Raw genomic sequence first — 72,089 nt, 5'->3', positions numbered from 1 at the left:
TGCACAAATTGGGGGAGGACAGGCTGGTGGGGGGGGGGGCGGTGCGCGAATGAGATCCAGACTCAGCCAGGAGAGGAGGAGGGTGTTCCATGGCCGAGTCAGGCAGGGCCTGGTAAGGTTGGGTTCCGGTCAGGGTGATGCTCATGACTGAGGAGCTGCATATCCACGGGGATCTCAGGCTTTGAATAAACCTCTCACTGGGACCCATGCTCTCCTTTGGGCAGGTTAAACCAGGCCTGCCGTTCCTTGTTGTCCACAGCTGTTCACAGCATCCTTCCTGTTCGTTCACTCTCCTTCCCAAGGTGCCTTGCTCACTCTCCCGTAGTTGTTCCATGGGCACCTCTCTGCTCCTTCTTTGATAATTTCCCAGACTTTGCCTTCTTCTGACTTCACATGTTTCTTGGGTGTTTCCCAAATTTGATTTGGTTCCCATGCCTTGTTCTCTTTCTCAAAGATAAGTCTGACCACAGTCAGAGTGGGAACAACACCTGCTTCACCATTTCTAGTCATATTTCCATCCCAGGGCTTCCTGGGGGCTCAGTGGTAAAGAATTCACCTGCCAATGCAGGAGGTGGGTTCGATCCCTGATCCGGGAAAATCCCATGTGAGTGGAGCAGTTAAGCCTGCACCCTAGAGCCCAGGACCACAACTCCTGAATAACCTGTGCTCTATCGCCTGGGACTTACAACTCCTGAGCCCACATGTCGCAACTACCTAGCTTAAGCAGCCCAGAGCTCATGCTCCACAACAAGCGAAGCCACAGCAACGAGTAGCTTGCACACCACAAGGGCGAGGAGCCCCCTCACCTCAACTAGAGAAAAGCCCAAGCAGCAATGAAGGACCCAGCAGAGCAACAAATAAATAAATTCATAAAACCATATTTCCATCCTCGAGCTTTGCTGAGGTCCATACACACGTTCTTTTATGTGGCATGTGTGTGGTCATGCATCCATGTATTCATTCTTCGATCATGTGAACCAGCAGTGACTTGGCGACAAGCATGGTTCTAGGCTTTGGAAGCTTGCCAGCCAGGCGTGTGGACCAGACTCCTGCACCCACGGAGCACCATTCAAGAGGGAAGACCCAGACGGTACCAGGCAAACAAACGTATACAAAGAAGATCTCCACCAACCATTGCTACGAGGGAGACAAAAAGCTGTGACGGGATGCATTCCTGGAGAGCACAGCTCCATCCCTCCACCTGGGGCTTTCAAACACCTTCAAAATCAATTTTCAGTCATTCAACACATAGCGACGTCCGACCAGGTACTAGACAGCCCTGTAGGGTCAGACTCATCACTGTCCCTCCCAGGTGTGGCCCCTGCTGTGACAGGGAGGGGGAACTCTTCTCAGAAATCCAAGTGTCGCTCTGAACCCAGCCTTCTCCTAGGAGCTCAGGGCTAGTCAGTTCCTAGTTCTGTGGATTCTACCCTGAAACATTTTCTAATTACATCCACTGCTTTCATCTGGGCCACCATAGTTCCAGTTCAGACCTCATACCTCCCTGCCCCTCCACACTGACCCAGGACTGGAGGGTCACTTGGCCCTCCGTCCAGAGTGTCTCAACCGCGACACTGGCGAATCCAGGCTCCACAGCTCTTTGTTGTGGGCGGTGTCCTGCACACTTTGGGGTGTTTCTCGGGACCCCTAGGTCTCCCCACTCGTCAGCAGCAGCCACTCCCCTCCCAGCTGTGTGCGCTTAGTCACTCAGTCGCATTCGACTCTTTCCAACACCATGAACTTTAGCTTGCCCGGCTCCTCGGTCCATGGGGATTCTCCAGGCAAGAATATTGGGGTGAGCTGCCATGCCCTCCTCTAGGAGATGGTCCCAACCCAGGGATGGAACCTAGGTGTTCTGCACTGTAGGCAGATTCTTTATGGTCTGAGACACTGGGAAGCCCCCTCCCAGTGGTGACAAGCCAAGATGTCTATAGACATGGCCAAAAGTCTCCTTGGGGGCCAATGTAACCCCAGTCCCACATCACTTCAAAAATCTTCTAATATTTTCATCCTTTTTTCTTCCTGTTTTATTGAGATATGATTGCAATACAGCACCATACAGTTTAAGGTATGCAGCATGATGATTTGATTCATATACACCATTAAGTGACTATCACAATAAATTAGTAAAAATCCATCATCTCATATAGATACTCCAGAATGTGTAGGAAATAACAGTACAACATCTACCTTTGTTTCTCACATAAATGTCCCTGTTATAAATTAAATTTGTATATTTAATTAGAAATTAAAAGACGCTTACTGCTTGGAAAAAAGCTATGACATAGACAGCATATTGAAAAGCAGAGACATTACTTTGCTGACAAAGGTCTGTCCAGTCAAAGCTATCGTTTTTCCAGTAATCATGTATGGATATGAGAGTTGGACTATAAAGAAAGCTGAGAGCCGAAGAATTGATGCTTTTGAACTGTGGAGTTGGAGAAGACTCTTGAGAGTCCCTTGGACTACAAGGAGATCCAACCAGTCCATCCTAAAGGAAATCAGTCCCAAATATTCATTGGAAGGACTGAAGCTAAAGCTGAAGCTCCAATACTTTAGCCACCTGATGCGAAGAAGTGACTTATTAGAAAAGGCCCTGATGCTGGGAAAGATTGAGGGCAGGAGGAGAAGGGGACGACAGAGGATGAGATGGTTGGATGGCATCACTGACTCTATGGACATAAGTTTGAGCAAGCTCTGGGAGTTGGTGATGGACAGGGAGGCCTGGTGTGCTGCAGTCCATGGGGTTGCCAAGGGTCGGACATGACTGAGCAACTGAACTGAACTGATTTAATTAGAGACTAGGATTAATCTGTGAGATGTACACTAAATGAGCTTTTCTGCTTTTTTTGTGGGGGAAGGGTCACCAGCATCTTTTCTGTTTGGTCACTTTAATTTTTTGTTGTTTGGAATTTGGTGTTCAGATGTTTTGGGGAAGATGCATCTCTTTAGAGAGGAGTGATTTTTAAATGAACATCCCTCAAAGCCCTAAAAATATAGAAAGCAAAGTTACAATTACCAAGTGGGAAAGGTGGGAGAGGGGTAAATTAAGAGTTTGGGATTAACAGATACACACGATTATGTATAAAATAGATAAGTAACCGGGATCTGCTGGATAGCACAGGGTACTTTATTTACTATGTTGTGTTCTTATTTTTACTGTTGTTTAGTTGCTAAGTCACTTCCAATTCTTTGTGACCCTATGGACTGTAGCCTGCCAGGCTCCTCTGTCCATGAAACTTCCCAGGCAAAAACACTGGAGTGGGTTGCCATTTTCTTCTTCAGGTGATCTTCCTGACCCAAGGATCGAACCCACGGCTCCTTCACTGACAGATGGATTCCTTACCACTGAACCACCGGGGAAGTCCTTACAATGTTGTATCAACCTATAATGGAAAAGACCCTAAAAAAGGACATATATACAACTGAGTCACTGTGCTATATACCTGAAACCTTGTAAATACACTATACTTCTATAAAAATAAAAAATAAGAATAAAATAAAATACAAGAGCCCTGTGATGAACAAGAGAAGTCGTCTCTGGGGCGGGGGTTCCTGCCCTGCCAGATATGAGAGCCCCCTGAGCTCAGAGAGAAATACAGAGACCACCATCGAGAGTTAAAACCCATGAAATAACCAGCATCTCTCATGAAGAAGTGATGCTCAAGACTGGCGGAAGTTGGGAAGAACAGAATGTGTCCACAGTGGATGAAACCTGTGGAGCAGTGTCTCCATCCGAAATGCCAGCCTCTGGCTCCATCTGAGCTGCAGAGAGCCACGAAGGGCCAGAGGTGTTTCCCTTTTCACAAGTCATTGGGCTAGACAGGCAGAGTTTTGTAGATGTTGGCAAAAGACGCAAGACTCCCGGGTTGGCGGCAAAGACTTTACAGTTCACGCAGGGCAAGCAGTGTGAGGATTTGCTGTCAACACTGACCTCCTTTGCTCCCATGCCCTGAAGGGCAATGCAGGTGGACACACACAGCTTTCCGAGAAGAGCACTAAGGCAGAGAGGACAGGCCTTTGGGGAAACTGGGACATGTTCTTACAGAAGATAAAGAGACATCGGTTATTAGCATTTCAGAATATGGCCTTCCAGATCTCACACAAGGGTGCGCATCTTTTGTGTAATAGTGTATGTTGTTTGTGGCGTTGAATATTCCTCTTCAATGCTATTGACAAAGCTTGTATAGATGCACTGTAATCATTACAACCCAACCTCTATTTTGGGATATTTAAATTGCCTCTAATTTTCTGCTGTTATAAATAGCCCTCTAAAGGACATTCTTGTTATCTTCAGATCCATTTCTAGACATGAATTTGCTGATTCAAAGAGAATCCAAAATTGGCTTCAAAGCATAGTGTAAAACTGTAAAAATTCTTATGTGAACCCTGGCAGGCTCCATCGCACTGTGGGCAATATATACATTTAGTGGGATCTTTAAAACTCAGTAAATGCACATGGTAAACTATCTTAATAAATCAAAAAGTCAGATGGCAGCAAGTCCGACTCTCACAGCCACCACCCCCAGCCCTCTCAAGTCCCCGAGTGTCCCTCTGTAGATGTCAGTGTGTTATGGATTAAATTTATTATGGATAAATCATCTACAAACACTTTTGTATAAATTTTCTGGTGCTTTTTTGTTTCCTTTCTTTGGGGAGTGAAGTTCTTGGGTTATAGAGTGGGTGCGTGCTCAGCTTTTTCAGTGACCAACAAGTCATTTATTTTATCATAGTAGTTCTGCCATCTACTCTCCCATCAGCCACAAATGAGCGTGTCATTGACTCAGAAGCATCATGATCGTGGGTTGACTGAGTTTTGAATTAACTGCTCTAATGGTTGTGCTTTTGCTTGCATGCTCAGTTGTGTCCAAATCTCTGTGACCCCATGGACTAGGGTTGACCAGGTTCCTCTGTCCCTGGAATTTTCCAGGCAACAACACTGGAGCTGGAGTGGGTTGCCATTTCCTATTCCAGGGGATCGTCCTGACCCAGGGGTTGAACCCGTATCTCCTGCGTTGTAGACAGTGCCCTGCATTGCAAGCAGATTCTTCACCACTGAACCACCAGGGAGGCACCACCGCTGGTACATCCACCTCTCAACACTTCCTGACGTCGTGATCCTTTCAGAGTTTGTTGCAATGCGTGTCAGGACAGGACTAGAGTAACCCTCTCCTATGATGCCGTTGTCCTCAGGTGGTGATGAAATGCCCTGGATGCTCTTCCATCTTCCAAGAAGAAGTGAGGCATCTTCCCTCTGGCTGGACTTTCTGTCTCCACCTGCTGTCCTGCCAGCGTCTCCTGCAGCTAGAGACCCCATGGACTGCAGCCAGCCAGGCTCCTCTGTCCATGGGATTATCCAGGGAGTGGGTTGCCATTCCCTCCTCCAGGGGATCTTCCTGACCCAGGGATTAAACCTGCGTCTCCTGTGTCTCCTGCATTGCAAGCGGACTCTTTACACACTGAGCCTTCAAACGGGGCTTAAGTCCTTCTCAACTAATCTGGTTGCTAGAAAACAAAGCCCTTGGATTATTTTTGGACACCTGGATCTTGTTGGCTGCTGTCTGTCATCACTGCCCATCCTAATTCAGTGTCTTTTCCACTTCAAGCGGGGTTAGGGCAGATGTTGGCATGCTAAAGATTGTCAGCATAAGGACAAGAGGTTGCATCTCTCATTAACATGAATGAACTGTGACATCATCTCAGAGTAAGCGCTCTTTGTGTGGCTTTTGAGCCAATTTCCACCTCTTGTGGGGTCAGAGAACAAGCTGAGGGCTGGGACCTGTCCCCTGGGGCTTGTTCCTGGGGCCCCTAGGGGCTGCCCAGCAAGACTCTGGGATGTGAGGACGTTCAGCCACACGACCTTGCCTCCAACTTCTCCCCCATGTCTTGGACTTTGGCAAGCCCTGTGATATGCCAATGTGATTAACCTGCTCATGGTGTCACAAGAGGGGGAACACACTATAAATGGAGCTCTGAGTCTCCAAAGGCTCTGAAATCAAAGGGCTGGTGCTGCTGGCAACACTGCTTGTCCCAAAGAAGGTCCATGGCAAGAAGACAGAGATGAACTGTAGGTGGGGCCACTCCCTGAAATCAGTAAGCCTCGCCTCATTAATCTGGGTGATGGAGGCATCAGACATTACCACCTCCTGGGAAAAACTTTTCTGGTTGATTCTTAAATAGCCTCCATTGCAACTCCACAATTGTGACCTTATAACAGTTACCATGGAAAGAATTCCTAGATTATAAATAATGGCAATGTGAGTTTCCTAGTTACCAAGTGTATTTATAAAATGAATTCCAAAGGTACATGACATTTAATTCCACCCTATTTTTAGAAACTAAATGATAATAAAGGAAAATACTTTTTTTTCAGAAAGAATTATATTATTTTCCAAATGTAGTTATAAAGCAGTAGATATGTATGGTTATTGGGAAAAATTAAGGGTTTTTAGTAATATACTATTCTTAGGGGATTAAGAAAAGCATTGGCAATGACAGATTGGTATTAAATCAGCTGACTGTGACCTTGGATCAGAATTAGATTTACAAAAATTACCTTGGGAGAAAGCCGTGATGTCCCTTGATTATCTCATCAGATATCTCAATATTTTGCAAAATACTTTTATTAAAGATAACCATTATTTCTCACACATATCTCTTGAAAGCAAAGGCTTGCCTAGTTTGAGGAGTCATGACCCAGAAAAGGGGAGAAGGGCTCCCTAAGGCATTGATTACACAAGAAAATCCATGAAATGGGCCTTCTATCACTTCTTAATGTGCTTCAGAAATGCAAGTTCAAAAAATATTACAGCAATAGAAATGTAATAATTTCTATGTCCCTTCAAATATTTTGTCTTTTCTGAGCACTTTCCTATTCCAAGAGATGCGTCAAAGAAGTTGACGCATAATGTCTCTTCAACGTGGTTTCAACAATCTCATTTAATTGGGGAATTTTCGTCTCTCTGAGTCTTGAATTGAGCCACATCTTTTTGTCTCATGCTCTGAAACATGACATTCAGAAGCTTAATAGCCGGAACCTCTCACATTTAAATTCTTCTCTTTCCATGTATGATTAATGCATCATATATTTGTAAGTTCTTTTGGTTTGATTTCAATAAATATTTACTGAACATTGTATTAGCTTTCTGTGGCTACTGTAGCAAATTACTACCAACTCAGTGGCTTAAAAGAATGCAGATTTATTATCTAACAGTTGTGTAAGGCGTCACTGGGCAGGGCTGCGTTCCTTTGAGACGTTCTAGGGGAGAATCCATTTCCTCATCTTGGGGTTCTTTGGCCAATGCTCCGCTTTCTCCATCTTCAAAGCCAGTGATGGTGGGTTGGCTTCTCACGTGACACCTCTTCCATCCTCACGTCTGTCACTGTCTCTGCTTGCTTTCTCTGTTATCAGAATCCTTGTGAAGGCAGTGGATCCAGCTAGATAGCCAAGGATAATCTCCCCATCTCAAAGTTATTAACTCAACCACCTCTGCAGAGCTTCTTTTGCCCTTGAGGTAGCAGAGCCAGAGGTTCTGGAGACAGGGACCAGGACGTCTTTGGAGAAGCCCTGTGCCCACCCCTGACACTGCTTTATTCTTTCTAAAACCACGTGGTTTTTGACATTCTGTCAGACTTATTTCATTTCTCGTAATGCGCTCTGAGCTCCAGCCTTGTCACAGATGATAAGATTTCATTTGTTTAACGTTGAGTCATATTCCATTGTATACGTACCATATTTTTTTTTAATTTTTTTTTTTTTTTTTTTTTGCTGTGGGCCATTGAAAACTCCTTCACAATTTTTATTTGTCCATTTATTTACTTATTTTTTTGGCTATGCTGGGACTTCGCTGCTGCTCAGTCGACTCTAGCGGCCGTGCCTGGGCCTCTTGCATCGCATTGCCTTCTCCTGTTGCAGAGCACCGGCTACAGGGCCAAGGCTCGTTACTTGTGGCCCACGGGCTTCGTTTCTCTGTGGCATGTGGCATCCTCCCGGACCAGGGATCATAACCACGCCTCCTGTGTTGGCAGGAGGAGTCTTTCCCGCCAAGCCGCCAGAGGAGCCCCACGACGCCTTCGTTCCTCACTCACCTGCTGACGGGTACCTAGGTGGCCTCCAAGTCTTGGCTATTGTTAGCAGTGCTGCAGTGAATATATGGGTGGGTGTATTCTTTTGAACTCGCGTTTTGTTTTCTTCAGGAATAGGGGTATCTGTTTCCTTAGGTCAACTCTAAGAACTATGACGGTCATAATCACGGAATTCCCAGCATATTAGTCATTGGCTCATCATCGACGCTCAATAAATGTTTCTTGAATGAATGAGAGGTTGGTTGAAACATTGTGGGCACTGAAATATTATTCAATTGCTTGTATAGACAATATTATACAATCCACCAAGGAAGAACTGTATCAGATTGTATTACTGCTTATTATTTATGAAAATATTCCAACAGGCCCAGCAGAATAGAATGCTATTCTCTCAAAAAAGATTCACCTGGATAAAATGGTTGCAAGTCTTGCTTTAATTTGCATTTCCTGGATAACTAAGAGGATAAACATTTTCTTTTTACTGTTTATATTTCATTGTGAATTTTTTATTCCCATCCTAGGCTCTTTCATTTACTACAGTCTTTGTAATTTTATTATTTCTGTGAAGAACTCTTTTTATTTCAGGTATTAACCTCTCTATAGTTTACTTGATGCAAATATCTTCCCTATTATTATTTCCTTATTTTTTTCATTTCTGTTGCTTTCATCTTTGATGATAAGAGTTTTATAGTAAAAAAAAAAAAAGTCTATCAATCAGTTCTTTCATAGCTTCATTTATTATCTGATATGCTTTTTCCAAAATTGTGGAAAAATTTTTAAATTTCTCCTGTTTCTCTGAAATAAATTCTTGGTTGATTTTTAGCTCTTAACCTACATTTCTTTTGACATATAATACATAAAGTAGATTTAAACAATTTTCTCTCCATTCTTTTGGCTACATAATAACTTAAAAAAATAGCTAGTTAAGGATACACTTTAGTCCAGCTCCTAACTCCTAACTGTCATCACACATGCAAAGTTCTGAGATGCTGCTATGCATGCAAACAATGTCATGAGGAGGAGGGGAAAACAAGGAGCATGAGGAGTCCCTGGAAGGGATGGCTGGGAACCTAGAAGCCAAGCACGCCCCGTCTCATGGGTCAGAGTGTGAGCATGACCACAAGGCTCCCTGTGTGTGTGAGGCTGCCTGCAGCTCTTTAAGCCGACAGGGCCCTGCATGTGGCAGCGTGCGAGTGCAGTCGGGCCTTCTGTGAACCGTGCGGGGCTGAGCCAGTGTTTCCTTGTGCTCAAGACAGTCACCCTACGACATGGTGCGTCACAGGGAACCTGATCCTTAACAACATGACCTGCCCAGTTCAGTCCAGTCGCTCAGTCGTGTCCGACTCTCTGCGACCCCATGGACTGCAGCACGCCAGGCCTCCCTGTCCATCACCAACTCCCGGAGCTTGCTCAAACTCATGTCCATCGAGTCGGTGATGCCATCCACCCATCTCATCCTCTGTCGTCCCCTTCTCCTGCCTTCAATCTTTCCCAGCGTCAGGGTCTTTCCCAATGACTCGGTTCTTCACATCAGGCGGCCAAAGGATTGGCCCACTGGTACAGATTTGCCCACTGGTGCAGAAAGTCTGGATCTGGTGAAGGCAGAGTGGAGGCAAATGGGAAAAGAAGTTGTAAACTCTGGAACAGGTGTTTTCTACCCATAAGGACTGCAGAGGGAAGTCAACAATGGCAATAGGAGTCTGACATTATCTTAAGTAGAGTCTTTTCACTGGTTATTTTCTTTATCTTCACTGATACCTTCCTAGACCTGCACACACACACACACCTCTGTGAGGATAAGCCTGCGTTAAGAAGAAGGTGGATGGTGTGTGCTTACGGCCCAAAGGCTATCAATCCTTGCTCACAGCCAGCCAATCCAAGTGAGCGAATATGGCAGCTCGACGACATTCCCAGTGACAGATGTCAATGAGATAGGAAAAGCCACGCAGAGCAGTCACTCCGCACACTCTCAGCTGATGTGCAGTACGTTCAGACCTTCGCAGCACACGCACACCTTTTTAGACCAAGTTGAGCTTTAACCCAAGGATGAGTTTTCTGCTCACAGCACTGATGAACCACATCCAGACTGAGAGCATCTTCTTACAGCAGACCCTCAATCATTAGTTTCCAAAAGCCTCATAACAAACTTCATTTATATTCTTTCTTTTTCTCAAAGAACTAAGTGGGTTTCAGCCCATTTCTTTTCACTTATTTGAAACATGGATTAGGCCTCTCCTTTGTTTTATGTCTTCCGTTTCTGAGAGAAAAACTGATGAATGCACCTATGCATTTTTTTTCAGCAAAGTGTGAAAATGAGACTCCTCCATTAGCTACCAGATTACCGTTCCATATCCAACTCCACTTTCAGTTACTGGAATAAAATCTGCTCTTAAGGGTGTGAATGCTGCACTTCCTCTTGTGATGGTCGTTGCACTACTTTCTCTGCTCAGCTGACCTTATCTTTTAAAGGTGACGGTGACTTCTTTCAGATGGTGTGACAGAATGCCAGACTTGAACATGAAAATGTTCTAATGAAAATAAAAACTATACAAAGAAAAAAAAAAGCAGTTTTGTCTGCTTTTTAAATTTGAGGCTGAAGTAGCTGAGTTTTAACTAATTAACGCACTGTAACTGGGAGGACAGACCTGTGAGATATTGAATCATGCTTTTAGAAAATGTCCCCCAAGGCTTGCTTGCCTCCTTGTAAAGTGCATATCACTCATTCAGCACATCTTTATTGATTGTGTCAGTCACTGTAATAGGTTTTGACACGACAGCCTTCAACAACAAAGGGGGAAATCCCTGACCCTTTGTCTGGGTTTTGGATACTCAGCAGATGGGATTAGCCTCATGCACCCATCTGATGTTCTGTTTCTGTAGCCCAGAGTATGCCGGTATCTCTCTTATTTTCTTTCCTCCTAGCCTTTTTGGGGAGGATTTTAATAGTGAATAAAATTGAAACAGGTGAAAAGACGTCTTGAAACCAAGGCCATTCCCAGAAGATATCACAGTGTTTAAATCTGGTGTCACTGAAGCCGATGCTCAAGTCAGCAAGGCATCCTCTGCATTTTCATAAAAGGGAGAAAACGCATGTTGTTTTTGGGCCTCCAAGTCACTGTTTACGTCAGACATCCCCTTTAAAAAAAAAATCATCTTTGGTAATCCAGGATCCACAATGAGTCTAATGCTGCCATGTCCAGCATTTACGTGTTTTAGAGATTAACCAATCTGTAATCAGAAAAAAAACAAAAAAATTTTAAAAGCATCGTGAAGCATTTACCAGGCCATACAGACATGTCACCAGATTTAACTGTTACAACCGCCACTGCAAACAGACTTCCTTACACTTGAGGAGACTTTGCCCCAAACCCACAGAGTGAGGGCTCTTGTAGATCTTTCAGGGGCAAGTCCAGGGAACAGGAGGGCTGGCCTTTCAGGGAGTCACCTGTGAGAGTGGGAGCCTCTTTCTCCCCAGAACTAAGGGTGGGCTGCACATGCTAGACACACATGCTCAAGGGCAAGGGTCAGCCTCGAGCCCAAGTTCAGGCCCCGGTTACGGGAAGGAGGCAGAACAGCAGGAGGAGGAGGGGGTGGTGGCCGCTCAGATCTGTCGCCTGTGGCCACAGCTAACGCAAGGGGCGTGAGCAGAAAGGGGGCTCTGTCCTCGGCAACAGATCTGACAAGAATGGGGCCAGGGTGGGCAACAAGCCTTGCCGGGGGGCAAGGACAGTCCGGCCAGGCTCCAGAGACCCAGAAGGACAGACTCTCGGACACTCTGTATCTGGGCGAGTGAGGGTCTTGCCGGGCATCTCTGCAGCCCCCGGGCGTCAGGAGCAAAAGACATTCCCAAACCCCGTCTTTCCTAAGGGAGAATAAATATCCAGTCATTCGTTTTGGACCACAAGAGGGAAGCCTTAAGTGTGGTCAGTGATTGCTGGTGATGGCCTCCTGATGTGAAGAGCTGACTCACTGGAAAAGACCCTGATGCTGGGAAAGATCAAAGGCGGGGCAAGAAGGGGACAACAGAGAATTGTTGGATGGCATCACCGACTCAATGGACATGGGTTTGGGTGGACTTTGGGAGCTGGTGATGGACAGGGAGGCCTGGCGTGCTACAGTCCATGGGGTCACAAAGAGTCGGACACGACTGAGCGACTGAACTGAACTGAACTGATGGAGGCTAACAGAGACCAGGAAAGAACAGTCAAGATTCAAACTCAGATCTGGTGAACTGTGATTCCTAACATGAACCCTGGGCTAAAACCCTCAACTTCCCTCCAACCAAGTGAGTGAGACGGGACTCTGCCAGGCCCTGAGGGTGAACCGGGGCTCAGCCAGCACTGGTCCGGTTCCCCAGGGGGGCTCCAGGGCTGGGGGCATGCTGTCCTGAGTGGAGACGCAGGGAGAAAGTCTGAAACGGTTGGGAGAGTTGTTGGAAGTTTGGACAGGTTTTGTTAAGCTATTCTTGTCACGGATGCTGGTGTATTTCTGAGGTCAGGGCCGATGGATAAAGGGAAATGGTGATAAGAAATTCCAGAAATATCCAGCTCCACAGTTCTCAGGCTTCGGGATCAGCCCACCCTCTCATTGTCTGACTTTTCAACAACCACCACCCCCCGCCTTCTGCATAAATCTCTTTCTCCATGCTTGAGTGGATTTTTTTTTAAATTAAAGTGCATTAAAATACATTTTAGTGATAATAGATTGAGATGTTTACAATAAATATAATTAAAAATGTACTGTGCAAAGCAAGATGGAAATCACTAATGTACCAATTTAATGCTGCTATAAATAAACAGAACAATTTAAGGGGATAGGCTGAAAATTTCCTACCCAGGTTTGAAAAAAAATAATAAATAAAATGGAACACGCTTCAGTAATGTTGTGTACTCTCAGCCCAAAAAAGCATTATCTTGATTGAAGTCTTTTTCTCTTTGTCCATCTTTCCTGAAGATAAACAAATCTGAAGCTGAAGATCCTCTTCCTGATTTTAATAACCAAATAAGCTCTCAGACTCAATAAAGGAAGTAAAGATGTTATTAGAAGAATTTCCTTTGGGGAAGGTTTTATGATGTTGTTTCATGATTCCATAGGCCCCTACTGGCTTTTCTGTTGACTCTCAAACGTACCTTCTAACTTGCAACCGTCCAGGAGGGTCTTCTTACTCAAGTGTTTCACCCAGAGATGTTGAGAAAGGATGCCCTTCAAATCCATCCTTTGTGTCTCCACTCTGGAGCTTTAGCATTCTGTCAGACCGGTACTTGGCCCACACCACGGGCCCATGTCATCTGACTTCAGTCAGCTCTGCCCCAGTGCTCACAGCAGCCAAGACAAAGAAGCAACATAAACGCCCATCGACGGGTGAGTGGATGAAGAAGAGGTGGGACATGTACACAGTGGAACGCTACTCAGCCCCGAAGAAGAACGAAATAGCACCATTTGCAGCAATGTGGATGGACCTAGAAATCATCACACTGAGTGAAGTAAATCAGAGAGAGAAAGACAAATGCCACATGCTATCTCTTACACGTGAAATCTGAGAAAACAGCTACTAATGAACCCACAGACATGGCAAACAAAAGTATGGTTGTCAAAGGGGAAAGGGGAAGGAAGGGATAAATTAGGAGGTTGGGATTAACATAAACACCCCACTACAGATAAAACATAAAGTAAGTAAGAAACAAGGTCATATCGTACGGCACCAGGAACTGCTTTGTATGAATCTGGAAAAGAATATACATGCATATGTGTGTGTGTGTGTATGTGTGTGTGTGTGTATTTATATATATATGTTCTCTGGTGGCTCAGACAGTAAAGAATCTGCTTGCAATGCAGTAGACCCAAGTTCAATCCCTGAGTCAGGAAGATCCCCTGGAGAAGGAAATGGCAACCCACTGCAATATTCTTGCCTGGAGAATCCCATGGACAGAGGAGCCCAGCGGGCCACAGTCCACGGGATCGCAGGGTTTACGTGTTTGACTGAATCGTTGTGCTATACACCTGAAACTGACACGATACTGTTGATCAACTCTACTTCAGCGAAACAAACGAACAAACAAACCTCAGTCTGAGGACGGGAACACAGCAAGACGGAACGGACTCGAGCAGCTCAGCGTGGAGAGACAGGTCTGCGGAGGCGGTGAGCCCTCTTGCAAATTCACCTCTAGGCTGACAGCACATGCTGCGGAGGTCACTACGCCTCACCCGTGGCCCTGTTTCCCAGCAGAGGGGAAGGTCGGGCAGAGGCAGCAGGGAGCTACTGCTCGACAATTAAACCTCTGCTGTTTACATACATTTTTTGCATCACAACTTCAGCCGCAAACCCCATAGACCCAAGTGAAGAAGAGCAATGAAACTACTGTCATGTCGAGAAGTTGAAGAGAGGAAACGCATGAGGCGTGGTTGTTCTGAAAGAGAGTTATGGCTTCGTCCCTAAACCCAGAGAAAAACACGGTTTTTCCTAAGTAGCGATTGAGGACTGTGTGTTTCTGAGCGACTGAGGACTGTGTGTTTCTGTCTTCCTCACGTCATCACCGGCGGGTCCTGGCTCAGTATCAGAAGGGAACGTTTGCATGGGCCTCAGGGCTAATCCGCCAAGGCCCTCACTTCCTGGTTTTGCCCATTTGCCGACGTGATCAGGTTCTCTTTGGGAACACTGTGGTCCAACGTTTGGTAACGGGGCGTTTACACAACACACACCCGCGTCCTCTCTGAAGCCTGCTTGTTTATCTGTTTGTTCTCCGCATTCATCCCTTCCACAAACGTTTATTGTGGAGCACTGGGCCTTGTGGGGAGGAGGGGCGGGGGGCAAAGACAGATTCTGTCTGTTGCGAATACGTATGTCAGCTGAGCCGGCCACTTGGAACAGCAGCGGAATTGTTTCATTTTGCTCTCTGTAAACTGGAAGGGCTGTCTCTCTGTGGTCTGGGCGCAGAGCTGTTGATTATGAGTTTCACCCCTTTCTTTGCTCATTTCATGGCCTTAAGCCAGAGACTGTCCCAATGCCCTCATCTATAAAACTGGGGAAAATTGCCCTAAACTCTCAAGGATTAGCCTGTTAGGGATTTCAAAGGGTTTGAAATGGTTTTGTGGGTTTTCTGCAGTACTTTGCTAGATTTATTAATATGCTTTGTCTGTTATAGTTTTGTAAATTATAAGCAATAAGTGATCTGCCCTTTGTTACACTCACCCCTATTGGTCTTTATTCTTGATTAAATTCACTGTTAAAGGACCCCATTTTCCCTTGTGGGATATTCCTTTCTGTTCCAAAGAATTCCTTAGCATCAGGAAGACTGTGCCTTCACATATCGCTTCCAAAATACATTATTTTCCCATTTATGAAGTTGTCTAAGTGTTTTACCTTATTTCATTACAGGGGAGGGCAAATTTGTGAGAGAGAAGAAAGGAAGGAAGAGGGGGGGAGGGCAGGATGGAAGGAAGGAAAGATGAGGAATTTAAATGCTCCTTACAGAAGACAGGGCTTTCCTGGTGGCCTGCAATGCGGGAGACCTGGGTTCAACCACTGGGTTGGGAAGATCCCCTGGAGAAGGGAATGGCTACCCACTCAGTGTTCTGGCCTGGAGAATCCCAGGGACTGTAGGGGTTGCAAAGAGTCAGACACGACTGAGTGACTTTCTGTTATAGAAGATGAGACGTCTAATAGAGTGCTTTAATATATGAAGACTATTCAATGTATTTGTACATGTTGAAAATAGCCCCCCAAAAACTGATGAACCAAATAGTCTAATAAAATTTATTAACTCAAAAACGTATCTACTACTGTGTCCAGGAGCACATAAGTACAAAGAAAACAGTTCATAAACTGTAGTTAAGTAATGAATTATATGACTGACATTTTTAGAACGTAATATAGCTTATTTAAAATAACGGTTTTTTTATAATCCCTAATTAATGCAAACTAAGTGAGCCAACTATCACATTATATTATTACCAAATTACCAGTGCTCATAACCAAGGCATCCTTTAGTGCATTTTAAACCCAGAAACATATGAAAATGTCTTTCACTGACAGCGTTTTTCTAAGTTTACTAATAGTGCCTATTTTTCCGTATGTTCTGTAAGACTATGCAATTTATTTTCATTAGTTATGCCAAAGCTCCATCCCTTTATGGCATCGTGGAAAGGGTATTTTCCCTTTTCTTAGACCAAAACACAACATGCTCCATTTTTATCCAAGAATTTCATGGCTCTTTCATTTAACTCACAAACACATTCGTTCTGTTATATATCGTGTCCTGGGAATAATTCCAGGAAAAGCCAGTCCTATCACAGCCTTTTTATTCTTAAAGCAATTTTGTTTACTTATAAAACTCCCAAAAGGGCAGGAGTGGCCCCACAGCCTTCCCATTACCTCTGCACACCGAGCGCCTCGCGTGATATTAATGCGTTTGTCCCCAGGATGAAATACGGTCCTGGGGTGACAGTGTTCTGTGAGATCAGTGAGGGTTTCCATTTTATGCTTGAAGATGGAAAAAAGGGCTTTTCTCTGGGCCTTCCTCCTGAAGGCTAACAGGCCAGAGAGTTGAGTGGCATGAATCTCACACACCCACGGGTAGCATCCTCAGGTCATGCCTGAAATTTCGCCTGCCTAATTTTCTGGTCCTCCCACACCTTTGCACGCATCAGAGAGAAGCAGAGAGCCCATTCCACCAGAACCAGCCTTACTGCAAGAGGTGATGCAGCTTTCCAAGGAAAGAAACAGTGCTGTGATGGAAGGTAACAGTGGAAGACACCTCACATGAGGAGGCCTTGAAGCTGAGATGGGAAAGATGAAGAAACCACGGTCCCGTGAAATGCAGAGTGACCGTTTCCAGGTGAGGGGAAGCAAGTGGAAGGCCTCCTTGCGGAATAAAACCTCTGTGCCCAAGGAGGAAAGAGGACCATCCCTTCAGTACCGAGGTACTCATCACTGAGTACTATATGCCCTGATGTCGTTTTCTTTATCCTTTTTTTTTTTTAGATGGGTTGGTTAAGCTGTTTACATTCATGATTTTATAGCCTTCATTCAATTGGGAACATTTTTGCTTGTTATTTTTTTCAAATACTTTTTCTGTTTTTCCTCTCTTCTTCTTTGGGGCCTCCAACTATATAAAAACGAGGTTGTTTGAAACTGACCCACAGACCACTGATGGGGCTGTTTGATTTGTGTGTGTGTCCATCTTTTTTCCTCTCTGTTTCATTTTGGATAGTTTTTTTTGCAATGTTTTCAAGTTCATTTGAGATGGTTTTTCCCAAGTGTCATTTCCTCTGCCATGTCTCATCCGCTACTAATCTCATTGAATATATTTTTCTCCTCAGCCGCCAGAGTTTTCATGGCTAGGAGTTTGGGAAAGGGGTGGGTTTTTTGTTCGTTTATCTGCTTTTCATTTGCAGTGACATGCGTGGACCTAGATATTGTCATGGTAAGCGAGGCAAGCCAGACGGAGAAAGACAAATACCATATGATATCACTTCTACGTGGAATCTAAAAACAGGGTACGCATGAACTTATTTACAAAACAGAAATAGAGTCACAGATGTAGAAAACAAATTTACGGTTACCAGAGGGGAGGCAGGGGGAGAGAAACTGGGAGACGGATTGACAAACACACTGGAAGCTTGATCTGAGTCATTTTGTCTCTTCCGAGTCTGTCACTGGCATGCTTGATTTTTCCTAGACTTTCTTGAACATAAAGAACACAGTTTCAGCAACTGTTTCAAATGCTTGTCTACTAATTCCACCTCTGTGTGGTTTTCAGATCTGCTTAAGGCCTGTTCCTGTTTGTCTAGTTCTTTACATAAAGACAATTTTTTACCAAATGAGAGACATCACGGACCTAGTCTGTGACGGATGTTTCTAGATTCCTACAAATGTCCTCAGGCTTTATTCTTAGGCACCACTGCATTTCTGAGAGCAGTCTAGTCATTTCAGGTCTTCTTTCAGTGGGAACGAAACAGCCATGAGTCCAGGGCTAAGGACACCCACTCCTCTGGCAAGACACCTCTCTGTGAGCCTCACCCCATGAATCAAAAGTGTTTTTACTCTCCCCATCCTTGTTTCTCAAGTGACAACAACAAAGCTTCCTCTTTTCCAAGCATTTTATGAGCCGTTCATGCTCAATGCCCCTGTCAAAATCGAATACATTACACCATATAAATGCGTGCGCAGAAAAGCATCCTCTGTCCACAAAGTTTATGCAGGAACTTAGTTAGGAATCTGACTTTAGAAATGATCAAGGTCCGCCTACTCAGTCCTTCTCTGGTGCTTCTGAAGTTGTAGACGTCTATGCAACGTGTGGGTGGATTTCATTTATGAGTCCCTCTGTCACATGTTGCTGTAAAGTTGCACCGGCCGCTGTTGTAGGTGGAATGTAAACTTGTGGTGGGATGGAGAAAGGCACGTGGTGCATGAGTTTTGAGTTGAGAGACCCACACCGCCTTCTGTGGAGCTCTGAGCTTCCCAGCGCCACCCAAGGTAGTCGCTTCTGAACCCCACATCTTCTGCACTGTATGTACAGACCCAGCGCGAGTCATCCCAGCCCCGGGCCCAGTGACTCTCCACCCATCACCAGGGCTGACATCCCTTCAACGTCTCAGTAAAAGTCACCATGCAACTTTGTAGTCCAAGAACCTATACGGGAATATTTACTGAGGAAAGGGAACAGAACTAGGATCCTCTCATTTGAGGGGCCAAAGAGAATGATTTACAGTGGCCCCAGGTTCAGAGGTGTGGCAGCTCCCTAGGAAACACTTGCAGATGAGAAAGTGTATTGGTTAGGGTGGCCTGGGGTATGCTGCTTACTAACAAATACCACCACCACCGCCCCACCATGGTCACATCCATCGAGGTCGACCTCAGCTGTGCTCAGGGACCTAACCCCAGGGAACCACGATCTGGGCATTAGTCCGTCTTGCACAGAGGAATGGAAGGAACAGGAGAGCTGTGGACTGGCTTTGGAGGCTTCAGTCACCCCCTCTCTCACTATCCCATCCACACAAGAGGCAAGCTTCTCAGCCAGGTGGGGGCTGGGCTGACTTGATCTTCCCAAGACCTCTCTCAGGAGGAACACTTACGATGCCATGGCCAAAGCTGGTGTCCACCAGTGAAGAAGTGTCTTCCATCAGAAAAGGAAACAATAATAAAATCTCCCCCCGAGAGTCAGGGCTGCCCCCACAGAGACAGGCTTCACGGGCAACCAAGTTCTCAGGCTTGCGGTACCCCCAGCGAAGCCAGAGCCACGAGGCCCTGGGCACAGAAGGAAAATGCTGTTGCCTGCGTGGAATTTCAGGAATTGACCCTGGAGGGGCTCAGCTGTCACCCCCACCAGGATGTGGGCCTCCGGGAAGGAGAACAGGATCTCGAACCCAGGTCCCCAGTTATCACGTGGGCTTAAACTATTCAGACGGACACCTGCAAGGCACCACTCAGCCCCACCCCATCCGGTCCACGTGGTGCAGACAAGAAGCATTCAGAGCATAGACATCAGTCAATAAAGAGAATAAAAGCCGAGCTCAAACAAAGATGTTCCCTCAGTTTAAGACCTCACCGCCATGGGGAAACAAGGTAAAATGGAGTTTAATTGTCTCGTTTAAGAAACTGAGATTATATTATTCACATAAAAATGTGTTAGGTTAAAAAAAAAAATTACAATTGCCAAGACCAGAGACAAAACCCAAGGGAGGCACTCTCTGAATCCGTAGAGAGTTTTTTTTTTTTTTTCCGTAGCGAGTTTTAAAAGCTTCATTTCCCTCTGCAGGATGTGGGGCTGGAGATCAATTGAGATACAGAATTAGGAACAAGTAGCCTCAGAGAAGACTGGACCGTGGAGCCCGCAGGGAAAGCAAGCCTGGCTCGGAGGAGAGACCTGGGAGGTGGGGAACAAAAGTGAAGGCAGAACACAGGGAGTGGAAACGTTTTAATTGTCTTCACAGCCATTACAGACAGCCCTGCTGATGCATTCAAAACTCCCCAGCAAAGAGCGCCAGGTTCTTGGGGCAGAGCCTCTGGCTGGCTGGCCATTAATTCCAGAAACCGCCACTTCCTGCAGAGCTTTCTCTGACTGGAGTCGGGGCAGCATGCAAGACAGCCGGCCCGGATGCTCTTGTAACTGCTTCCTTGTTCACATCATCACAAATGGCTCACTGGTACCATGTGCAGTGGGCTTCCCAAGTGGCGCTGGTGGTACAGAACCCACTTCCAATGCAGGAGACGTAGGAGATGTGGGTTTGATCCCTGAATCAGGAAGATGCCCTAGAGGAGAGCATGCCAACCCACTCCAGTATTCTTGCCTGAAGAATCCCATGGACAGGAGAGCCTGCAGGATACAGTCTATGGGGTCACAAAGAGTCAGACATGACTGAAGTGACTTAGGACGCACACAGCACATGTAGGCTCTGCAAAGCATGTTTATGATATTTTTGTATATTACACAGACAAAAGAATATCAGGAAGCCTTCTCTTTCTAATTTTTTAAAGACCTTTATTGAACTGTAGTTGAGTTATAATGTTTCAGGTACACAGAAAAGGGATTCAGTTATATACATACATTCTTTTGTACATTCTTTTCCATCATACATTATTGTGTGTCTGTTAATTACTTAGTCATGTCCGACTCTTTTCAACCCCTTGAACTGTAGCCCCCCAGATTCCTCTGTCCATGGAATTCTCTAGAAAAGAATACTGGAGTGGGTAGCCATTCCTTTATAAAGCGGATCTTCCTGACCCAGGGATTGAACCCACCAGGCCTCCTGCATTGCAAGTGGATTCTTTATCATCTGAGCCACCAGGGAAGCCCCTTTCCCCAGTTTTCAGATACTATGAAAGTTCAGTTGTTCCAGGGGAGGAAACTGAGACACACTGATTCCCACCCCCCCCAAGGCTTCTATTTGCCAGTTCAAGCTCTAGGCTATACCCTCCTGCTCTCTACCCCCAGCAAAATGAGCTGCATGCAGGCAACCTTTTGCCTGGGGGAAGGTAATACATTATTGCAAGATACTGAAAGATATCAAATATAGTTCAAATATAGTACTACAGAGTAGATCCTGTTGTTTATCTATTTTATGCATAGGTGCATGTATCTGCTAATCCAAATCCCCTAATTTATCCCTCCCTCTTTGGTAACAACTAGTTTATTTTCTTTGTGAATCTATTTCTGTTTTGTAAATAAGCTCATATGTATCATATTTTAGATTCCACATATAAGTGATATCATATGATACTGGTCTTTGACTCACTTCTCTTAGTATGATAATCTCTAGGTCCATCTATGTTGTTGCAAATGGCGTTATTTCATTATTTTTTTATTTCTAAGTAATATTCCATTGCATATGCGTACCACATCTTTTTTATCCATTCTTCTGTTGACTGGCACTTAGGTTGCTTCCATGTCTTTGCTATTGTAAACAATGCTACTGTGAACATAGGGGTGTATGTATTCTTCCAATTTCTAGTTTCTGTCTTTTCTGGGTGTATGCCTAGGAGTGGGATTGCTGGTATGGTAGGTCTACTTCTAGTTTTTCATCAGGGACTTTCTAAAGAGTGATGGGAAGAGAGTTTGGTCCAATTCAACTACCAAGACTGGAGAGCCCCCACACTCCACGTGTTTACATCAGTTGTGGGCCATGCCTGGCATGGTGGGACATCCTCAGAGCAGGCACGGTGGGACATCCTCACAGCAGCCCTGGCCTTGTGGAGCCTCTGCTCTGACTCTGTGATGTCGTAGACTGTGACTGGTGAGAAGAAATGCATTTCATGCTGCAGAACTGTATGCCTGTACATCTACCATTACACACACACCACACCACCCACCCCCCCCCCCACACACACACACAGAGCACTGGAACAAAAATGTCATTAAGTGATGCCTGTCTTTACTGAAATGTGATAAATTCTGACTTTGTTTCCATTCTTTTAAATTTGATCAGAAACAATTGCACAACCACCCACTGGTCTTCAACCTGTGTTAAGAAGAAGCCTGGGCACCAGACCTTATCCAGGACTTAGTTGCCTGAGGATGGTGTGACTGGAGCAGAGGGTGAAGGGCTGATGGGCAGATGAACAGGGCTGGGAAGCATAGACATGGAGGAGAGGAAAGCATAGGCTTTCTCTCCCCTCCCCTCCTAGAGGTGGGAGCACCTCCACTCTGCACTTACACACATGTCACTGGTTTATTACTGTGCACGCTTCCTCAGGGCCACAGGCAAATTGGAAAAGTCCACAGTTCTCCCAGGACCTGACCCTGAGGCAAAGGAAACAGAGGCCCCATGTTGACATCAGTCTGCTTTCTGGGTGGGGAGGATGCCTGCTGGATGTCTGCCCAAGTCCTGCTGCATCAGAGAAGGTGTTCAGTATACCCACTGCAATCAGCAGGTCCACCCCTCTTGCTCCATCAAGTTCAAAATGCTGCTGAACACAGATGAAGCACAGTATCCCTGGAAATCCTCCCAGCCTGGGTGCTCTGCAGGGGACCCTGCATAACACTGAGGTCTCTGCCTCCTCCCCTCCTGGGGGCACCCACACACACAGTGCACACTCAGAACCTGCTGGCGCACATCCACTCAGGGCTGCCCACGTGCCAAGGTCCACACTGTCCAGAGTTGCTTTTCTCCCAGCCTCTTGTTTCCTCGCCCTGCTTCCAGCTGACCTGGCAGTGAACCCAGGCCCAAATCCTCTGGCCGTTGTCTATTTAGTATTCTGTCCTGGTGGAGAAGTTTCCACTGAGACAGAAGCGCAGTGAAATGGGGTCAGCTGCAAAAGGATGTTGACAAACAGACAAGGACACATCCCTCCACAAGCAAACCGATCTCCCTCTGACATGTGCAAATGCAAAGAGAGATATTTTGGCTTCAGACCAAATGCAAAATAATTCTGCAGGGCACAGAGTCATCATCGAGTTGGTCACATCCTCTGCTCTCTAAGTCAAAAAGGGGTCCAAGATCTTTCGCTTGCTAATTTTTTTTTCTCAAAATATATGGCCCAAGGACTTCCCTGGTCCGATGATTAAAACCCCTAAACTTCTACTGCAGGGGTGGGGACTGGGTTCAACCCCTGGTTGGGAGAATTAACATCCCACATGAGCACTGCATTGACAAAAAAAAAAAAGGTAGCCCAAAGAACACTTTAATCAGATTAAAGACTGATTCCCAAGTTGTGGTCAGACCTGCTTGAATAACATAAATGTATGTGACATACATTGATTCCTGACATAAATGTATGTGAAAGGATTCTAGGAAAAAGTCCCCAACACACTATTCAGTTGATATAAATAATTATTTTGTGGAGAAATTGTGATAATAAACCTTGAATCTCCCATAACAGACACCATTTAATGAGCAACTACATCACAATTTGAGTGAGATGTCATTGGCTCAGTTTCATAAAGAAAGGGAGAGACACAGAGTTGAACTAACTTGTCCAGAAACACACTCAGTGAGCGGTGGACCCAAGGTATGAACCCAATTCGTCTTGCCAGTCTGCACATTTAACTACAAAACACATCCTCTCAACCAATATTTTGGCCATCTGGTGTGAAGAACCGAGCCATTGGAAAAGACCCTGATGATGGGAAAGATGGAGGGCAAGAGGAGAAGGGGACGACAGAGGATGAGATGGTTGGATGGCATCACTGACTCAACAGACAGGAGTTTGAGGAAACTCTGGGAGATGGTGAAGGACAGGGAAGCCTGGCATGCTGCAGTCCATGGGGTGGCAAAGAGTCAGACCCAACTGAGTGCCTGGACAACAATGGCAGCCTTATACCCAACTCTAAGGGACTAAGAAAGAGTCATTGTTTATTACTGGCCCATCATTGTTGTCCTGTGATGTTGCCCTGTAAACATAATGTAATGAACTGAACAACCAGATGCTGTCTGTCAGGGAAAGAGCATATGATCGTGACACAGAAGGCATCATCTAAATTAACTCCCCAGGCCAAGGGATCAAGCTAGTGTCCCTGGAAAACTGGGATCAATGGCTTTGTTCATTAACAAGTCTAGGGGCAATGATTTTAAAGACTGGCCAGACTGCCGCGTTTTGAGGCATCATCTCTCCTGGTGGCACATGGTCGCTCAAGGCGAAACAGGTACTCCCACTGGATGGCATCTGATTCTTCAGTTTATCATCAGACCCATCAGTGGGCTTGTTGGGTGGAAAAGAAAACTCATCTGACTTTTCTATTTGTTGGCAAGGATAAGGGATGACATGAGAATAAGCTGTAGGTATTTTATTTGCAGGCAGGGGAAAAACAATCCACTTTCTGTCTATCTCTGGCTTTATCTTTTCTCTCACCTGGAAACTTCGGTGTCAAAAATTTATCAATTTTCAAACAATTCTGATAACCAAGCAGCATACATCTGAAGGATTCACTATATAAAAAAATAGATAAGTAGTCTTTTTCTAGAAAAAAATAAGGAAAAAAAGCACTCTGATTTTACTGGGATTAGAGAGTCAGTGTAAAATATGGTTGCTTAGAAACTTTCCCTTCTCACACACAAATGCAACATAAAATAGCTTCAAACAAAGGGCTCGAGTGTTTCTAAATAAAAGATGTCTTCCCAATGACCACATCCTTTGCCAAAGGTGACAGATCCGTTAACATTTCTGTTCTCAAAGACACTCCTTTGTCTTATATCCTGGATACAAGCTGGAACCACTCAGAGATTTTACCTTTATTGTTTATCATAAAAGCACGCCCAGTTACTTTGCTTTTTAATTTGTAAGGCAAGCTTAAGGTGTCTAGCTCTGACTCAAGATTCATCGGCAAAGTCGTCGTTTTGGTCAATGCTGTTAGGAAAGATTCTGGCTGAACTTTTGGCCATTTTTTATCTTCGGCTGCATTTTAATTGGAGATTCGACCAGTTGGAAGCCCGTGGGACACAAGAATATAACAGTGCATCTCCCCTGTTCCCAGGCCCACAGGTGGGTGTGTGCAGAATGGGTTTCTTTAATATTGGGCCTGCAAATGGCAATGCTTGTTTTCAGGTCTTTTCTTCAGGAATAAGCATCTTTGAGTGTTTTACTTCTATTTTCAAATTGATCTGAATCCTGAGCAAGATTCAGAAAATCATTTAACTGGCTGGGATTTCAGATTTCTGAAATTTCCCAGACTTGAATCTCATGCCACACGTCGGCTCCCCTCGGCTTTCTCTCAGGGACAATATTCAGTGCCGAGCCAGTGACTAGCACATTTGAAAGGCTCTTTAGATATATATATTTGCTAAATGAATATAGGGATCAATATAAATTATATTTCATGGCAACTTTTAATTTTTGCTGTATAGAGCATTCAGGAAATCAACACTGAATATTCATTGGAATGACTGATGCTGAAGCTGAAGCTTCAATACTCTGACCACCTGATGCAAAGAGCTGACTCATTGGAAAAGACCCCGACGCCAGAAAAGATTGAAGGCAGGAGGAGAAGGGGGTGACAGAGGATGAGATGGTTGGATGGATCACCAACTCAGTGGGCATGAATTCATGAATTCGAGCAAACTCCGGGAGATAGTGGGGGACAGAGGAGCCTGGCATGCTGCAGTCCATGGAGTCACAAAGAATCGGACAGGACTTAGTGACTGAAAAGCAGCAACAACAAATAAATGTTGTTGACTGATTGTTTGATCATCTAATTGCTGTTTTATATAGACGTTCGGAAAGGTCCAAAGCTAACCTGGCATCAGCAACACCGTCTTCCCAGATTTCCTGATATTCATTCTTTCCAAGTCTTCTAAATGTCTCATGTACTTGCTACCTCAACCACATTCTAGTTTTTCTAGGGGTTAGGAACTCAACCCAAATGTTTTGCTTTATGTACAGAGCAAGCCTAGTGTGTACAGCTCAATAAATGTGAATTCTATTAAATTAGGTTAATGGAAATTTAGAGCTGGAAGGAATTTTAGAAATTAACTAGTCTGATGTTTTCAATTTATAGCACTGGAATTTGTGTTATAAATTTTTTTTCTGAATATGTCGTGACTCTATGTCTTGTATTTTTATTAATGAAATCTCCTAAAAAGTACACTGTAATAAATTGATCAGCATTTTCTTTGAATTACCTGAGTTTTTGGCACTCTTAGCAAAGCTTTCTCTTTCCTAAATCATTGTGAGAGCAGCCTTCACGTGAACTTGTATTACTTTCATATTTGTTGTTGTTTTTAACAAATGTCTAATCCAGCTGAAAGTTATTTTATTGTTGACAACAAGGAAGGGAATCTCACTTCATTATTTTTTCCTGCAGATGGCGATTCAATTGTTCCGACATCATTTATTAAATAACCAAACCGTTTTGTCCCGATGATTATAAATGCCGCCTCTATCACTTATTAGATGCCGTGTGTATTGAATCTGTTCAAGAAAGTACTTGCTTTTACCATCTCTTTGCTACATTTACCCCTCCTCTTTTTTCCTCTTAACCAGCAATGCCTTGGTTTTTCCAAAAGAAAGTTACAAGTGCTGACAACAGTAAACGTCTTTGATGGTGGCTGATGTTAATAGGAGCATGCCTCACATTTGCCTTCTAAGCATGGTACTATATTGGATTTGGGCTGACATGTAGAACTATTTATATATAACTATTATCTAGTTACTGCTATCTTACATTTTGTTAACTTACAAATAGATGTTAACTTTTTTCTTTTTGCATATACCACACGGTATGTGAGATGTTAGGTCCTCAACCAGGGATCAAACCTGTGCCCCTTGCAATGGAAGCACAGAGTCTTACCCACTGCACCTCCAGGGGATTTCCAGATGTTAAATTTTAACACCTGCGTTTTCAGATTCAATGAATTTAGGTTTGTGATTTGTTTCCTTTACAACATTCATATAAAAATCATGCGGATAGATTGGCTAACATGGAGTTGTTTTAAAAGCAGATCCACCTACTTCTTCATATGGTGCTTTTTAACACTTCTGTAAGCTAATATTTAATCTAGTATCTTTGTATCATCATTCGTGAGACTTACCTATGGTCTCTCTCTCTCTCTCTCTTTTTTTTTCTTGTTTACTAATAATGGTAACATTACAAAAAGGATCCAGAATTCTTTTCCCATGCTCTGAAGAAGTGTAAGTAGTATTGAGGTAATCTGGATATCAAAAAGTTGCTGGAATTCGTCTACGAACCTGGGTCCTTTGTCAACTGTGCTCGTTTTTCCCTTTGATAATTTGTCTGCTTTGTTTTTTCCTGTCATTTGGGGTCAGTTTGGGCTTCCCTGGTGGCTCAGTTGGTAAAGAATCCACCTGCAATGCAGGAGACCCTGGTTCGATCCTGGGTTGGGAAGATCCCCTGGGGAAGAGACAGGCTACCAAATCCAGTATGTTGGGGCTTCCCTTGTGTCTCAGCTGGTAAAGAATCTGCCTGCAATGCAGGAAACCTGGGTTCGATCCCCGAGTTGGGAAGATCCCCTGGAGAAAGGAAAGGCTATTCACTCCAGTATTCTGGCCTGGAGAATTCCAAGGACAGTCCACGGGGTCGCAAAGAGTCGGACAGGACTGAGCGACTTTCACTGCTAGTGTTCCCAGATCATCTATTTATTATCAAATGTTTGTACACACATTTGTTACTGATCATTTTTTCTAGGCACTTTCCTATAAATAGCATTTAACTTTCATAACAACCCTGCAGGTAGGTATTATATTTTTATTATCCTAATTTTACAGATGAAGAAATGGTAACATATTTATTGTGCTAAGCAGTTCACACATATTAACTAATACACATCTTCTACCAACCCTGAGAAGTAGTAGTTTTATTTTCCACGTATTATAGGTAAAGAAACTGGAATCTGAAGAGATGGCCACTTATCCCGTTTCACAGCTGGTGGTTAGCAGCCAGGTTTCCAGTCCCGTTAGGGCTAAATATCTGCAGACAGCAAGCCCCTAACTCAAGGCCCCTGAGTTAAGCAGATCCAGGCTTCAAAATCCTCACACAGGGGGCTTTCCTATGTGTTAGCAGCACAATATTCAGAGCATTGACCGTGGAGGATTAAGAAATGGAGGAGGCTTTCAATGATGCAGTTTCTTTATAGCTGATAAAGGAGTCCCCACTGAAATGAAATACCTGTTGAACATCCAAGCTGGGCAATTTTCAACTGCCAAACTCATGTTGTTTGCTAGAAAAACGTCTCAATTTCGAAACAGCGCCCTGTTCTGAAAGGTTCTCTCCTCTCAGCATGGCAGAGTTCTGATTGCTTTTTTCAGGCTTCGTCGTGCCTGACCGCTCTGGTCAGCATCTTCCAGGTGTATGCAGCAGTCCTTTGTCAGTGGTGGACGTAGCTGAGGCCATCAGGTCGTCCCCAAGTCCAAAAAGCATAGACTGTTATCATGGGCACAGCCATCAGCTTGAAGCGCTGGGAAGACCTGGGTGAAGGTGTCGATTCTAATTGAGAGCAACTGGCCCAGGAAACTCGGAGAAGGCAGTGGCACCCTACTCCAGTCCTCTTGCCTGGAAAAATCCCATGGACAGAGGAGCCTGGTGGGCTGCAGTCCGTGGGGTCGCGAAGAGTCGGACACGACTGAGCAACTTCACTTTCACTTTTCACTTTCATGCATTGGAGAAGGAAATGGCAACCCACTCCAGTGTTCCTGCCTGGAGATCCCAGGGACGGGGGAGCCTGGTGGGCTGCCGTCTATGGGGTCTCACAGAGTTGGACACGGCTGAAGTGACAGCCGCAGCAGCAGCAGCAGGCCCAGGAAATCCACTGGATTCAGTTAAAATCAGGAGAAAATATCCACAACCAAGCCAACTCAGAGGAGAGTGACGGCGGAAGTCCCGCCAAGTGCGCTGGCGATCCTGCGATCAAATCTCTCATCCACGTTCATCTTCATTAGGAAGGGGTCTTTGCTGGGTCATTAAGGGTAACTCTCGCTGAAATTAAAGAGCTCGTAAACTAAGGGTCTACAATTCTCAAAGATCAGGGTCTGTGTCTTATCATTTGGTGTATTCGCAGAGATATGGACAAATACTGAGGGAAGCCCTGCAGAGGTTCAAAGGTTGGACTCAGGGCCCCATAGGTCATCACTCTCGGGAGCTGGGGCGGTTCATCCCATGCCTCTGGACCTCACATGGGAAGCAGGAGACTGCACCAGACTAACTGAATGGAACTTGGTACTAAAAACCACCCCACCTGACCCCCCAGCATTTTCTCAGATGCTTTCCCCCTCCAGCGCATGCAGTGGTATTCAATAAATGCTTTTCCTTTTCTTTTGCACTCAAGAGCTGTAGCTCACCTGGGCATGTAGCTATCACTGAGTCTGCCTTCTGACCGAGTGATAAAGGAAACATCCGAGCCATCACTCTGTCCCTTTCAAAGCTCAGGCGAGAGCAAACACAGGCAGAAAGAGCCGAGACTCCGACTATTGAACAGGACTTGATTTTATTTCCCAGCTGAGACTGAGGCGACCTCAGGCTTGGGGTTCTCGGCCGGGCAGGACAGACCCCCCACCCTCTCGCATCTCTTGGAAACTGTGTGTTTCCCATCAGGCTGGAATCTCTGCTCTCCTGAAGGTGTCATCAAATGCCATAATGTACACGTATCTTATTTGCCGAGGATCACTTAGCAACAGAACCCTGTGTTCTGCCAACTTTCTTTGCAGGCTGACAACCTAGATTTCACAGAAACGGCGTTTTCTAGAAGTCTGTACAGCCCGGGAAGGGTGACGAAGGGATGTCTCATCACAGACGCAGGCAGACATGGGCACGGCTGCTTCTCTTTCTGGTTTCTGGGGATATTTTCGATGTTATGATCATGGTCTGCCATTCAGAAACAATTTATTTTTAATCACGGGCTATTAATCAGCTGTGGACTGACGTCAGTTACCTCATAAAGCTGATGACACAAAGCGCTGGGTTTGGGAGGAAATATCAACTGGATTTTAGCCACAAACGTTAAAACCCAGCGTAACACAAACGTGTTGCCAAAGGTGTACGAGTGTGTTAGGGATGTTTACTCATCTTGTAAAAAGGGAAGCAGGAGAAATGCTCACTGTGAAAAATCTGATTTGCCTTTTGTGATGAGGGATGAAGTATGGTATCTGATACGTTATTTTATCTTAGTTCTCCCGTTTATCTTTGCTTGAGCTGTAATAGGAAGCAAATACTGTGAGATAGCTGACAAAGCAGAAGAGAATTACCTATATTTGAAGGTAATAAATGCTCCTCTTTTTAATGACAGGCCTTCAAGAAATGACTGAATACATATGATTTATTTTCAAAGGGTATCTCATCATGGCAATAACAATGAACAGAACGGACACAAAACTTGTTCCTTCTGTGAAAACCCCTGTTTTGCATTCAGGTTTCTATCACCTCACTTTACAGACGCAATATATAGCTCATTGATTTTTCTTCATGTGATTATTACGTGATGATAAAAAACAAGATGGGACATCCCAGGGGGCGCTAGTGGTAAAGAACCGACCTGCCAATGCAGGAGACGCAATAGACACAGGTTCGATCCCTGAGTCAGGAAGATCCCCTGGAGGAGGGCCTGGCAACCCACTGCAGTATCCTTGCCTGCAGAATCCTGTGAACAGAGGCGCCTGGCGGGCTACGATGCATTGGGTTGCAAAGAGTCAGACACAACTGAAGCGGCTTAGCAAGTATGCACGCAAGAAAGAAAATGATGTTGTTTCCAAACCAACCAAACCCAATTGTGGGTCCCAGTTAACTGTCAGAGAAGTGGTATAAAATTATCCACCAATTTTCCAGAATTCCTCCCATCAGTCATTACAATATATGAACAGAGGTTGCTTCAGGTAAGTTTCCAGACCAGTGTAAACACTTCCACCCTTCCCTTTAGAGGTGTGCGGGACTACGTGATTAAACGGCTTGCTTTACACCCGGACCATCTGGGGCTGAAATTCGTTCACTGATGGCGGCTCAGCGGAGAGTGGACAGCGAAGCTGGCCTCCATTTCTCTCCCAGCCTGTGCACCAAGACACTCATTCCCCTGGCGTTTTCTTTCCCACATGTGTTTCTTTCTGATGATCAGTCACTCTTGCCTGCTGTGTGCCAGCCTCGGCACAGACAGGCAAGCGGCGACGAGCTTCTGCTCCACTCAGCACGTGGGGGACAGTGTCTCCTCCTACCCGAAAGTGCAGAGACACGGGGTAAGGTCAGCGTGGCCCGCGCTCCCAGAAGATAGCGGCTTCGTGTCAGCATCGCAAGTCCCCCGTTGCAAAGGGAGCCACAGCTTGTGACTGTTTATGAGACCTGAGGTGGCGCATCACCTGGGTGTTGCCAGGGTGGACCCGCTGGAGGCGTGTGTCTGCGTGGGCAGGCCTCCCCTGGTGCCATCTGAGCTCTGAACGGTGGCATCAGACCTAACACAGGAACACCGGGACAGGTTGTGTGAGCACAGAAACCCCCACCCTCCTCTCGAAGAGACAGAAGAGCAGGCGTCTCCTCCCTAAAGTGACACGAGGTGCATGGGCAGAATCAGCTCCAACGACGTCCACAGGGCTGCAAAGGGAAGCCTCGGGCTTCCTGTTCCTCTTCTAATACTTAAGTCTCTCTGTGTCTTTCTTTCCTGCGGTAGTACTGACGGCAAGAGCTTAACGGGAAGCAGGAGGATGCCGGAAACAAGAAGGGCCCAAGGATCATTCACCCAAAGGTGTTTTTTGAAGAGTACGTGGGTCGTACGTTCCATGAGCAGACGAGTCTGCAAGGAAGCCAGGGCCTCTGGCCGAGGGTCCCCTGCTGCTGCTTCATAAACGGAAGTCCCTCATCCACTCTCTGATTACACTGTGTTTATTTGGGAAAGGTAGGACAAAGGCTTGAGTCTTTCCCTTTATCTACTGGTTTTCCAAATAGTTTGTTGTTTCTCCAGCATCTTTTAAACAAGTGAGGAAGGCCAATGAGTTCTTTGTAGAAGTATTTTCATCGTTACAAACCAGCGGATTTAAAATTACATGATGTCTCTTCCATGCAGTTGTTATTATTCATGTTTATGCCATTATTATTAACGCTCATGTTGTTCAAGCGGGCTTCAGTGTCTTGTCTGTCATCTCTGCCAGCTGCCATGCTCAAGGGAGCCTAACCTGGCCCATTAAGTGACTCTGCACGGAGCAGCCCTGAGATTTACGTGGAAAGAGTCCCAGCTGCTCCCAGAGACACCATTTCCTGCTCCAGCTCCAGGCAGCATCTGAGGGGAACCCCAGGAGAGACTCCGAACCCAGATTATCCAGCTGCGCCCTTCAGCTGGTCCACAGACTTTCTGCGCAGAAACAGAGAGAGAGAGAAAATGAGTGTGGTTATGTTTATGCCATTCAGTTTTCTGGCAATTGCTGCACGTTGATAAATAACCAAGACAAAATATGTTAAGTATATGTGTATATATGTGTGTCTGTATATGTGCGTAAATATGCATAAATGGACAAATAAGCCAATATGTTTTTAAAACTATCTATAAATGGAGGGGGAAAGTGAAATAAAGTTGAGAGTACTGGAGCTAAACTTTGTCTATAATATATTTTGTAGACTTGATTTAGGAACTATGTAAATGTTGTATGGAATAGTACATAACTTTCAAAGCAATACCTAAAAGTGAAAATGAAATGCAGCGATATGAACCTGTGTATTGAGATGGAGGACCAATCACACAGAGACGTGTTACTTCAAGTGATGTTTTCATTTCACTGCACCTTCTCAGTGGCCCATAAGGTGAGGGAACTGAAAACAAACACAAAATGAAACAGAAAGCCTTAGCTGTCTTCAGAATGATATTATTGGTAACAATACTGCTATTATCTTGCTAAAAGAATTATTATACAATGGAGAAGGATGAACAGTTATGTTATTCTCCTTTGAAATGAAAAATTGGTAACATAAAAGAGGAACAAATATAAAAGTCAAAGAAGTCTGCCTTCTGGCCTCACATGATAGAAACTCACCCTCCCGGTGAAGTCAAGAAATCCTGCCCCCTCCGAGGCACCTTCTTGGGGATGATGTCTGCTGTGCCTGCCTCCCCAAGGATGGGAGACAAGACTGGGGCATCCAGAACTCACTTTGACCCTGGCTGGGGTCACGTAAATTGACAACAGTTCCGATCTCTTTCTTCTCCTCCAGTATGTGATGCTGACAGTGGCTGAAATGGATGGAGACTGTGGGCGGGGGGAGGCGGGGGCCACAGGAACACAGAGAAGGGAGAAGCCAAGAGGAGGAGGAGAGGAAGGACAGGAGAAGAAGAGAGAAGGAAGGAGGGAGAGAAAGGAAGGGAAAGCCCTGCATAAGAAGGAAGTACAATAAATACACTGGCTACTTTTTAGTTCAGTGTCAATGGCAGCCACTTTATGGACACCGAGGGAAGCACCCCCAATTCATTCTACTGTGTGTCCGGATCTCAGAGTTTCAAACAACTGGAGAAGCTATGAGAGTCTGAACCACGTTTACCCTCATTACCCCCAGTAAAGTAAACCTCTGAGGTTATGAAGGCGTCTCAGAAACTGCCCACGGGGGCAAAGGACACTTCTGGCTGTGCCCTCCACGGGAGCCCTTCAGCTTGGCTGTGGCGATTGGGTTATGTACCTAGATACTCTCTTCTAATTTCAGTTCCCACCTGTAAGAAAGCCCAGCTAGTCTACTACCTTTAAGGGAGAACAGCACTTGTAAGACTGGCTTAATGGTTTGTCTGCTTCTGATGCCTTGCTGCGTGGAGTCAGACTTTACAGGCTTCAGGCAGCGGGCTCGCTCACTGCAGCCGGGACCCCGCTCCTTGGTTCCGAGCTGTGACTGAGTCTGTGTGGGTTCTCATAGCACGTCCAGAGGCGGCAGAGGGATGACCTCACTCACATTCCTGAACTCCTGCCTGACCTCTGCATTCCGCGAAACCAGTCTGAGGTGGGTCTGTGCCAGGGGAATACTTGAGGACGTTATTAGTCTATTAGTGCAAATACTTCAGGGGTCACCGAGTATGCCTGTGGTCCTATTATAATACCCTCTTCCTTAATGAAACAGTCACTGGAGCAACCTTGGTCAGAACCAAGCCTCTCCATATTCTATTTTTGAAACGATGCATGGATTTATTCCAACCCATTTCCTGAACCGGGGCTATGACGGTCTTTGTTACCTTTGAATGAACATGTTTTCATTCCATCACTACACAAACACCCGTTGATATTTACAATATTCTGAAACACCCATTTCTGAACCAGGAACTGTGGTTTTCTTTACCCTTCCAGTCTTCTCATGAAATGTTATAGATTATTTCTCTTCCAAATGAATACCTGTAACATATCTCCTGGCATCTGGTAAGATTTGGAAAGAGAAAGCAGTGTCATAATTAGCATTGCAAAAAATTCCCATTCTCTTCCTGTTTATTAAGCCAATGTTCTTGGAAAGGCCCTTAAATTATAATTTATATGTGTATTTTACATGCACATTCTTGGAACTTTACTCACATTTCTCTGCGTAATTTTAATGCATTAAAATGCTTCAATCTGCATGTGGCTACTCTTCTGAAGATTAATAGAGCTGGCAAGGATAAACAAATGATGAACAATTTAGCTGTAGAACTTTGAACATACATGGCCATCTTTTTTCTTTTTCCTTTTCCCCTGCTATTGTTTGGCCTGGAGCTTCAAAGATTTGAGGAAAGGAAAAAAAATCTAAATTAGAAAATAGTTGGTACCTTAGTTTTTCTCTCTTCCTTCTTTGTCCCTTTAGAAGACAGACGCGGTTCAGGCCCCACTTCATTTATAAAGTGCTCATGATCCCGCCCAAAAGGCAGTCCTTGTAGAGGTACCTAAGAGGCAGAATGACAGGCACAGGGTGGAACCACTGCTGAAAAAAAGGACAAGGACACCTTCCTTTCCAAAGGATGTCACTGACCACTGTGTGAGTAGCCTCCAAAGAGGCAAGGGCTCTCCAGTTCCAAGAAATAAGGACACACTAGTTAACTAGTCAACTGAACCTTAGCAGAAAGCTCTCCCTGATGGCTCGGTGGGTAAAGAACCCGCCTGCCAAAGCAGGAGACCCAGATTTAATCCCTGGGTCAGGAAGATCCCCTGGAGAAACAAATGGCAACCCACTCCAGTATTCTTGCCTGGAGCATCTCGTGGACAGGGGAGTCTGGTGGGCTGCAGTCGATGGGGTCGCGAGGAGTCGGACACCACGTAGTGACTAAACAGCAACGATGAACCTTAGTAAGATCGATCTTGTTTTTCCAATTCTTGGTAAAATCTAAAATGGACTGTGCTTTAAGAAGCAAAAATTCTCTTCTCAAAAGAAAAAAAGCCATGTGTGACTGAAGTAGAAAAATGAATGGCTCCCTTCTTTGTCCAGGGAAATAATTTCCTTCCCTGGAAAGATGCTGGTCAGCACAGGAAGCAAGAGCATCGTGTTTCAACAGCGCTAACTGGGCTTCAGAAAGCAGGACTGACCACACACACTCAGCCCGCTCTAGACTCCGGCTCCACAGGACGCCGCGGCCCCTCCCGAGTGGGAGCACGAGGGCATCCCCTTCTCCCTGCCTGGTCCACCGTCTCTTCCTTCCCTCAACTGGCTAACTCTTCATCCATCTTTACATCTCAGGCTAAACTTCATTCCTTCCCCATGGGCTTCACTAACCCACAGCAAAGCCAGGTTCCCTTACGTGCTTCTCTAGAACCACGAGGGCCTGCAAGATCTTCCTTCTTGCCACGGTTTGCACCTGTACTTCTATATGTGGCAGTTGGCTTGATATCTGTCTTTCTAAGGAGGCTGGACTCTCTAGGAGGACAAGGAACCAGGCTGTTTTGCTCCTGATTAGGACCAAGGCAAACCAACCCCAAGGGCTTCACAGGTGGTGCAGAGGTAAAGATTCCGCCTGCCAATGCAGGAGACACAAGATGGATTTAATCCCTGGGTCGGAAAGATTCCCTGGAGGAGGGCATGGCAGCCCACTGCAGTGTTCCTGCCTGGAAAATTCCATGGACAGAGGAGCCTAGGGGGCCACGGACCATGGGGTCTCCAAGAGTCAGGCACGACTGGGCTTGCATACGAAGCACAACTCACAAGCCAACACGATGCCAACTGGTTCTCAGCAAAGATGCCGGAACCGTGGACAGAGTCAGGCGCCCATGGCAGGGAGGAGATCTCATCACCCCCAGGGTCACTGCTGACCCGTCCCAGCCTGCCTGCCCTCTTCACTTCCCCCCACGCTCTCTGGTAGGGAAGCTCCAAGGTGGTTAGAAAGGCCACCTCTAGGCCGCTTAACATGGAGCTGTGAAAGCTGACTCCTCCCAGAATGATGCAGGATTCAGACTGGAATCACCAATATCATTCCTGTAAGGTCTAGGAAGGTCTAGGAATTTCACCTCTGTTCCTAAATGAGATTTATCTTTCATTTTTATTTTGCATCTTTCCTTCTTTCATTTTGATGTCAAGAATGCTTGGGGGGGGTCTTCATTTCTTACTTTCAAGAAAAGTTTGTAAAGATTCAAAACAAACGTTTCCTTGAAAACTTGGAAGAATTTGCTTGTAAAATTGAAGAAGATGGGTATTCTATTTGCAGGGAAGATTTAAAAATATTCGTTCAATTTGTTTAACGCTTGTAAGATTGTTCAGGCTTTCTAATTCAAATACAGATCATCTCCAGTTTTTAAAAGCTAACTGTGGTATATTTCTAGGAATCTGTCCGTTTTGTTTAAATTTTTAAAAGCATTTTAAATCTGCCCTGTGGTGCACTTTGCAGCCCTATTTTTGAGTATTTGTGACCTGCATCCCATCTATTCAATCAATGTCACCAGATTACTTTGCTGTCTTTTCTAAGAACTGGTTGTTGACTTGACTGACCATCCCAATATTATCTTTCTTATTTATTTCTCTCTGTTCTTACCTTTATCATTATTGCTTCTTTATACATTCCAGTCTTTCATTGCTTAGTTTTTTTCTAGCATCTTAAATAAAAAGCTTAACAGTAATATCTAGTTAACTTCTCCCCTGGTGTATTTCTCTCGGTTTCCTTGTAAGCCTCACCTGAATGTCCCTCCATAGTATGATGGGTGGTATTTTCATTACTGCTTAGTTCTGTTCTTTTTATCTGTGCTGATTTTCTAAAAAATAGATATTTGACATATAAATCAGAAGTTTTTAAATGTCTCAATATTGGCAGTTTTCAAAATTATTGTCCTCTCTTTGATGTACAACTTGACTCCATTATAATCAGAAAATGTGGCCTGGTTTTTATTTTAATTCTCTGAGACTCATTTAGACTTATTTTCTGGCCCAGGGCATGATATTTATGTAAATGTTCCTTGCAGCAATGAAAATAATGGTATTCTCACACAATTGAGTGGAGTTTTTATTATATGCCCATTAAATCCAGCTTGTTAATTGTGTTGTTTAAATCTTTCTATCTGTACTAAATATTAGCTGCCTGACCTGTCAATCTCTAACCAAGTTATGTGGCTAATATCCAAGCCTCTTAATGAATTTGCCTGCATCACCGTATAATTCTATTTTTGTTTTTATATTTTGTGGCTATTTTATTACACCCATAAATATTTAGAATTTTTATGCCCTCGTAGGCAATTTAAACTTAAATCAAGATATAATGACCTCCTTCATCTGCAATGTTTTTCCCTTTTAGCCTTTTTTTCTTGTGTTAATATTACTAGGTCAGATTTCTTTTGGTCATTATTTGCCCTGCATATATTTTTCAATTAACTAACGGAGGGCTTCTATGTTCTTATGCTCTAGGCATATCTCTTGCAAAGAGCACATGATCTGATTTCTAAAATTCCATCTGGAAATCTCTTTACCTAGCAAACGCATTCCTTGTGATTACTAATATAGTCAGATTTATTTCCACCATCTCATTTTGTACTTTCTCTTTCACTCTGTTTTCTGTATTATTTCATTTTTCTCTTCTCATTTAGTTTATAGAGATATATATACATATGTATATATGTATGCATATTGCATATATATGTATACATGCATATATATGTATGCATATTGAATTAAAATATAAGTCTAAAGTTAATTCAGTATATCAACTCTTCTCATGAGCAAGACAGAGAACATAGCAAACTCTCATCTGGCTTCCCTGCTATTGCTGGCCATGTGATCACATAGCATTAATTTCATCACGATAAACTAGATGTTTCAGAGCAAGGATGGCTGGACTTTCCCATGGGCCCCAAGGTCACCTGCTCTTCAGGTTCTCCTCTGAGATGCTTAATCTCTCTGAAATCAACCTCACCATAGTTCCTTTAGGAAGGATCAGGGGTTGTAAGTTCTTCAGTCTTTGTTTTTCTAAAAAGTCTTACTATTTCATTCTAGATCTCGCAACCTCATCTCCTTACATGCAGAAATCCAGGCTGATGTTCGTGTTTCTCGTTCGTTTAAGGATGTCATCCAAATTTGGTTTCATCTCTTTTCATCAGTTCTGACAAATTCTCTGTTATCAATTCTTCTTTCTTAACCTCCCTGGACTCTATTTTCTTGTGTCTGTTTTCTTATATGTGTCTCCGATCCTTATGGTGAATTGAGACGAGTCGCTCCTGGCTCCTGTTCATTTTTCCTCATGCAGACTTGCGTCTGTAAGGTGTGGTGATTTATTTTTTGTTGTGAGCTAACATCTGTCCAATATCTGGCTTCCCGGGGGCTCAGCAGTAAAGCATTTGCCTATCAGTGCAGGAGCCGGAAGGATCCCTGGGTCAGGAAGATCCCCTGGAGAAGGGAATGTTCACCACCCCAGTATTCTTGCCGAGGCAATCCTATGGACAGAGGAGCCTGGTGAGCTACGGTCCATGCGGCTGCAGAGTTGGACACGACCGAGTGACCGAGCACACAGTATGTGTCCAACGGGAACTGTGGATGTTCCTAGGGTCCAGACTTAGGAATGACTTTCCCCCGAGAGGATCTGCCTTAAATCTATTGGGCTTCACTGGAGACGCTCATGCAGTGCCCGGGTCTGGGGTTCCTCAAGCACGAGGTGGCGAGCAGCACGGTGGAGCTCCGGGTCCACGAGAGGCCACGCTTGGGACCCCGCGTCCTCAGAGGAGACGATTCTTCCTTTCGGAAATGGACAGAGATCGTCTCGGTTTCCTTGCAGGCAGGCAGTTTCTGTTCAGTCATCGCTCCTCTGAAGCTATATTTAGCTCTTTCAGTTGTCCTAGTTTCGTGCAGTAGGCTTGACTTCAACAACAGGATTCTGAGAGCATACCCAAGGCCCCCCGAAGGCCACATCTACCCCCAAAACGATGCTGCCAAAGTTCTCATTTGTGCCCAGACTTTGACATACCAGCTTTTATGCTAGCCTTCACCCGGTTCTGGTTTCATTTTGCTCATATTTTTTCTAGCCCTTAGAGGGGCTTCCCTGGTCACTAAGTTGTTAAAGAATCTGCTTGTAATGCAGGATACCTGTGTTTGATCCCTGGGTCAGGAAGATCCCCTGGAGAAGGGAATGACAACCCACTCCAGAATTCTTGCCTGGAGAATCCCATGGACAGAGGAACCTGGTGGGCTGTAATCCATGGAGTCGCGAAGAGTCAGACAGGACTGAGTGACCAACACTTTCACTTTCAGAGAGTTCTGAGGTGGTGTGTGCATGTGTGTGCATTTTACTCACTTTGAGGACACTTTGGAAAACCTGATCCATCCCATCCCATCAGTAGATCTCCCTGCTCTTCCAGAAAAAAAGGGGTTTTGATGATCAGATTCCCTTCAGCTCCTCGTCCGTCATTCTATAGAATGACTGAAGCCCAGATGGTTCTGAACATCACATGATGTGTGTGCTTGAAGCAGAGACTGGGTTAAGAGACTGGCTAAGAGAACCGGGAAAACTTCTCTTCACTGTAGTTCTCTCTCTTCTTTTCCCTCTACTGAGGGCCGAGGGCATCAAGGTATATCGTCATTACTGGCCTATCCAAGGACCCTCCTGTTTTATTCCATTTCATCATTTTCCTCTTCATCTGGGCCACCACCCTTTCCACAGCAGGCACCCACTCAGATGTGTTTATCCAAAGTCCTTGGATACAAATGTATCCTTGAAAGAGGCACAGTGTAAATGTGATCTTCAAGCACCCAAACAATCTTGCGCTACAGACCCTATTGTGTCTTTCCACTTGGTGCTGTGTTTTCAAGATCCGTCCATGTTGCTAAATGTTGCTTCATGATCCTTTTCCTCTAAGAGGTCTACTGATGCTTTATTTCATGTTCAGATGATTGCTGAGAATAACAAGAGGAAAGATGGCACGTGGACTTCTACAGTGAAGGCGCTGGACGATGCTGAGGGATGAAACACACAGATCTGAAACCTTGGGCGTGCATCTCCTCCTTCAGTGTTGCAATTTCCTCCCTGAGCGAACTGCAGCTGCATCCTTCCGGCCTCTCTACCTAGTACATGTTGTCTTCCTGACACTGAGCAAAGCTCGCCCTCCTAAAGGCTGGAGATCCAAACAGTGTCTCGCAGCCTGCAGGGCTGGCCCCCTCTGAGGGCTCCAGGGAAGAGGTAGTTTCCAGGTCTTTTCTAACTTCCAGAGACTGCTGTGTTCCTGGGCTCCTGGCATTTTCCTCCTTCTTCAAGGACCCAGACGATCAGTTGCTTACGCTGCATCTTTGAGATGCTGAGTCTTCCATCTCCCTCTTTCTTCATAAGCACCCTTGAGGTCACCTTGAGCCCAAGCAGATAACCCAGTTGTTGCTTAGTCATTCAGTGATGTCTAACTCTTGGCGACCCCATAGACTGCAGCCCGCCAGGCTCCTCTGTCCATGGGATTCTCCAGGCAAGAATACTGGACTGGGTTGCCATTTCCTTTTCCAGGGGATCTTCCCAACCCAGAGGTCAAACCTGGGTCTCCTGCATTGCAGGCAGATTCTTTACCATCTGAGCCGCCAGGGAAGCCCCTGAGTTGATTCATAATGTTGTGCCAGTTTCAGGAGCAGAGCAGAGCGATCCCGTTACACACGTACATAAATCCATTCTTTACCACTGAGCCACCTGGGAAGCCCGATAACCCAGTACCGTCTCCCCCTCCTGAACTACACACATCGGCAGAGACCCTCTGGCCATGGGAGGTGACGTTGTCGCAGGGTCTGGGGACCTGGGGCTGGGACCGTTGTGGGGGTGGGGAGGGCAGGACCCTGCCGGCCCCCAGAGGCAGGAAGCCGAAGCAACTGGGTCCCCTTGGAAAAGCAGGGACTTCCCCTGCCTGGCCAAGGACTGCAGGCTCCACACGCTGGCCTGGCGGGCCGGGGGCGGGGAGAGCATTTCAGGGTCGGTGAGAAACGACACAGCGACAACAACAAGGAACAGAGCCTGGGTGGACGGTGACTGGAGGCGGGAGTTCCGGAAAGAGCACTCAGGGGCCCAACGGGGACCGTGAGTCACCAGCATCCACTCCAGAGCAAGAAGACGCGCCCAGCGCCGCGCGAGGAAAGGTTACCTATGAATATTCAGGGCTTATTATTCCCCAGAAGACACTGAACAAGCCGTGCTGGAAAAAGAAAAAATCATTGTATCCTATTGCGGAGCGCTTCACGCCCCAGTGGAGCTCAAAAGTCCTTGGCTCTCTCCTCTTTTGTTGGATTGCAGCCCGACTCTCCACTTACAGGAAACTTGTCTAGCAGATGGGGACACCCAGGCCTAGTCCCCCCAGAGGCCCGGGACCCGGCGGCCAGACGTGCGTCTCAGAGAGCCCTGGGCCGGGCTGGGCTGGTGAGAGCTGGAACCCAAGGGGACATGAGGGGTGGTTGTGCTGGCCCGGGAGCACCTTCAGGGTGGAGTCAGCCCAGCCCTCCGAGGCCGGGCTGGGCTGAGAGCCGGAACCCAAGGGGACATGAGGGGTGGTCGTGCTGGCCCAAGAGCGCCTTCAGGGTGGAGTCAGCCCAGCCCTCCGAGGCCTGCGTGTCATCCTGGAGGCACAGTCCCGCCGCAGGAGGTGTCGGCAGGATGCTCGCCGACCGGCCGGGTGCTGGGACCCTTCAGGCTCCTCTCCAGGACGTCTTCCGAGTCTCGACTTCTTGTCAAAACCCTCTCAAGTCCTCCCTCACAGGTGCTGCCTTACCGCTGCCGTTTGTTCTCCTTCCCCCTGGCTTTCTGTCTGCAAGGAGCCAGGAAAACAACTTTTGTCAATGGAAGTTGCCTTTCTTTGGAGGAAGCAGAGTGATCAATTAAACAGAATGCAGAAAGGGTATCCTAAGGATAACAAACTCCGATCATGGCACCTGGCACCATCACTTCATGGCAAATGGAAGGGGAAAGTGAAATAATTTTTCCACAAGTGTCAGATTTCATTTTCTTAGGCTCCAAAACCACTGCAGATGGTGACTACAGCCATGAAATTAAAAGACACTTGCTCCTTGGAAGGGAAGCTATGACCAACCTAGACAGCATATTAAAAAGCAGAGACGTCACTTTGTCAACAAACATCCATCTAGTCAAGGCTATGGGTTTTCCAGTAGTCATGTATGGATGTGAGAGTTGGACTATAAAGAAAGCTGAGTACAGAAGAACTGATGCTTTTGAACTGTGGTGTTGGAGAAGACTCTTGAGAGTCCCTGGACTGCAAGGAGATCCAATCAGTTCATCCAAAAGGAGGTCAGTCCTGGGTGTTCATTGGAAGGACGGATGTTGAAGCTGAAACTCCAATACTTTGGCCACCTGATGTGAAAAGCTGATTCAATGGAAAAGACCCTGATGTTGTGAAAGATTGAAGGCAGGAGGAGAAGGAGACAACAGAAGATGAGATGGTTGGATGGCATCACCGACTCAGTGGACATGAATCTGAGCAAACTCTGGGAAATTGTGGAGGACAGAGAAGCCTGGAGCACTACAGTCCACGGAGTCACAAAGAGTCGGACACAACTTGGCGACTGAACAACAACAATACTCAGAGGTGGACCAGTGTTCTGGCTGTTACAACAGAGTGCCACCAAGTGAATGGCTGAAAGCAACTGAAACATATCTTCTCACAGATCCAAGTGCCCACAGAGCCGCCCTCACAGTAGACCCTGGGTGGACTCCTGCCTCATCTCTTGCAGCTGCTGGTGGTGGCCGCTGAGCCTCAGGGCCCCTCGGCTCACAGCTGCCTCCCTCCAGTTTGCCTCCATCGTCACATGACCTTCTCCCAGTGGGTCTGTCTCCACGTGGCTTTTCTCCTCCCAGAAGGGCACAGCCATGCTAGATTAGGGCCTCTCCTGCTGACTCCCTCTTATCCTGATTACATCTGCAAAGAGCCTAAGTCCACATAAGTTCACATTCATAGCTCTTGGGGGTTGGAATTTCAACACACCTTTTCGGTAACATTAACTCAATCATGTGTGTGCTCATCATGTCCGACTCTTTGTGACCCCGTGGACTGTAGCCTGCCAGGCTCCTCTGTCCATAGGATTCTCCAGGCAAGAATACTGGAGTGAGTTGCCGTGTCCTCCTCCAGGGGATCTTCCCAGCCCCAGGACCCATAATAGAAGGCTACAAAGCCTTCCAAATACGGCAATGCATGAATAGTATCGATTCATTGATCTTGCACTCATGCGCATGCCTATGGCATACAGGTTTGGGCTCTACTGGGAATTCAACTGGGAGTACTGTCAGTATCTCCCTTGTGGGGATTCCAGCCTCGCAAGACAGGCATGCACATAAGCACACGTGTTTGTGTGTAACTTTGTTAATACAACCAGTCGAGTCCTTATTACCATTCAATCCAGGGAGACACAAGTTGAGCAAAGCCTCCCAAGTTGGAGTCAGTTCAGTCTTCTTGAAAGGAGACTAGATTTCACAGCCTTTGGGGGTGTAAGAGATGGTAAATCATCCCAGTGGGAGGGACTGGAGTTTACCAGGTCCCTGAGGCAGGAAGGACTGTGGACAGCCAGTGAGTGGACCGCACGGCCAGGAGAGTGGCTGAGAGGACCCCGGGGTCAGAGGAGACCCGGAGGCTGAGCTGTGCCCACCCGTGGGTTTTGTGTGGCTCCTGTTGAGCCGTGCCAGAGTCCCCTGAGCCCTCAGCAGAGCACACAGGCCCAAGGTCCCCTGAGCTTCAAGTTGGTCCTCGAGTCGCTGCTGTGAGACCTTGCTCGTTCACCTCACTGATTCTGAAACCACTGGGAGGCTACGTAAAGCCAGGGCGTGAACAGACACACATTTCAGAGCCACCTGTCTTGGGTGGCGGTATCGGTACGCATCTCTGCTCTTGGCTCGGGGAGCTTTATCTGCCTCCTTCCTGAGCGCCCAGAGATGCCCACCCACCAGGCGTTTTCTTTCTTCTATATCTATCCCAGAAACCCTTCAGTGATACGAAGCTTAAACTTGATAGTACCACAGTCCTTCTCTGCTTTACTTCCGGAAAGGCCAGCATGGATACCTCATCCTACACCTGCAACTGCAGGACTGCAGATGGTGGAAGCCGGACCATCCACGTGGCACTGGATTCTGGATGGAAAGCCATGTGTTGGGGTCTCCTGGCTGGTTTCTCTTTCCCCACCAGAGTACGCCCCAGGGGTATGTCCCAATGGAGTGAAACTGATCTGCCTCTGAAATCGATCAACTGCCCAGCCTGGTTACTCACTATCTGTCCCACAGGACAACCTCTTCACTAGGGAAATCCAACGCAAAGTCTCGACCATGCGGAGCCCTGCTTCCCCTCAACAAGCCGGGAGTCACGCTCTAGGTGTCGAGTGTGCTGGACTAGAGGACCGTGAGCTGGGAAGTGGGTGACAGACCGATCCCACCCACGTCTTGCCTACAGCTCCACCTTTTCCCTCTGAGTCACCGTCATGTTCCGCATCCCACAGCATCACCTCTGCCCTCCCAGCGTGAATCATCGCAGCTTGACCCAAGCACTGCCTGTCACACACAAACACCATCCTCCATCCACGTGGCTGCAAAGCTGCCAGTGAGTTGCATACACCTCCCGTGATCAAAGGATCCCTCAGGAAAAGGCACAGGGCCCCACAAAACTGGCCTGCCTGGCTCCCCACTTGAGTCTCCCAAACATTTCTAAATCCTGCGGCTAGGGTGAGCATCAAAGAAGCCTTTTGACTCCTTTGTCCTCTTGAAAAGCATCTTCACCCATCTCTGCCTTCAATTATCCTCTCTGTGTGCAGATCGGTAGGCATTGGACAGAAATGTCCCAAACTGTCGACCCCAGTTACAGCCCAGCAGAGCAGCGACACCTCCAAAATCCAAAGCATCGCATCTGATCTTCAAGCAGCCTTGAAGCTGGTTGCTACCAACCGTGTGTTACTTCACCTGGCAGGACGCGAGGGAAGAAGCCCGTACTCCTGATATTTGGAAAGTCGATGACATTTGAGTTTATGTTGCATTTGCATTTTTCAAACCTATGCTTTTTTCTTTCCACGTGTGCCTTGAAATACCTTAACCAAATCATGTTTATGTCGCTCCTTATCTTTCTTCCTCCCTTCCTGCTGCCCTGCCCTCCTCTTTGCATTCTCCCGGCTATGTGCTTTGCATTCACCTGTTTTTAGACTTCCTGGGCCATGATTGGAGTTTAGCTATTTGTATATACCATCTGAGAGTGTTTCTCTTTCAATAAGGTATTTCAGATCCACTTTCATTACTTTTTATCAAAGGGGTGATACTAGCGTATCAATTGTCTAGCTCCCTGCTTCCTTCCTTACTCTCGTCTTCCTTTGCTGTCCGTCATTCTCCCCATCTCTGCATTTTTCAGGTTAGGGAGAATCCTTGCACCTCCTCAAACACATCACCTTCTGCATAGCCTTCTGCCTTCCACATTCCCCTCCACATTGTCCATCACTGTCTTCTCTGGGTGAACGCCTACTCATCGTTGAGTCTCATCTTCAGTAATTTCACCCCGCTAGAGCGTTCAGAGCTGTCTGCTCCTGGCAGGCTATCTTTCCTGGTCTCATATAATGACACGCTCTATCCAACTTCTTTTCAAGAGGAACTCCATGAAGTTAGGGATAGTCCACAAGCAAGCGCTTTGTATGGTTCCCGGGACAAAGTGGACCCAGTAAGTATTGGTCCAGAAGCATTGGACGATCAGTTAATCAGCCAGGGAGCCCAACTAGCCCAAAGATGGCAGAAGATTCTCGAGAACAGTGGTGGCCTCTGCTGCGAGAGCCTCATCTGTGTTTATCCTCGGCCTCCTTTGGTGCCTGAGATCAGCTGGTGTCACTGAGCTCAAGCCGCCCCCAGGGAATGCAGTCCTGCTGTTTCAGCAGATCATCTTTGCAGCTGTGGGCCAGGTGGGAACTCTGTCCATGTCTCTAAACCCTTTGTGCTCTGGCTCTGGGTTCAGCAGTCAGGGTTCACCTCTGCCCCCAAGTTCTCATCCACCAGGTGAAGAGAAACAGCAAGGAGCCCCCGACCCACTCCCCTGAGATGCCGGAAAATCTACATCTTTAGATTCGCTCACAAATCAAGTCACATCATCAGAGGGCTCTCTACCTAGACCACAGTGTTTTGGCTTTTCACAGAACTGCACTGATGGACATTTTAAGAACCACCCTCCCAAAGTTTGTCATGAAAGCTCTTTAATGGGTAAGTCCCCGTCACACCATGCATAGCATTTTTGAGGATCCACAGGAGAAGTTACACTTGTGTATAAAAACCAGGAGAAGAGGTGCTCCACCAGCCCTGATGCTGGTCCTGTTTACTACAGCAACCCACATATTCCTGTCTGGAGAATCCCATGGACAGAGGAACCCGGCGGGCCACAGTCTGTGGGGTGGCAAAGAGTCAGACACGACTGAGTGACCTTCACTCACTCACTCATTCTTATCGCACTGAGCGTGACGTATTTGTGACTGACTTGCTGCTAGGATCCTGGAGTGAAATGGGCAGCCTTCCTCCAGCCTCAGCGGCTTCCTCCTCTCCCACCAGATCCCCACTCCTGAATCGAGCTCTCCTTCCTCTTATAGAAACAGCAAACCACCTTCTCATAGGCCAAGGATGCTCCCAAAGAAATTTCACCCCTCTTTGGACAAACACAACAACACCCTGAGGCTGTCATTCTCTCACTCGCTTTTTCACACGAGAACTCTGAAACTCAGATGGGAAGATCAGGGGTCAGAGACGTTGCTTAATTTGTCCAAAGTCACACAGCCGGCAAGGGGGCAACCCAGTATCTTGACTGAGAGTGTTGTCTCCAGACTTGGGTAGGAAGAGGCTCAAACCATAGCTGCTATATTTCCTCCATACGACATTCTACTTAGACCCTTTCTATTGTAGTAAATATGGATAGCTTGTGGAGATCCAACCAGTCCATCCTAAAGGAGATCAGCCCTGGGTGTTCACTGGAAGGACTGATGCTAAAGCTGAAACTCCAATACTTTGGCCACCTCATGCGAAGAGTTGACTCATTGGAGAAGACCCTGATGCTGGGAGGGATTGGGGGCAGGAGGAGAAGGGGACAACAGAGAATGAGATGGTTGGATGGCATCACTGACTCAATGGACATGGGTTTTAGTAAACTCCTGGAGTTGATGATGGACAAGGGGACCTGGCATGCTGCGGTTCATGGGGTCGCAAAGAGTCAGACACGACTGAGTGACTGAACTGTGAATCTGCTTTAGGACTGCTGTGAAGTTAAGTGAGATAATAAATGTGAGAGGCTGGAGTTCAGTGTCTGAGACGGTGTAAGCTCTCAGTAGACGTTTATTGTTTGTAATTTATATTGGGCTACAGTTGATTTGGGCTGTGTTACTCTCACACATGCAGCAAAATAACTCAGTTATATCTGTACATGTATCTGTTCTTTTTCAAATTCTTTGCCTATTTAGGCTAATTCCCTGTGCAATACAGGAGGTCCTTGCTGGCTATCTATTTTAAATACAACAGTGTATGCATGTCAACCCCAAACTATAGACATTTGTTTGAAAGACAAACACTGGATTTGAATCTAGGGCTTTGGATTCTGAATTCAGTACTTGTTCATTAAACTTGGCTTCCTGATGACTCAGGCGATAAAGAGTCTGCCCACAATGCGGGAGACCTGGGTTCGATCCCTGGGTTGGGAAGATCCCCTGGAGAAGGAAATGGCAACCCACTCCAGTAGTCTTGCCTGGAAAATTCCATGGATAGAAGAGCCTGGTAGACTACTGTCCATGGGGTCGCAAAGAGTCGGACACAACTGAGCGATTTCACTTTTCATTAAACCACGTTCCCAGTCTAGAGATGATCAAGAGAGACTTGTGAGCCAGATGGAGAAGACCCGAAGGGGATGACGAAGGGAAACCAAGAGCCACGTCCGCTGAACCAACCTGTATCCACAGACGGAGCATCTGACCTTGTGGCTTGTCATGTGAACCGTGGCTGAAAAACAGAAAAAACGCCTCGCTTCCCACCAGGCCCCACCTTCACACTGATATGACAGAAGCACACTGGACAATTAGCCCATAGACAAAGGACACTTGGTTGTAGAGAAATATAGACCTGAGTCTCACTGATTTCACACCACGTGCCAGTCCAGCAAGAGAAGGTCTTTAAAAAAGCCTTCAAAATAATTTGAATCTACAAGAGGGAACAGAATAGACCAGGCCAGACGAACTCAGTCAAGTCCGTGGTTACCCAGAAGAAAGACTTCTTGACATCGATAAGCTACAACCGAGATGCAGATCATTCTCTTCCACCAGTGGCTTGTGGCTAACCGGAGTTCTGTGTTCTAACAAGTTCTTTTTTGTTTGTTTGTGTTTCAGCATAGTCACTGTAACTATGACAAACCCTAGCATCGGCACTAGCAACTTCTTTAGTCATGTTCGAGCTGAATGGAGAAGTTTTGTGAAACGTCACTCATCGGTGAGGATTGCTGTGGGCCCAGGTTACGGGAAAATGTCAGAATGTGTGCACTCTTTGGCTTGGGGATGACATTTTCCCACCATCACTCTTCATCCTGCCTGTCGAGTCATCTTCAGTAACTTCGAGTCCTCCCCCTGCCCCCTCCCGTAAATAACAGCCCAGTAAAAGCCAGGTGTCAACAAGCCACCATTATATTTTTGGATGGCCTCCCAGCACTGCAGTTTTTCTAATAATTCCAAGACCTGAGCTCTGCAAAGCGGTTCTCACTGTGAATAAAACATTTGCTTCAGGAGCTTCTAAAGGTGAGGGCAAAACAGTTTGTATTTGTTTAAACCCTAATGTCATCCATAATTAATGGGATGGCCCTGGTTCAGTAGAGCTTGAAACCACTGTGTATATTTGAAGCCGGATTTCTAGCTCCTGAGATTAGGAATACATTTACCCTTAAGCTTCTGTTTTATTTTTTCATGGAAACAATGATTTTCAGTGACTGAACATTCGGTATCTTTTCACTATGTTTTTGACGAGTGCTTTTTGCTCTGAAGTGGTAAGAACAAGGCCAGTCTACTTTTATCTGTGGCCCTGAAACTTCGGGTGTCCATGCGGGTCACCAGAGGTCCTTCTGATGTCTTTCCTCCAGCCCATCATTTGAACTCTTGACACAGTTTTTAAAAAGATTAAAAAAAAATAGTTAAAAAACTTTTTTCTAATTTGATATACATTCAAAAAATAAAAGCTTCCATTTTGTAAGTCGGTATTCAGAAAAGAAATTATGGCTCATTGCTTATTGCTGAAAGTCACTCTTCAATAAAGTGAAAGTGAAGTTGCTCAGTGGTGTCTGACTCTTTGTGACCCCACAGGCTGTAGCCTCCTAGGTGCCTCCGTCCATGGGATTTTCCAGGCAAGAGAACTGGAGTGGATTGCCATTTCCTTCTCCAGGGGATCTTCCCAACCCAGGGATTGAACCCGGGTCTCCCGCACTGCAGACAGACGCTTTACCGTCTGAGCCACCAGGGAAGCCATATACTCTTCAATAAGTGTACATCTAAATGCATGATGCTACATCCATACAGACGGATGCCTACATTTCCCTTAGGTGATCAGGTCCCTGCGTACCCAGAGATCCTGTGTGTGGAGACCTGTCCCAGGGAACACGGGCGTGGCAACTTTCTCCTTCATTTGATCACTGAGCTCTTCAAACACTAGCTCTTATCTACAGCAGAGCCATCATGGCCAGCAGTCTGCGTGTTCTGGGGTGTGTGAGATTTCTAGGTAGGAGGTAAGGAGGAATAATTATCATGGAATCATTTTTTGGATCCTTACTTTGCACACTCTCTTTCCTTTAGCTTGAACCGGTGTCCCCACCCCGCCTTGGGAATTTACCTCTCTTCACATTTGTCATCTCCCACTTTATCACAGAGAGTCGGACACACCCATTCTGACCAGACTGGGGTCAGGGCGGGACCGAAAATCCTCTGAGCACTGAACAAAGGGACATGAAGAACAAGCACAGTGCTTTGACGACAAGCCCAGAAAGCTTGGAAAAGACTCACCGAGAACCCTGTGCTCACAGCACACAGGCGACAACCTCAGGGCAGTTCCACGGCTCTGCATCTACCCCCCAGCCTCCCAAGGATGGCGCTCAGAATGGACACGGTTGCCATGGGGACACGCTCAGCTAAAGCAAAAAACCAAGTCAGCCTTTTTCTAGGAAAAATTAGTCTACTTTAGCAAATCAGGTTGACCTTGAGAGCTGGCTCTTTCAATTGGATCATGTGATAATCATTTTACGTAAATGCGATGAGAAAAAGCTTCCACTCCAAGGTGTGAACAAAACTGCATTTAGAACAAGTAGACCTCCACGCACGTTGTAAGGGAAAGCTCTTCCTGACAACAGCATGTGGGAAAGTTCTCCTTTTCTTCTTAGATGTGTGAGGAGGTACATCCATAGTTTTTCCAAATTATTTTAGAGGCCGTGGGAGAAACATCTGAAGATCATACGCTGATCCCCCTGCCCAAATGCTGTCTCATTTTTCCTTCCACACAAAATGCTCAAGGCTATGGTTTTTCCAGTAGTTATGTACTGATGTGAGAGTTGGACTGTGAAGAAAGTAGAGTGCTGAAGAATTGATGCTTTTGAACTGTGGTGTTGGAGACAACTCTTGAGAGTCCCTTGGGCTGCAAGGAGATCCAACCAGTCCATCCTAAAGGAGATCAGTCCTGGGTGTTCATTGGAAGGACCGATGCTAAAGTTGAAACTCTAATACTTTGGCTACCTGATGCCAAGAGTTGACTCACTGGAAAAGACCCTGATGCTGGGAAAGATTGAAGGCAGGGAGAAAAGGGGGCAACAGAGGATGAGATGGTTGGATGGCATCACCGACTCAATGGACATGAGTTTGAGCACACTCTGGGAGATAGTGAAGGACGGGGAGGCCTGGTGTGCTGCAGTCCTTGGGGTCGCAGAGTCGGACACGACTGAGCGACTGAATAACAGTCAAAGAAGACCGAGTGGGGCCTCCCCCAAGGCATGGAGGAGGTGTCGCGGCCTCTGTGACTACTTGATGGTGACGATCTGAAATGTGGGATGTGGCCTCTGAGGGGCTCTGGAGCCTCGTCACTTCTGGTAAAGTCCTGGGGAGGAGCCCCTGGTCCTTCCTGCTTCCGGTCCGCTTGCACCCCACGCCTGACGGGTGGGAGCAGCCGGGGGCTGCTCACACGTGTTCCCGTCCAGTCCGGCGTCCGCAGCCGGGGGCCGGTGTGACTCCATCAGGAGGGACGCTGCTGTGCCCACTGCTGTGTCCACACTGCCTTTTGAGTCATGCTTTTAAATTTTATTTTACTGAAGTTTAGTTACGTTCCTTTCTGCTGTACCGCGAAGTGATTTGGTTACACACAGATTCGTTCTTTTTCATATTCTTTCCCATGATGGTTTATCACAGGATATTGAATACAGTTCCCTGTGCTCTACATAGGGCCCTGTGGTTCATCCATCCTGTATATACTAGTTTGAATCTGCTCAGCCCCAAAGATTCGCCTGTCTAATGAACACTTCCCATGGTGCTCCCCCGACACAAGGCTCCACGTGCCCACCGGGCTGCTCGTGCCGCCGCGAGCTCACCGTGTTCTCCACCACTCTGCCGTCTGCTGTCGCTGTTCAGTCCCTGAGTGTCTGACTCTGTGACCCCAAGGGCCGCAGCACACCAGGCTTCCCTGTCCCTTACCATCTCCCGGAGCTTGTTCAAACCCACGTCCATCTCATCCGCTGTTGTCCCCTTCTCCTCATCAACTCTCCTAGACAAAACAGCCCGCCAAAAAGGTCCCCTTCCCCAAAAGATAACTCTAAAGACAATTCTTAGAATAAGGCATTGATCCCTGTGGGTGAGGACCTCGTGAAAGTAAAACAAAAACCCTTATCCTTTTTTATTTGGGGGGAGGTGGAGAAGTTCAGGATTAGCAAATGCAAATTAGTATATATAGGATGGATAAACAAGGTCCTACTGTATAGCACATGAAACTGTGTTCACTATCCTGAGATAAAGCGTAACGAGAAAGAATATGAAAAGAATGTGTACGCATACCTGAGTCACTTCACCGTACAGCAGAGGAAATGAAGACAACATTGTAAATCAGCTGCACCTCAACAGGAAAAACAGACTCAATTAAAGACATGGAGAAAGGACTTCAAGAGAATTCTTTATCAAATCCATTTATATGCCTAATTGTTAAGAAAATGAATTTATAAAAGGAGATATTCATCAAGAAATCCTTTGAGAAACCAAATATGTAACGTCAGGAGAATGTGAGCATTTCTGCTTTTAAGGTACATTTCCTGGAAGGAGATTGTGGCTAATGATTGTCTGGTATGCGGTGCTTGCTCAGTTGTGTCCAATTCTTTGTGGCCCCGTGGGCTGCAGCCCGCCAGGCTCCTGGGTCCACGGGATTCTCCAGACAAGAATACTGGAGTAGGTTGCCATTTCTTCCTCCAGGGGATCTTCCCGACCCAAGGATCAAACCCAGGTCTCCCGCAGTACAGACGGATTCTTTACCAGCTGAGCCACCGGGGAAGCCCGATTGTCTGGTATAAAAAGCCATAAATAAAGGTAGCCGAGGGGAGGATAAGCAAGGAGGACAGGAGGAGAGGTCTGTCTGGTTCACATCACGAGCCACGAGATGAGATGAAACACTCCCGGCCGGGTCTGGTGTCTGCGGGACCAGAAGGGCAAGCTTCCAGGACGATCACTTCCCTGTCCAGGACACAGAGACGGTCACCCCGAGGTCTCTCCATTTGTTTTTCCTTCTGTGAAATGACAGCCAAGAGCTCCAGGAAACATTCGCCGGCATCACTGTAATATCCGGAAAAGCCCGAAGGGAACAAGAGAAAACACCCCGAAACACTTCAAAAGGGAGGAAGTGTGCTCTGCGGAGTCATTCCCCTTCCACAAATATACACGCGACGACACCGGGTGAGGGGTTTGCCTCCGACTCTAAAACATACCCAGGGTGAAGGAGCAAAGGTAACAGTCTCTTCTTCCTGCGGCTCCAGGCCTTTCAAGGTGGGGGCAAAGCTTGAGAGAAACCCCTCAGGAGGCTCTCTTGCGTCTCTGTAACGTGGGACACTCTCGTTAGCACATGTGCGCTGACAAACCACAGCATCTGCCGCTGTCAGGAAGGCAAAGGCACGTTCGCCTAGGTTTCTAGCATCGCCCCGTGACAATCGAGCAGGAGAGACCAGTCGACGCCCCACAGGGATCACGGCTTCCCTTTGCTTTGACACGAAACCCCACTGACCGGAATCTGAGAAAAGGATGCGCGGGAGCTTCCTTACAAAACAGAGACAGGTGTGCGGACTGAAGATGAACTCATGGCTACCAACGGGAAAGAGCGGGGAGGGACGGGTTAGAGACCCAGTTTACCCTCTCTCCTCACCCGTGTGTGCGACGAAAAGGAAGGGGAGAAAAACGTCTTTGTGATGAGAACTCTTCGGACTTTCAATCTCCTAACAACATTCCGCCTGAGGAATTTTTATCTTCATGTGTCTAATTCTAGCTTTACCCTCAGGAACGACAGGGGCCAAAGATGAGAAAACGATTTACTGTTTGTGCATCGGCCAACAGCATCGATCGCAACAGGTTCTAAACTTCAGGACCCTGAATGGAGGAGGACCAGCATTTGGTGCCGTTTTTGTCTCTAAAATAAGAACACGTGTTTTATGTGAAATTAGCAGGTCGTTGTTACAACCCGAACCCCCAAATCAAAGACTCTGTCGAGGGAGCAGGTAAGAGATCAGATATTTAATACTGCTTTAGGCGCTCCCATTCAAAATGCCATCCTCTCTGTTTATTGAGCTGGAATCATCTCTCACATTTTAATTAACATCTTGCCTCCAGGACAAGAATCTGCTCCAAACACCAACTCAGTGTTCCCCTTCCATCTGACTCATGTCTAAAGCAACTCTGTGTTAGCATTATGAATGATCGGGTTTGTGGGATGAATGCTACTCCTGTCTTGATTCCAAGCTCCCCGAGGTCAGGATAAGGTGTTAGGGACCATCCAGCCCTTGTGTTTATCTTCATAGCCCCTCATCCTGACCGCAGTGTGAGCTGAGACGGGGGCTCCTCCTCTGGGTCTGCCCAAAGGGGAGAACCTTGGCTCCAACTTCTGTCTCCTTCCCTGTGTCTCTCTCCTTCCCTATGTCTCTCTCTCTCTCTCTCTCTCTCTCTCACACACACACACACACGTGTTGTGAGCCACCCAACCACACGCCACACTTGGATGAAGCTGTATCTGATGGGTGAGACCCGCGGTCTGGTTCTCCTTCTGGGCAGGGTCGCCGGACCCTAAGGGCAGCACCCCGTGTCCACCGGCCACTCCTCGGCCTCTTCTTTTCCCCAAAGTCACCTGAAGGGGGGCCCAGTCCCTCGGCCTTTCCCACTGATGAGAGCTACCATAACCCGATGGAGGCGGGTCTCCCAGCACCAGCTCCCCTGGCACCCCATGGGGCCAGGGGGCTTCCTAGGGTCTGTTTCAAAGAAGAAGGAGGAAAAACCAAAAACTGCTCAGTTCCCTCAAGTCTGCTTAATCATTAACCCCAACTGTGGAACTTCGCGTTCAGCAGACACCAGGGAGACTCTCGGGCTTGCCTGGTTCTTGGGAAACTAGAGCTTTGTTTCACTTTGAGGTGCAGATGTTTTTAGGGGTGGCAACCTCAGCAGAGACCCCCCCCCCAAGTGAAAAGGAGCAAGAAACTGTCCCCAGAGCCCCCCCCAAATTCCTGGAATCTTCAACTTTATAAATATGGCTGAAATGAAGCTCTGTCTTAAAATTATAAACGCTAGAAAATAGCCCGCTCTTGCATATCCTGTTTGGAGGCAGGGGTGTCTGAAGACTTCCCACCCACTGAGCCGCCCTGAAAGGGGGGTTCTGGTGTTTTCTGGTCTTGGGTCAGCATTTCACATGCTCCTAGCAGGGAGCTGGATAAACACTCACTTATTCCTATTCCTTGAGGTCGATGTCTCAGAAGGAGGATCTTCACAGGTGTGAGGAGGGCAGATGCCCTTCTCCTCACTGACCAGACATTCATACACTTGTCACTGGTCAGGCTGGACCATGACTTCTGTACTAAGTCACACTGGGGTCTAAGGGGGACATGCTCTCCTTCTCTCTCTCTCTAAACTGTGAGCTCTCTGATGGGAGGAAGCAATCCCATCGGTGACGATAATCGCAGAGACAGCTGGGGGTCAAGGCTCATGGGGCCTTGAGGCAGACCGAGGGGGTGACCCAGCCTCAGAGGGGAAGGTTCCCCCAGGGCAGAAGGGTTCTCGGATCCAGCCCGAGAGAAGTCTCAGAGCAGTGATGGGGCAGCTGTTGACCTCAAGGTAGGATGCAAGGTCAAGGCGAGGGAAGGAGGAGACTGAGAAGGGAGGAGGAGAGGACGCGGGAGGCTTGGGAGTGTCACAGCTCACAGTCGGGCCCAGGGGTGGGAGTCAGGCTCAAGTTCAGCACTGAGAGGCGACCACGGGGCGGGGGCCGTCTTTGCACACAGCAGGATTGGAGGGAAGGCTAGGACGGGGCCAGTGTGGACGGGAGGACAGAGGTGGCCATGCTGGACAGGGCTGTGTCCCCAGCCGGGCGGAGCGGGTGCAAGTGAGAAAGACCGAAGTCGCTGGAGGAGAAGGAAAAGGCCAGACCACGTGGTGAGCGTATCTCAGCGAATTCTGGGCGGAGGCCCTCTGCTGAGAGTTACCGAGGTTCAGGTGGAGAACCCGAGAACTGGGAGACGTTTGGGGTGAACTCCGCATCACTGACGCCGCAGCTGCGTCTGGTGAGAATTGGTTCCTGTTCTCAGTTCCATAGGAAGGAATTCGTGTGAAGCATATTCACAGCGGGCACCTCTGGATAAGACAAACCCTGAAGCAAGGACCTGCTGTAGATCCTGGAGAGATACACTCATTGTCTCGTAACAACCTCTGATGGAGAAGGATCTGAAAAAGAATAAATATATATGCATACATATGTGACTGAATCACTTTGCTGTATACTTGAAACTAACCCAACATTGTAAATTAACTGTGAAAGGGAAGTGAAAACGCTAGTCGCTCAGCCGTGCCTGACTCTGTGTGAACCCACGGACTGTAGCCCGCCACGCTTCTCTGTCCACGGATTTCCCGTGCAGAGTGGGTTGCATTTCCTTCTCCAGTGGATCTTCCCAACCCAGGGACTGAAGCCGGGTCTCCTGCATTTCAGGCAGATTCGCTACTGTCTGAGCCTCCAGGAAAGCATTTATGCAAACATGAGCCAGTCACAAACATTCACAATGAATGATTGCTCATAACTGTAGTCCCTGTATGGAGAGATTTTTCATTCTCTGAAATACATGAGTTATACTGAACTTCAGGAAAAATAAAATATCTCACTTACCAGTAGAAATCATCAGACAAAACTCTAGAAATCTATCTCAACCAAACAGTGCAGGCTCAGTTGGATCAGACTGTAAAAGTTGTCATGAAAACTACGTTTCGTGGTCATTTTGCATAGTTTCCTTCAAGCGCGTGAGACAAACTGGAGATGACAGACTCACGTGTAGGTTCCTGAACCTTTGACCTCATGTTTTTAAAGATCTTTGTAAGTTGATTTTGCACGTGCAGAGTTTTAAAGCCTTGGCTATGACTGCTTTTGACTTCAAACCAATTTTCCAAGCCCTATAAATAGCAGGTATAGATGTCTTTAAAAAGGGGTTTTCACAGTCTAGGATTTTCCTCTGGTGAAACGCTGAGTTCAAGAGCCTGTGTTTCTGTCTGCAACCACCGCTGCCCTTCACCTTGACTGCTAATTTCCACTCCTTCAAGAAAATGAACACAAAAGGAACACACGTCCAGCTTGGTGAAATGGCATCTCTTAAAAGTGGGTTTCCATTTCCTTGTGTGCTGTCTTTGGAACAACACACGCGGTGGCTCTGAGAGCTTCTAAGAGATGCTAAGCGCAGTGCGGCCTTGGTCTTCCCCAGGAAAACAGAGGGTCTCGTGTCTGTGATCGTCAGAGCCCCTCCCCACCCGGGGGTGCAGGAGTCAGTTTCTTTCTGAGCAGGGTCCCTCTCATGTCACAGGGCTCTGCTTCCAGCTTCTTCGGGAGGCCTTATAAATACGCATTTACAAATACACCCCTGCCGCCCGGCAGGCATAAATCCCCACAAACTGTCGCTATGCAGAGAGTCAGTGCTGCCGTGCTTGCCGCGGGACAGACTCCTCTCCTTCTCCAGCTAAAACAATTTTGCCTTTTCTCTGACTCCAAGATTCCCCCTATTTTCCAATTGGGTGTTCTAACCTGGCAAATTTCTCCCAGTGGCAAGGTTTTCCAGTCTAAATCTTGTCAATAGTCTCCAGATCGCAGCTTGTCCACCGTTCTTTCCTCATCTGCCTCCATCTACAGTGTTCGTTTTGAAATTGCATGCGAGGGGGGGTCTCTACCACTATCGCTTCCATGTACTACTGAAAATACCCCTCCCTGGGAAACATGACTGAGGAATGTTTGTGGGTTGCAGTAATAGATGTGAGGCTCCCATCTCTTCTCAACTGCAGAGAGAAAAGAGAAATACAAGATGATATTGCAAATTACATGCATGGCGAAAAAAAAAAAATGGTGGGGGAAGAAATTAGCCACCGCCCTTCGTCTGCCCCCCCACCACACCCCTCCCCCGCCCCACCATCTGCGCTGGCTCCAGACTGGATTTCTCTATTAACAAAGCCCCACCTATTGACTCTGCTTGAATATTCACCATCCCGGCTCCCCTCCTTCTGCTTGTACCCCCAGAAAACACGGCTCCTGAGGATGCTCTCTTTGTCTGCTGAGTTACCGTCTGAAAAGCCACGGCCTCCCCTTCTTGGGGAAGCAGGTTTCCAGTGTTATCCAGGTTTCAAATGGTCACTCAGATTACAAATTAGGAGAAAAATTAAGGGTCTACTCCCCACCCTTTTTTCCCCAACAGTTTCTGGATCCCACAGTAGAAAGGACTCAATTTGGATTGTACTTAGCCCAAGAAAACAAGAACGCCCTTCCCACGGACTGTTGGAGCTTATTAGAAGCACTTCTTCATCACACAATCAGTATTTTATTAAAAAATTAATGCCTGTGAAATGAGTTTTTGATACAAAGCTGCCTGGCTGTGACTTTCGGGGGGGGGGGGGTTAAAAACATTAATCTCTTCAATAATTCATCTTTTATTCCTTTAGCCTTACTAAATATTAAACAGGTTAAAGTTAAATATTTGAAAACGAAATGCAGCTGGGGTCCCCCAGGGAGGGCAGACGGGTGAGCTGCTGCAGGGTCGCTGCCTGCTGTCGGCTTTCTGCAGGACGTGGGGGCCGGGCCCTGCGGGCTGTCGTGGGTCAGGATCTGACCGGGCGGGCGATGGAGGTTTACATCCTTTATCCTCACCTAGGAGCTCCTGACCACGTCCCTGACGGTTTCTGTGATTGACAAGAAGAATGGGAACTTCAACACATGAAAGGAGACATGCATTTAACGACAGCTTGGCCCGCCAAGGTCGGAGAGAAAGGGAGAGTTGAGCATCCTTGCCTGTGGCCAACCTGGCAGGCTGGCCGGGTTATCGGACCCCCTGACTTTTGTTCAACCACCCCCAACCCCTCAGCCACCACATAGTGCCCCTTCCACTCCCCAATCTAGTTAATGGAAGCTGCAGCAGGGGCCCTGCCTTGCTAAATCATCCACATAATGCCATCCGAGTTGATCCGACCAAAGAGATATAAATTCCTCTCTCATCCGGCCCCCTGATAGCACCCACCTTTTAATTATTAGCATGATTGTTTCCATTAGGCTGGGAAATTAATTTTAGAATGCACACTCCGGACAACCCTGCCCAAGTAATTTTTCTCCAAAGCTTTCTGTCCAGTTTATTGGCATTGTCTCATCTCTGGGACGCCGTGTGAAGACTGATGACAATTACTGCACAGTCCCTGTTGGGCGGGGGGGGGGCGGGGGGAGGAACCCTTTTTCCTTTGAAATGGTACATTATGTTTACATGGACTGTTTATAAAACCAAAGATGCTTCAAGGTAAGAACCATCTTTGGTTTTAAAAGCCCACAATAGCAGAAGCTAATGGTCGTTCTGTGACGGCTGCCCAGAAGCCCACCCTGAAACAGGAATCTTGCATCTCCTGCTCACAACCACCACCTCCAGAACAAATCCCTAAAGATCAGACTTCACTGTGGAGATGATTCTGAATCCAGCCACTGAACAGTATCTCAGCCTACTAGACGAGGGTAAAGCCTACCATACCTAAATGTGACCTTCTGCTTAGCCAGCTTCCGTAAACAAGCCCAGAATGTCGTCACCCGGGAAACAGGTGGGATGGACTCGAGGCTTTTCCAGGCGTGTAGGCACCAAGACGGCCGGGCCGGGGAGGCTGAGCCCACCTGGACTTTCCTCCCTCTGTCCCCTCCCCCCTCTCCCATCAGAAAGACCCCCGCCCCGCCCCACCGGCCCTTCAGGGCACGCTCTCCTCAGGCTGAAACTACATACAGAAGCTTTCTGATGATGGCAACACTTTTTTTTCCACAAACTAGAGAAGCTGTAAGCTGAGAGTGGACTGGAAATACAATGAAAATGCTAATTGGTGACACAGATCCACTTTCATGTTTTATTAATGACATCTGCACCATATTTGTCAAATAATTTACATAATATGTTAATTCTTCTAAAGAGGGGAGAAGCTGGTAATTGCATAAGAAATCAGCTCTTCTCTGCCTGTGCCAAAGCTACATAATGATTCAGATGTGTACATATATGTGTATATTATGTACGTACCTAAACTGTATATATTATGTACGTACCTAAACTATATATATTTAAAGAGAGACCTTACTGGGCTTAAGTCACATTTAAAAGTCAGTTAAGATTAAAATGTTCAATCTACTTTTGGAGATGCAGACTCAGGAAATGCTCATCTTGGCTTTCAACCTGGTGGAGTCGTTTTGTTTTAAGGAACTAGGAAAGACTTCAACAGCAAGAGAGGCACCCATGGAATGAGATACAAGACTACTCTGGGCTCAGAATCTGGTGGCCAGTACTGCAATGGGATTTCTGGAATCTCCAGTCATTTCAGGGTTATTTTTCCACTCTGGCCCTTTTCTTTTCCTATAATATAGAAATGCCACACTCTGACTCCCTTTCTTAAGAAGAGGGACTTAAAATTTCCTAGAACTTTCTAAGGAGGCAGTGAAAACACTAGACAGAGGAACTAGTTTAAGGAAAACAGACTCGGGGCCTTGAAGTGCCCGTGTGCGCGTGGTAAGGACAGAGGAGACGCTGGTTCCGGGAACTGTAAGCAACACACAAGCGTTGCTTTTTACTTTAAAGATGCTGGATTACAATGATGTCTCGCGATGCTCCCTTGAGCTTCACCTTTTTAAAGTTTAACAAGTTACACTTCACCAAACAGTAACGAGTGCTGGTCACCTAGGGGAGCCCGATTCTATGTTTTTAAAAAGATAAAACTGGATTTCTCCTCCTTCCACGTCCACTGCCGGTTTGCAAAGTTCATTTGCAAATTACTACGGCACTTCCAAGCGATTGTGCTGAAGTCGAATCACTTTATAGAGTGCATTCCCCAGGCCTGGATACGCTGCAGTCACTTAAAAATCTGAGTGAATTTTTCTCTGCATTCACTGCTTTGAACATATGAGGATCAAACAGGAAACTGAGGATCCCCCTGTTTTTGGCCTCTGAATTCTGGAAGATGCTACTTACGGGATGGAGGCAGTGTTTAAATGTGACCACAAATGTAGTGATGATGACTAAACGCTCTAAGAAGATGCAGAAAAAAATGAAAAAAAAAAAAAAAAAGTTTTTTTGATGAGTCGCCTACTCCTTCCTCTATTTGGGGAACGTAGCAGCTTCCCAGTAGCATAACCATTGGAAGGAAAATGCTGGACTCTTCAATATCAGTCCAAATAAAACACTTCTCACATAGTTACTTGGAGAGAAGCCAGGTTGACCTAGGTACGTGGCTTCTCACTTCCGCCTTTACCATCAAGCTGGTTCAAGCTCTTTTCAGAATTCAGTTAGTTCTATTTATTCTATTAGGTGATGCTTACATACAAGTACATTTTACCTGTTCCTTTGTGAGGACTCAGACGGTAAAGAATCTGTCTGCCATGCAGGAGACCTGGGTTTGATCTCTGGGCTGGGAAGATCCCCTGGAGAAGGGAATGGCAACCTACTTCAGTATTCTTGCCTGGAGAATCCAATGGACAGAGGAGCCTGGAGGGCTACAGTCCACGGGGTCACAAGGAGCCGACACGGCTGAGCGAGTACATTGTCCCGTTCACTTTCGCTTGTTCACCAAGCACCTACTGTGTGCTGGCTTCTGTGTGCTGAGCACACTGGTATCTTGAGAAAGTGCCTCCCTGAAGACTGGGGCAGCGGGCTTCCTGGTGGCTCAGACAGGGAAAGAATCTGCCTGCAGTGCAGGAGGCCTGGGTCTGATCCCTGGGTTGGGAGGATCCCCTGGAGAAGGGAATGGCAACCCGCTCCAGTATTCTTGCTGGAGAATCCCGTGGACAGAGGAGCCTGGCGGCTATAGTCCACGGGTCGCAAAGAGTCGGACATGACTGAGTAAACACAGAACAATGAGCCTACATTTTCCAGTGACAAATCTCTGAGGTTAATTGCTGTGTCTGCCTTTTCTGTGGCGACCTGGCTTCTCACTGTGAACGTGGGGAGATGAAACGACACGCTCAGGGTTTGGGCGCCATCTCTATGTGGATTATAATTGTCTGTGTGTGTGTGAGTCACTCAGTAGTGTCTGATTCTTCGAGACCCCCAGGGACTGTAACCCACCAGGCTCCTCTGTCCATGGAAGTCTCCATGCAAGAATACTGGAGTGGGTAGCCGTTCCCTTCTCTAGTATAACTGTCTAGGCGAATGCTTTCCTGGATAATCTGAGTCCTCAAATGCCTGCAAACTTCCCTGACCTCAGAATCAAGAAGCTACAGTGAACATGGTGGGAAGCCCAGTGTTCTTTCCAAGGCAGAATTCAATCCTTCATCGAAAAGGTCAACAGACAATGGACTCTTCAAACATCCCCATCCCCCATTGTTGCTGTTCGGTCACTAAGCTGCGTCCAGCTCCTTGTGACCCGTGGACTGCAGCCTGCCACACTCCTCTGTCCTCCACTATCTCTCAGAGTTTGCTCAAATTCATGGCCATTGAGTCAGTGAAGCTATCTAACCATCTCATTCTCTGTTGCCCCCTTCTCCTTTTGCCTCAGTCTTTCCTGGCATCAGGGTCTTTTCCAATGAGTTGGCTCTTCACATCAAATGTTTTGGTACACCAGCACAAATGGACTAAGATACCAATAAACAGCTAAAAAAATGCAATCTCTCCTCACCTTGACAACTGCGTCTTTATAATTACAAAATAAACTCCACATGCTTAGTTCTAGACATTCTGCTGATGGCCTGGAGATGTTTGCCTAAGTGATGAAGTAGTTACATACACAATTATTAAATTATGACATATTCCTTTCATAATAATTTTCCTTGCCTTTATTTTTAAAAATTTAGCTTTGATGCTATCATGAAGAATTTTCTTACATAATTTGTGTTCTATTGACAATAATAACACCCTAAGCAATCTTTCTTGGATCTTTGTAGCTTTTAGACTTTTATTAGGCAATTTTTGTTATTTCAATTTGGAAAAATATCAAACTGTTGAACCAACAGAAATTTTATATAAAATTTAAATAAATTTTAATTTTATTTTATAAATAAAATTACAAATACAATTCTTAAAGCAATTCATAGATTTGAAAATAAACTATGAGTTCTATATACCATGATCAAATACTATAATGTGGTTGAATGGGATGAGTCATTATTATTGCAGCAAATATAAAAATAATTTTATTTAATCATACAGATAACTTATTTATATAGCAATTTTTCCTTAAATTGGTAGCTGGATTCACAAAATATTTCTGTAGTCCTTTGAAGTGTTTCACGGAAGAGAAATTTTAAATTAAACCAAAAATTGAAATAAAGTTGTTCATGGTCAAAACAGTTCCCTTAAAAATTCATTTGAGGATTATTTGTACTGCATGAATTTCTGAGGATTTTTACATCTTCTTTCTAACAGTCCTGCAAAGTACAAGCCATAAATTAGTGAATAACAGCATTCTACATCAAAATATTCAAACAGGCTGAAATGTGCTTTTAAAAATTTAAAAAATCTTTTTAACTACTTTTACTAAAAATAATTCACAGTTTTGTGTTTAATATCCACTGAGCTCCCAGGTAAAAAACTGGTATCACACCTCAGCTGTGTAACAACTACACCTTCATGGGCACAGTAAGAGTGAAAAACGAAAGTGAAGTCACTCAGGCGTGTCCAACTCTCTGTGACCCCATGGACTGTAGCGCGCCAGGCTCCTCCGTCCATGGGATACTCCGGGCAAGAGTACTGAAGTGGGTTGCCATTTCCTTCTCCAGGGGATCTTCCCCATCCAGGGGCTGAACCCGGGTCTCCCACATTGCAGGCCGACGCTTTACCATCTGAGCCACGAGGGAAGCACGTGTAAGAGGAGTTTGATGCGTTTAAAAATGTCCCACTAAAATGTCCCTTGATCTGTCTTTCACAACTCTTGTGAAATCGGTGCTAATTCACAAATACCTTTGGAGCAAAAATCAGTACACAAAATAGATCAAAATAATGGAAGCAAAGCCCTGCGTTAGCAAGAAATCATCAGTCCTTATGCAAAAACCTATTATTGCATCCGTGCTGTCTGAGAAGAATTTGACAAGCTAATTAGTTTGTCTTTTCTTTTATGTCATACTTTCCAACTCCAGTCTCCTCTACTTCGAAGAGCAGGGCTATTTGACAGGGGGGCGACCACAGACCTTCATGCACCTGGTCGTCTTTTATGTCAAGGATGCAGTGGCTGATGCTGAGAAAGGGTTTCCGAGGGATGGACCGTGGTCCAGGATGAGATATTGAGGGGCCTGGGTCTCCCTGGGACCAAGCCAACCTCCAGGAGTTGGGCCCTCAGCAAACAAAGGAAGGCGTTGCGGCACCACCGAACGTCCGGACTTTATTTGGCAGCTGAGCTTGACATCTGCCAGGTACCTGCAAGGTCCTCCGATGACGCACTAAACGGATCAATGAAAAAGCAGAAGGCAGATTAAAGGAAGAGGAAAGAGGGCCCCTCCTGTGTCACAAAGGCAGAGAGTGTATCAACAATTACGTGATGATTTGGGGAAGTTTCTTGGAATCAGGTGTAAGTGGTGAGGAAGTGATCCAACCTGCCAAAGCAGCAGCTCTCTCCTCCCTGGACCTTTGTGGACTGAGCCGTAACAGGTGATGCCCTCTGGGTCATGACTCTGTCAGCTTTCAAAAGTTCCCTTAACACTTTGAGGCTTTACTTCTGAAATGCCAAATGGCCTGTGTGTGCCAAGTCTCTTCAGGCATGTCCAGCTCTTTGGGATCCCATGGACTGTAGCCCACCAGGCTCTGCTGTCTGTGGGATTCTGCAGATAAGGATACTGGGGTGGGTTACCATGCCCTCCTCCAGGGGATCTTCCTTACCCAGGGACTGAACCCCTCATTCTTACATCTCCTGCACTGGCAGGCAGGTTCTTTACCACTAACCCCACCTGGGAAGCCCTGAAATGCCAGTACTCCCCTCGCAACCCCAAAGATGACATTGCAGTACAGTCAGAAAGAGGGCTGTGCTGTGGGTGTCCCCGCACTGCCCTGGAGACAGGAGCCAGCACGAGCCAGTGCCTCCGGCCTGCAGCTGCCCTGCCAAGGCCTCCGGACCTCCCCCCGGCTGCTGGAGGGGCGAGAGGTGGGGCAGAGAACAGAGGAAAGAGAAGCTGAAGAAACTAGAAGTCAAAGTGTCAGATGCTCTGTTGTGTCCAACTCTGCAACGCTATAGACTGTAGCCCACCAGGCTTCTCTGTCCATGGGGGTTCTCCAGACAAGAGTATTGGAGTGGGTAGCCATTCCTTCTCCTGTTCCTGACCCAGGGATCAGATCCAGGTTTCCTGCATTGCAGGCAGATTCCTTACCATCTGAGCTACCAGGGAAGAAACTAGAATGGATCCATAGACAGAAAATGAACCCGTGTGGAGTCACGGGGTCTCCCTGGTGGCTCAGCTGGTGAAGAATCTGCCTGCAATGCGGGAGACCTGGGTTCCATCCCTGGGTTGAGGAGATCCCCTGGGGAAGGGAACGGCTACCCACTCCAGTATCCTGGCCTGGAGAATCCCACGGACTGTACAAGCAGAGATTTCAGAGGAGGCACGTGTGCACCTGTTTTTCAGGTGCTTACCTGCCTCCATTGGAGTCCTCAGCTCCGAAAGGAAATGGACTAAGTGTTACTCAACCCTGGATCCCCAGAGGTTCACATGGTCCCTGGAAGGTAACAGTTTGCACAGTGTCTGCAGAAACGTCAGCTGCTGCCTGAATCTCTACAGCCTTCAAACCGCACTTTTTGAGAATTCCATGTTCAATGCTCCTGCAACATCCTGGGGCTAAGTTATGTAACCATCCCTCCACTTTCTGTACCAAAAGGGCAGAGTTTGTGAGGTTCAGGTTTCCCAAACAACATAGCCTGGGCGGGGCATCTAGATTGTGAACTGTTTGATGCAACCTGTATCTCATGAGGGTTTTCAAACCAGAACTTGATACAGAAACATCTCAAGAGTTTTATTATCACAGGCCAGGAATTGTTACAAGAGATAAATGGTTCTAGTTTCTTTGTGTTTCAAAAAAGACAGCTTGAACAGTCAACACATCAAAGGAAAGATACATCCAACATTCAAGTGATCAGCGTGGACAGCCCTGGGGTTATTTCAGCCCCTCCCCCAGGACTCCTTGGCATCGAATTCTTCCCAACAGTCGAATGGGATCCACGTGCTGGGGGAGCTGAGATGATCTTTCATGCCTCTCAGTAGCCAAAATACCTCAAGCAGGTCCTTGAATATAGTAGTTGCTCAATAAATGCAGAGAGAAGGAATAGAGACAGAAACGATGCATCCCGTCTCATCTCACCCCATCCACTGCCCTTCTCAACGTAACAGCTTTGCCCCAGTCACCCTGAGGCTCTCTTTACCCTTCAGGTGCATTCTCCTTTCATGGATCTATGCCAAGAATTTACTTAATTTGAAGCTTACATGTAGGAGATCACTTCTTATGCTCCACCACAGGACCCCCGCCGCTCTTCCCGACAGAGGTCGCCTGCAGCCCCAGCGCAGAGCCGGGCGTCCTCACACCTGCCTCCAGGGGCAGCCCTCTGCCTCCTCCGCTGATGTCTGTGGACCTGGCCCCCGCCCCGGGCTGGGTTCTAAGGAAACCGGCCAGATGTGATGAACCGTTCCTTCTCCAGCCTGTCATCCCATCCCAGCTGACGGCCGTGGGAGTGAGGGCTTCCTCAGCCCCTGCCCCCCTCGCAGACCCCGGCTAGTTCTCTCTTCTCTGACACTCTCCCGGGTGGAACTCAGGAACCCGGCGGCCTGTCTCCCGCTCCAGTGTCTGCACCGCAGCCCCTCCCGGCGGGCGCCCGGGGCGGCGCGCTGCTCTACGCAGCCGCCTGTCGGTGTCCCGAGAGCCCGCAGCGTCCCTCGTGGTGCGTGCGTGCCCCGGGCGTGCACACCCAGCCCTGGGTGTGTACCTGCCGTTCTCGGGTTATCTCCCTGACTCTCCATATAGTGGGAGGGAATATTGATCTACCCAGTGAAAAACATCCTTTCTGGGAAAGCAGCCTGGATTCCTGGCAGAGTGTCAGCGGGAGGACCTTTGCCCTGTAAACAAGATCGCATCCGCGCCACACCCTGGCGGGCTGCGCAGAGGCGCCCGCCATGTGCCCGAAGGCCAGCCCCGTGCAGGGCGGGCTGGGGCAGGCGGCCAGCGGCCTGGGGCCCCGGCCACGCCCACCTACTGTCCAGAATCTCAGTGAAGCAGAAGTCATCATCTGGCTGTGTTCACACGCGTCGATGATGACAAAATGAGAAACAAGGAAAATAAGTGTGAAAAGTCAGCGTGTTCGGGACTAAGATTGCATTTTCCTGTTCTTGACCTTTATTTATGGCCTCTTAATCAAGTCTTTTGTAATTACTTTTTAAAACATGTCCCAATGCTTAAAGAAGAGAATTCATTCTTCTGTATATTTCTATTCGTTCCATCTACTCAAATATAGGTCAGTTTTGACCTCTGAGGCAAATGGAAGTGAACAGAGTTTAATTCAGGGATTTCCAGAACAATTTAACTTACGGTGATTTTTATGTGTTATCCAAAAGTGGGGAACTTTTATGATAAATCTGCTTATCTTAAAACTCAGGAAAATCTTAGTTTTGTTTTTGAAGGAAATTGCCTGAAGCTTAATATTTTTGCTCTTTTATTTTTTTGTTTGGATGAGTACTCTTGGATATTTTCAAAGTCTGTCACGTTTCACAAGTGGACAAACGTCTCCCAAGTGTCCTGTGTGTATATACATGGAAAACTGAACTTGTTAAGTGTAATCCCCAGATCATCGTTATTATTAAAGATAAATCTTAAGTAATTTTCAAGTATCCCAAATAAGTATTTCTACCATCTAAGTAGCCTTGTGCTCTTCACTCAAACGTAGAAAGCTTTCATGTTCTAAAAAGAAAATATTTAATGTAATGCCTCAAAGTAAAGTACGTGGATTTTTCCATTTACTAGAGTTTGCTTTCCCATTAGAAAGAGCAATACCAAGCTCCAGTAGAGAAATAATACAGTTCAGAGGATTTCTGTCAGCTGCGTAACTTTCAGAAATTCATAATGTTTTAGGATTTTTTTTTTAAGTAAGTCTTTACCAGATTGCTTACATTAATTCTTTGAAGCCAGATTCAAAATTCATTCTGGGCTTCTGACAAAGCTTTAATATTAAGGATGCTGTTTCCACTTACTACATTCATTTATGTGAGAGTTAACAAAACTAATTTATTTGAAGCTTACCCAGTATACAATGTTCTCAATGTGTTGGAAAATTTGTGTTATCTTTGCCTTCGAATTAAAAAAAGAAAGAAAGAAAAAGAGCAAAACAGACTTGTCAGCTGGTCTCTGTCCTTCCTGGAAGCTTATAGTTAATTTCTGGTCTTCCACTGCCCACATGTGACCCCCAATCCAACAGGGATGTTTTCAAAAACAGCTTCGGCTCCAACAAAACAGGAGTTTATGATTCACTTTCAGACTTTGTTCTTTCAACAGACTTGTTTGTTCAGGAAAACAGATTTCTAAGACTTGCATACACAGCAGGACTTTCTGTGCCGCTGTTTCTGCTCCTGTGTTCCTCAGACAACACGACTTGAGGCTCATAAAACATGCATTAGAGATAAGTGGAGAAAAACACCGTCACCTTGGGATGTTTGTTTTGTTCTGATGAAGCACCATCCTTAGCGTAGGAAACATGAAGGCTGACTCAGTTGCACCCCCTGCTCCGTGCTGGCTTCCCACGGGAATCTCTGCCTCCTCCGTGCTGTTTAGTTCCAATACATCCTGGGGCAATGGTAAAGAATTCACCTGCCAGTGCAGGAGATGCAGGAGACGCAGGTTCGATCCCTGGGTGGGGAAGGTCCCCTGGAGAAGGAAACGGCAACCCACTCCAGTATTCTTGCCTGGAGAATCCCATGGACAGAGGAGCCTGGCGGGCTACAGTCCCTGGGGTCGCAAAAGAGTCAGACACGACTTAGCGCAGCACACACACATCCCCGTTTTATCTCCGAGACCTCTGCCCACCCTGCACCCTGGACTCGGTGCTCGTGTCTTCAGGTTCATTTACAGAGGAGCTATTTCCTACACTTCCAAGTGTTCGGAGCAAAACACCCACAGTGGGCGCACCCTGGGAACCAGCCAGAGATAGAAGGCTCCCTCTGTGTATTTCCAAGTAGTAGAGGAGATAGGAGACAGAGACACCTCTTCCTTCAAGCGTGAATGAGAAAATGTAGACACTGCTGTTGAGTCAGAAAGGAGCCGTGCCAGAGTCTCTCTCTGCCATCCGGCCCCGGCGTGGGCACTCTTGATGGCGAGCAGTGGCCTCGGCCAGCATCTGAGCAGCTCGAGCCGCTGCTGTGGCCGGCGGGGCCCTCACGGGCCTCCTGGGATCAGCTCACCACCCAGGAAGGAAATTCCAGTTGCCCTGAAACTAAGCCTTCACATCTGATTGGAACTGGAGCCTTGGCATGAGTTAGCCGAGAGAAGGACACTGGAAAACTCAGACCAGGTTCGCTTTGTGCTTGAAGGCAGGGCCCCCCAAGTGACTACTCAGGGGCACCTGGCCGAGCGGGAGCCCCAAGCAGGGCCTGCCTGGCTCTCCTCCATCAGCCAGCTCTCTATCCGTCCATCCTCCGGCTCTCTAGCCCTTCATTCTACAGCTCGCGGTCCGTCCATCCCCCGGCTCTCGGTCCGTCAGTCCCCCGGCTCCCCGTCTGTCCGTCCCCCGGCTCTCCTCCCGTCCGTCCCCGGCTCTCCTTCCGTCCGTCCCCGGCTCTCCGTCCGTCCACCTCCTCGGACCCCTGCCCTGAGGAAGGCAGAGGCGGTGCCCCTGTAGTCCTTTTGGCGGGACCGGTGGACCAGAAAGTAAAACTGAAAGTGTCGTCAGGAAACCAGGTTGCTGGGCTCTGGCAGCAGCTCTGACCCCAGAGTCAGGGGGCAGGTTCTGACCCCCTGGACGCCAGGGTTCTTGCCTGCTCGCGTTCGCTGCCCCCTTGGGACTGTTTGCGGATCAAATAGGAAGGAACGTGTTCAACCTTTGACCCGACGCCAAGTGGTCCTTCCTCTGCCTTCACTGGTCAGCGTCTTCTCTTTCTCCTCCGTCCACCCCTGTGCGCCCCCCTGCCCCTCGCCCCCGCCCCCTCCATCGCCCTTCTTTCCTGACCTCCCCCACTTTGCCCGCTCTGGTTACTGCTTTATCATGTTCAGTCTGACTTTATCTTCCTCTTTTCTCTCTTCTGTCCCTATCCTCTGTTCTTTCTTTTCCCCATTCTCTATTCCAGCAAATCCAGGCTATGTGAATAAAATCCATTCTATGTTACCCTAACTCGCAAAAAAAAAAAAAAAAAAGGAAGGGTAAAACCCGATTAATCTAAATTTAAAATGATATAAACTTCAACCATATACATAGCTCTGCCTGCTAGAGAAAGGCCAAGACAGCCCTTCTGTAACTATGCTGGTTAATCAGAATCAATATAATTTTCTGCTGAAAGTCTTCAGTCTTTAAAGAAGTTTATGCTAAGAAGCTGGATTCATTTTGTTTTAATACACAGACTGTCAGACCAACTACAAAAGAGGTGTGTGTGTATGTGAGAAAAAGAAACTTTTTTTCTCTACACAGCTATTGACTGAAAAAAAAAAAAAAACTTGCATGCCACAGTGAAAAAAATAAAACATAGTTTAATAATTGTTGTTAGTATTACTACAAGGAGAACCAAAAGAGGTAGGAGGAGGGGAGAGAAAAGTGAGAGAAACAGAGAAGTCTCCCTAAATGGAAACAGCTGGAGGCATAAGGTGGACACCGGTTCTCAAATTTCCGTGTGTGTGTAAGGAAATCGCCAGAGAAGCTCTCCCTGGATGCTAATCCAGATTCGGGGTGCAATCTGGAATCTGTATTGTTAATACATTCCCCAGGAAATTTTGAAGCAGGTAGTCCATTTTCAGGTCAGAGAACTTGTCTTCAAATCCAGTTTTCACATTAGATTCTTCTGGGAACTTTGAAAATAAGGTTGCTTGACGTCAAATGAGCTCCTGGCTTCAGTCCTTAGAGCCTCTTCCTGGGTGATCCCAATACTCAGCCAGGGTGCTGCCTTCCGGCTCAGAAAACCTCAGCTTGCAATCATAGCTCCGACACTCAGCTGTGCAACTTCGGGCAAATGACTCAACATCTCTGGGCCTCTGTGTTCACCATGAATTAGGGGACAGCCATTTCCACTGCAGGGCCCAAAGTAGTGGGCTCTCAAGCTGGGCTGCGTGTCATAGTCACCTGGAAGGTTTTAAACCAGGTCAAGTCCCTCCTACTGAATCAGAAATTGTAGCCACAAATGCAGGCACTGTGGGTTGGGGGATTCAGGGGTATAAAGGTATTGGTGTCCCTACTCCACTAAGAGCGGAAGTTGTAGCTGACATAGACTGCGTCCTCTCCAGGCTGGTGGAGCTGCCCCAGCATTTTGCAGAAATGCCTTTTTCCATCCCCAGCTCCCCAGGAGGTAGACCCCTGCTTTTGTGAAGCATCTCCCACAGTTGGGTGGCCGGTAAGTGCCGCTTTCCCAGTGGAGACAGAAGAAGGAACAAGGTATGTGAAGGCAGTGTGCCCCGGGTCCCCCAGTGGCAGCACCCGCGGGTGTTAGCTGCCTGGACCGTCCAGCTTTGGCTGGTAGACGCCTGACGGGCTGCTGCAGGTGACAGCAGGTACACGTCCAAGTGGAACAGAACGTCCAGGAGAGACAAACAGAGGTTTCTCTTGGCCCTCTGACAGGAGAGGAGAAATGGAAAAGATTATTTGGTATGAATCAGCAAAAACTTTGGTTGCACCCCACTGCCATTTCTTAAAAGTCTTGGGTGGAGGGGCCGATGGGAATTTCAGGACATCTCAAGTTCTCTCCACTTCACAACTTGCACATTTTCTCTTCCCAGGGGAGTCAGCCGACACTGCCCTTCTCAGCCTTTCCATCTGTGGAATGGGTACTTCCTTGGTACCCATCTGACCCGAGAGCAGCATCCACAGCTGTGAACCATCCCAGCCCGGGACCCGGGGACGACCTCTTGCTGAGCAGCTGAG

The sequence above is a fragment of the Cervus canadensis genome, chromosome 9 (assembly GCF_019320065.1).
Source record: "Cervus canadensis isolate Bull #8, Minnesota chromosome 9, ASM1932006v1, whole genome shotgun sequence".
In the NCBI taxonomy this organism is placed as follows: Eukaryota; Metazoa; Chordata; class Mammalia; order Artiodactyla; family Cervidae; genus Cervus; species Cervus canadensis.
This window is presented reverse-complemented; position numbering follows the sequence as displayed.